Source organism: Astatotilapia calliptera, chromosome 15 (assembly GCF_900246225.1).
Source record: "Astatotilapia calliptera chromosome 15, fAstCal1.2, whole genome shotgun sequence".
Taxonomy (NCBI): domain Eukaryota; kingdom Metazoa; phylum Chordata; class Actinopteri; order Cichliformes; family Cichlidae; genus Astatotilapia; species Astatotilapia calliptera.
In genome coordinates, this window is record NC_039316.1 from 38,479,230 (window position 1) to 38,550,275 (window position 71,046).

General features: G+C 41.8%; 4 protein-coding genes across 6 annotated transcripts in view; 1 reads left to right on the forward strand and 3 right to left on the reverse strand.

Moving 5' to 3' along the window:
* Window positions 1-6,497: 6,497 nt before the first annotated feature.
* On the reverse strand, window positions 6,498-32,247 carry si:ch73-60h1.1 (calcium/calmodulin-dependent protein kinase type IV). Its single transcript, XM_026194884.1, has 11 exons — window positions 31,233-32,247; window positions 28,263-28,341; window positions 27,838-27,900; window positions 25,450-25,532; window positions 24,263-24,335; window positions 15,946-16,036; window positions 14,954-15,028; window positions 13,819-13,894; window positions 13,381-13,507; window positions 12,645-12,797; window positions 6,498-12,055 (listed from the first exon to the last, which is right to left on the reverse strand). The coding sequence occupies exons 1-11, from the start codon at window positions 31,337-31,339 to the stop codon at window positions 11,543-11,545; spliced, it is 1,440 nt and encodes a 479-aa protein (XP_026050669.1). The 5' UTR covers window positions 31,340-32,247; the 3' UTR covers window positions 6,498-11,542.
* A 1,347-nt stretch (window positions 32,248-33,594) lies between these two features.
* On the forward strand, window positions 33,595-36,438 carry fam174c (family with sequence similarity 174 member C). Its single transcript, XM_026194885.1, has 3 exons — window positions 33,595-34,026; window positions 35,434-35,556; window positions 35,854-36,438. Exons 1-3 carry the CDS (start codon window positions 33,770-33,772, stop codon window positions 35,855-35,857), a joined length of 384 nt encoding a protein of 127 aa, XP_026050670.1. The 5' UTR covers window positions 33,595-33,769; the 3' UTR covers window positions 35,858-36,438.
* Window positions 36,439-42,440: 6,002 nt separating this feature from the next.
* On the reverse strand, window positions 42,441-48,821 carry LOC113006734 (T-cell acute lymphocytic leukemia protein 1 homolog). The gene is made up of 3 exons (XM_026142881.1): window positions 48,663-48,821; window positions 44,406-44,470; window positions 42,441-43,597 (listed from the first exon to the last, which is right to left on the reverse strand). Exons 1-3 carry the CDS (start codon window positions 48,701-48,703, stop codon window positions 43,164-43,166), a joined length of 540 nt encoding a protein of 179 aa, XP_025998666.1. The 5' UTR covers window positions 48,704-48,821; the 3' UTR covers window positions 42,441-43,163.
* Window positions 48,822-54,939: 6,118 nt separating this feature from the next.
* The window catches only part of kdm4aa (lysine (K)-specific demethylase 4A, genome duplicate a), a 20,940-nt gene continuing 4,833 nt past the window's right edge, over window positions 54,940-71,046 (reverse strand). Inside the window, exons 7-22 of one of the 3 annotated variants that reach the window (XM_026194276.1) lie at window positions 69,977-70,080; window positions 69,720-69,857; window positions 69,375-69,610; window positions 67,936-68,201; window positions 67,173-67,567; window positions 66,664-66,763; window positions 66,298-66,482; window positions 65,119-65,323; window positions 64,589-64,665; window positions 63,235-63,290; window positions 62,479-62,587; window positions 60,573-60,761; window positions 60,297-60,467; window positions 59,140-59,259; window positions 58,695-58,787; window positions 54,940-58,594 (exon numbers count right to left, since the gene is read on the reverse strand). In XM_026194276.1, the coding sequence (XP_026050061.1) occupies window positions 58,454-58,594; window positions 58,695-58,787; window positions 59,140-59,259; window positions 60,297-60,467; window positions 60,573-60,761; window positions 62,479-62,587; window positions 63,235-63,290; window positions 64,589-64,665; window positions 65,119-65,323; window positions 66,298-66,482; window positions 66,664-66,763; window positions 67,173-67,567; window positions 67,936-68,201; window positions 69,375-69,610; window positions 69,720-69,857; window positions 69,977-70,080 (2,585 nt within the window). In that variant the 3' untranslated portion in view covers window positions 54,940-58,453. Of the gene's footprint in view, window positions 58,595-58,694; window positions 58,788-59,139; window positions 59,260-60,296; window positions 60,468-60,572; window positions 60,762-62,478; window positions 62,588-63,234; window positions 63,291-64,588; window positions 64,666-65,118; window positions 65,324-66,297; window positions 66,483-66,663; window positions 66,764-67,148; window positions 67,568-67,935; window positions 68,202-69,374; window positions 69,611-69,719; window positions 69,858-69,976; window positions 70,081-71,046 lie in introns of those variants that run through there. The other 2 variants (XM_026194275.1, XM_026194277.1) reach the window with 2 other exon arrangements.

Below are 71,046 nucleotides of genomic sequence, written 5' to 3' on the forward strand. Positions count from 1 at the left end.
TCTCTTGCATCAGTTACATTTTATTTAAATGTAACAAAGATCATATGTAACTTGAACTATATTATATTATATTATATTAGATTAGATTAGATTAGATTAGATTAGATTAGATTAGATTAGATTAGATTAGATGTTGTGTTACAGTGTATCTTTATGGGAAATGTTCAGCTAATAAATCATAAAAACAGTGTTTGTGAACATGCAAACTGACGGTTTCACTGGGATCTTATTTAGGGTCCAACAGTTGAATTAAGAAAAAACTGAAAATTTCCTGTTTTTCTGTCCTTCACCAACTGACTAAACCAACGGTCGATGTGATCCAAGAGCAGTTTCTCTCCTCTGGAGACTGTTGTTGTTCTGCTCCAGCAGTTTCTCATGTTTCTATTTTCCAGACCCTGAAGTTTCCTGATTTCACTGATGAGAGATGATACGACACAGGAGATCTGTGGGCATCAGAGTGACAGCAGGAACCACGGGGACACACTTATCAAAGGTAAATATCTAAGGTCGAGGCAGCTGAGAAATTAATATCAGTATTTAAGGAAAACGATATGATTTAGAAATGTTCTTGGAGTACCAGACTTTAATCTGAAAGATGCACAGGTATTATTCAACAGCATTATGAGTGGTGTAGGCTTTTTACTTTAATCTTTGTTTACCAGGATTTTTCTCTCTTCAGCTAAATCTTTAGTGGAATCGTCATGGAAACTGCAGTGACTTTCATCATCCTCATAAGGTAAGATGCTGCACAGAATAGTGAACTGTTCCTTTAACACTCACGTTTGTTCCACTGTTAGTAATGGTGGTTTGCTGCTGCTGCAGCTGCTGCACTGTTTGCTCAGTTCCCACCAGACAGACTTTCTCTTTTTCGATGGTTTTTGGCCCTGGGACCCGGCTGGTGGTGCATGTTGATGAAGAAGTGGCTGACTTTGATGCTGATGATGACCTTCTCAACCATCAAAACAAGTCAACAGGTACAGCTCCACTAGACAAACTGCACCACGGTCAGCACTGTGTTCGTATTCTGTTTGGATTTTGAGAGCTTCTCTTTAGAAACTAACAAAAACATGGAAACATAAAACAAGATGAAAGATCGTCTTTGTTTCTTTGTTTTTCCCTTTAGACCAGTATGTCAGGGGTTTAATTATCTGTAGGGGAGACCGGGGATAGTTGTAACATTTTTGACATTTCTGTCTGTAAATTGAAGCTCTTTTAAGGTAGTGGATTCAAAATGTAATGCAAAGTCTGCTATTAAATAGTGCAGCTATTTTCTCTGCAGCACAATTACCCATTGCATGGTATGGCCTCAAACACAAAGAGTGAAATGTTACAATTAACCCCATAGTCTGGGTTAGTTGTAACACATCCTGGGGTGAAATGTAACACAATGAAATAAGGGTACTGACAAAATATTAACATGTAATCTTTGTTTATTCAACACATGAATGCACTTAGAGCCATTTATGTAGCTGTGTGTGTGTGTGTGTGTGTGTGTGTGTGTGTGTGTGTGTGTGTGTGTGTGTGTGTGTGTGTGTGTGTGTGTGACAGAATGCAGAAATCTAGCTTTTGAACATATTCCAACCCCCCAAAAAAGACAAATTATAAAATTTTCTGCAACTGAATATTTCATTAATTTTGGTTGGTCTTCCTTGCGTTTGGCCTCATTGGCTCAGTGGGCATTATAACCTACAACTCTTGCACCAATTTTGAACATAACAATGAAGCTGAAAAAATGTAGTTGTTCACCAGCATCACAATTCCATTACTTTTTATCCTGGCTTACCTTGGTGTGGTTTGCTTCAGAAAGATGAGGAAATCTGTTTCTTGCACCCATCCTGACTTATTTCCACTACCAGTACTTCCTACTGGTCCATCTCTGACACAGTGGTCTGCATAATGTATGTGTGGGAACACAAACAGTGGAGGAATTGTGTTGCCAATGGCATTAACCACATATACAAAGGTGACCAGTGAACCTCTCTCTGCTGATGTCGTTGCCCCAACTTGTTTAATATAAGTTAAAGTAATAGTGTGGTAAGTTGTAACATCTGCGTTATTGTTACAACTGACCCAGACTCCTATAGCCATGAACTAGCTTACATTACAGCCAACGGCTAAAACATTAGCACTAAAGACCTACACAGAATATATCCCCATAGACATACAAATAACATAATTTAAGTTTGATGAGTTTAACTGCAAAGCAGATAATGCTATTAGAAATTGAAATAAAGTAGAAAAACTTACTTTTTGGCATACAAATTACTTTTTTTCGTGTTAAATTGTCTGTGTTTGACAAAATGTGCTGATTTTTCACATGTGATAGCAGAACTGAGTTGGGCATGCACAGGATGAGTCACATCATTTGAAACTTAGCCCTGATTGGAGAAATTGGAAGTGTTACAACTGACCCATGTTACAACTATTCCCGGTCTCCCCTATGTTGAGTCCAGGCCTCTCTGGACTTTAGAACTGAAAAACTAAGAATACAATGCCACGAATGGCTTGTTAAATATTTCAGATCATCAAACAACTTTTAATAGAAGACAAAGATAACCAGAGCAAATATAAAATGCAGTTTTTAGATGATGATTTCATTGAATAAGGGGAAAGAGTTATCCAAACCTACCTGCCACTGTGTGAAAAGAAATTTCCCCCTAAACTTAATAACTGCTTGTGCCATCGTTTAAGGTGTTGTGAAGGATTTTGCTCACTCTTACTTGTAGAAATACTTTAATTCAGCCACAATTGAGGTTTTCCAGCATGCACAGCCTGTTTAAGGTCACTTCAAAACATCTCAGTCTGATTTACGTCCAGATTTTGGCCACTTCAAAACTTCATTTTGGTTCTCTTTGGAGCCACAGATTCAGGGGTTGGACTTTGCGGTGAGTTTTGGATCCGGCTGCATAACCCAAGTCTGCGTGAGCTTCAGTTCACAAACTGATGACCAGAGATTCTCCTTCAGGAATTTCTGGTAGAGAGCAGAACTTACGGGTATGTCCAGGAAAGAAAATTGCCCTGAGGCAGCAAAAAAGCCCAAGACCATCACAAAGCAGCCCCGAGACATCACCCCCGCGTTTGAGTCTTCATAGGATTTTCTTTTTATGAAATGCTGTGGTAGTTTTACCCCAGATATAACAGAATACAAACCTTCCCAAAAGTTCGACTTTTGTCTCGAGAGTCCACTGAACACTTTCCCAAAAGTCTTACAGGTGTTGATGTTTTTATTGGAAAATTTGAGATGAGACTGGAAACCCCCCCATTTACAGCGGTCCAGGAGAGCTTTTTCCGGACGATCTGATATCCTCGTGTTGGTGTTGTTCCCTCGTCATCATAAATAATTTTGTTCCAGGTTCAACATTGCAAGTGACCACTCACCTTCTGCTGAACAAACGCCTTAAAAAAATCTACTTCACTTGCGAGAAGAGAAAGCGCCTCTGTAAGGACAATATGTATAATGCTTACTGTTTATGAAAGGAAAGTATCCTGAAATGCAAAGAATTCAAGTTCCTGGATCGGCGGACAGAAGCGGTTTCTCTTCTCGCAAGTGAAATTGACTTTTTTTTAAGGCGGTATTTTTCAAAGACACAAAAGGGGGACATCACAACAATGTGATTGGTCACTTGCAATGTTGAACCTGGAACAACATTTATTATGATGATGTGGGAACAACACCGACACTCGGATATCAGATCATCCGCTTTTTCCACCCTTCATAGATGGAAATAATCATTTTAAAACTATTTTGCTTTGACTTGGATAATCTTAAAATTTATGCAGCTTTGACCTTAAAAGATGTTTTAACATTAATCCCTGAGACAACATTGTTGAACTTTTTCAGTTGAGTAGCTACCACTTCCCCTTCTTTATCTAATAAGGGAAGTTTGAGGGTCTGACACATGTAACTATGCAAAAAAGAAAACCCCATTAAAACTCAGGAAGGGGGCAGATACTTTTTCATGGCACTGTAGAAATCACAGTAAGCAGTACAAAGGCGCCTGTCTGGGATCTGATGTTTGTGTTGTTGTTTCAGTGCATTTTACCTAATAATGGAAGTTTGGAAATTCATCTAAAATATTAAACACATCCATACAGTTCTGCCATTTTCTTCTGTTAACATGGAAAAAAATACTACAATGTTCTTTGTTTCCAGGTTCCTCCAACACGCCGTCTATTCAGTTGTTGTCGTCCGTGCGGCTCTCTCAGCATCCACGATCTGCTCCCGTCCTGGTCTGCCTTCTGACTGGACTAACCTCTCCTCAGCAGCACATCCTGTGGGGCCTGAATGATATGGTGCTGACATCAGTACGCCCTGAGCGGCCATGGAAGAAGTCAAAGCGGGGCTACAGCGCCACCTCAGTGAGGGAGGTGTCAACGGCAGACTGGAGGCTCACATCTTCATACTGGTGTGGAACAACGCAAGGAGGGAAAATGTACAGACAGAAACTCTGCTCAGAGGCTGAGTAATGGCTTGGAGGCCACAGGTTCAATTCCTGGAATGACATTTAGGCGTCCTTGATCACGATTTGAGCTCATATTACTTAAACTCAGTATTTTTCTGATGGGAACGTTTATATAAGGTAAAACAAACAAACATAATTATGAGGAATAATTCATGAAACAATAAAACTGATGGTAAAATTGTATTATTACAATTGCTGTTTCTCAGATTCTCTGCTATGAAGGTGTAGAGAGGAAATCACAGCAAATAATTAAATGAATCCAAAGAAACCTTAAACTGGTATTCTTACTGGACATGATGGTCAGGCTGATATCTTCTGTTTGAATTTAATTAATGGGCAGCACAGTGGCACAGTGGTTAGCACTGTTGCCTGGGTTCAATTCCACCATCAGGCCGGGGTCTTTCTGTGTGGAGTTTGCATGTTCTCCCCGTGTTTGCGTGGGTTCCCTCCGGGTACTCCGGCTTCCTCCCACCGTCCAAAGACATCCACTTTGTGGGGAAAGGTTCACTGAAAAATCTAAATTGCCCATAGCTGTGAATGTGAGTGCGAATGGTTGTCTGTCTCTGTGTCCCTGCGACAGACTGGCGACCTGTCCAGGGTGTACCCCGCCCCTCGCCCTATGACAGCTGGGATAGGCTCCAGCGCCCCCCGTGACCCTGAAAAGGATGCGCGGCAGTGACTGGATGGATGGATGGGTTAATCGGTAACAAATCCAGGCTTTTATACAGAAAGACACACGGTAACCTGAAGCACATATTTCATGTTTCATAGTCATATTTAGTGTGTTATTTAGCCGCAGCATGATGGAACAGTGGTTGTTGCATCACAGCAAGAAGGTCTCAAGTTTGATTCCACTGTGTAGCCAGAACTTTTATGTGTGGAGTTTGCGTGTTCCCCCGTGTCTGTGTGGTCCCATGCAATTAGTGAGGGTAGGTTAATTGGCTCTAAATTGCTCATGGGGGTGAGTGTGAATGGTTGTCTGTGTTAACCTGTCCAGGTTGTACCCCACCTCTCTCCCTGTGGTTTTCATGGTTCAAAGGAGAAAGGGCACGACTTCCACTTGCATTCTCTGGTTGCTTACCAAGTCCTCAGTGTGCCCCTAGCATGGGAAACTGTACATTTTAACACTGGATGACTTCACATGTAGTCTGTACTAAAAAGTTGTAACAAAAAATCAAAGCAATCGATTCTGTGATGTTGAAAACGTCACCGTGCTCTCTGATGCATTTTGTCCTAATCATTGTTGGAAATGTGAATGTAAGAATTGTTTTATATTATCTTTCTATAAATATGAAGAAAAGTGAACAGAAACTCTCAAAACGAAACCTTTGACCTTTCACCCCGAAGCCCGTGAGCTAACTGGTCAACACACTGGTCAGGTCAAACAACAGAACCTGGTCAGGAAAGTTCACTGACAGAGTATAAACGTGGATATACTCAAAGGCATGTTTGCATTTCTGTAGATTTTTCTCTAACCAACAGATAATGCTCAGTGGGTTAACACAAATTACATTTTATTATTAGTCTTTTATTTATCCAGGTAAAAATCTCATTGAGATTAGAAATCTTATTTTGAAGAAAGATCTGTCATCATGGCAACAGAAGTCAAAAATAAACCATATAAGTACATAGCATTTATATTTGTTTTATATTTATATGTTATTTTTTATTTTTTTACATAATTGATTTACAATCAGGTTGCACTGACTCTGTGTAATATCCTGAACTTAACCCATTCCAGCCTCCTCTTTCCTCTTTCTGATTCTAAATCTTTCCAAGGAATTCTATTTTCTGTCCGATTATATTGAAAGCGACACTTGAATTTAGACGCCATGATAGCATTTTCACACTAGAATTCTCTATTTTATTTAAAAGTAGAAAGAGTATGACGAACAAAACGTGTGTATGATGAGCACACTCATTTGTCACCAAAAGAAATACCAGAAAATACCAGAATACCGTCAACACTGCATCCGTCTGTCCTCCAAACGTCTTTGGCTGACAGCAAAGGTGTGGAAAGAAGACCAGAAGCAATGAGTGATTCATATCCTTTACTGTACATGTGATGCAAAACCCTGCCTGAAACATCCTGCAGCAAAAGTTCATTCAAACAGACCTCAGATCAGCTGAGCAGCTGTTACAGAGTCCTGCAGGATTCAAACTCCCTGTTTGCTTCTTCAATCTGATGTGATCAAAGGAAGTTAAATAATACATGCAAAGATACACGTGTAACAGCTCAGCTGTTACACTGTCACTTTATATGTCAGCTGTCAGAATCTTTAAAAAAAGGTACAATTATACTCAAACACAAAACAAATACCATTTACAGTTGTAGCCCCACCCACTTCAACCCCACCCTGCAAATCTCTAACAGGCTAGATAAATAGAAGCAAAATGTTCATGTTCTTACAGAAGCGTATAGATATAAATCAAATATACAGTTACATGCGTTCACCGTGACTGCTAGTTATCCAGTGTGTTCCGTCTGGCAAGAAGCTTTAAACACCTGTGCTCAGGTAAACGTGGCATCCAGCTGTGACACATCTGTCCAACGGAAAACTCGTGCTTTAACTGAATGGTTTAAAGAGGAACCAAATCACAAACTGAAATTCAAATCCAAAATATATGTTTTGTGACTGACAGTCTGAAACTGCAGGTTTGATATTTCCTTTTTAATGATTCATTACTTCCCATGTAACCATGTGAAAACCCGGGTGAGTGGTCTGAATTGAAGGGAATGATTTGATGCATAAATGCAAATATATTTTTTATCTAAATAAAATATGGGACAGCGATTAGACAGACTGTTGAATTTATGAGATGGTAAGCTTGTGATCAGCATGTCCATCCATTCATCAGTTTTCATCAATTGTGGGAGCAGTGTTGGTTACAGCTGTGGTTCCTCTTTAAAAAAGAAAAGCCCTTCAGGAACAAATGTGCTCCTCTTCATAATCTAGGATTTTGTATGGTGGCTGAGACAGAACACAAAGCAGAGACCTTTAGGCAGCTGTAAACACCACAGTTTACTGCTTAATGAGACTTTACTGCATCTCTTCACGTTTCTTCTTAAAGTGCTTTAAAATGAGATTCTTTTAACTCAGTTCTGAAAAGAATTGAGTCAAAAGAATCAAAAGATAGCTAAATCACATACCAGATATATGCATTGCTTCAACATATTAATGTTATTTACAAATTTGATATATAATGACGTTCATCCAGCCTGGTGTGCTGCAGACATAATTAGCTTCTTTTAAAATAAAAGATTTGATCCTAAAATCAGCAGGGCGTCTGTGTGGGTGATTTAACCGCTGAGAATCAAAGCTGTGAGATATTAGCTTTAGTTATCTTCCAGACATGATGCTGTGATGCAGGTTTGCTGTTTGCAAAGTGAAAACGTCTCGATAAAGTAGAGACTGGACTGGTTTTATGTGAAGCGGTTCACTGTGGACTGAGCTCTCTGCTGAGAAACAACTGGAGGCGGATTCAACTGTAGATGATGTCATTCAGATGCAGTTAAGCATCCTTCTTTCACTTTCAGAAGCACAGTGAGAGAATACTGCATCATTCACCTTACACTAATGGATGCAGCTTACGAACCAAGCTTGCTAGTGTCAGCTGATACATGAGCTATCCACCCTCTCATCTATTCAAAAAACCAACGTCGTGTCCATTCTTCATATGCAGTACAAGAAAACTGCTTGCCTGCAGTGAGACAAGGAACGAATGCAGAAAACAATGAAGTAAGAGGCATCCCGGCTTGGACATCTTGGCAAGGCTCTCCATGATTTTTCGGAGATCGTGGCCTTGCTATCAGATGCTGATAAACAACATCTGAAGCAGCCAGTTCATCGCGAGCCTGTAGCTCCTGACCAGCCTCACTCAGTGATTAAGCAAACAAATGAATTGCTCTGTGTGAGCATATGTGCGGTCAGTTAAGAGGAATTTCCTGCACTGGCTCGTGATAAATTCAGGACTTGTTGACTAATGAGCTGTGGTGTCGTGAGTGGACATTGGACACATCAAACAAAATGTTTGAGAAACCGCTCGGTAGCCAATGTAGTGTTCTTACAAACTCCTCTAACATCTCCAAAACCTCACAGCGATTAACTACTGTGGAACCAGCAAACAGTATAATGTTTCCTGCTAGGTAGCATACACTGTTGGCTGGCTTAAAGTCCTTGCTTGTGTTTTCTCAGACTTTCTGTTGGTTCTGTCTTGGCCACCATAACTTTAAGTGTAAATGTAAATTGGATCTTTCTTGTCTCATCTCATTTTCTTTCCAGATCTGCATCTTTTCATTTCATTTTGGAAGCCCCTGTACAAAAAGAGGTAGAACGTGTGGTTTTAGATCGGATGAAAGGGGTTTATTTTCCACGAAGGTCAAATTTGGTATATTTGGGAGCTTAAACACTGAACATGTTTCTTAGCGAGTCGAGCAGTAAAATTGTTAGTAATAACTTGTCTAAAACCAAACTACAGTATGTACAGTGCAAATAAGATCGCATCGTCACTGCTGATAAAGTGTAAACAACACAACGTTTTACGAGAAGATCACAAACACGAGTTACTTACCTGAACGCTACACACTGGAGGAACTCTATTTACTCATACAGCTGCGTAATCACGGCAGCGGGTGTCGGCGGTAAATAGTAAAAAGGATTAAAAAACTCAGAGTTTTACAGCAACATGAAAGTCTGAAGCGTCTGAGCGCGCATGCTAAAAAAAGGGATGCAGAAGAAGAAGAAAAAGCCGAGAAATGAAGCTGCGCTCTCTCTCCTTGTCCATGAATAAAGAGCATCCGTTCATGCAGGTGAGCGCCAAGTCATTGTGTACGTTTAATAAAATACAATCAGTCTCTGTCCTGAGCATCACAGGAAAAGTCCGCTTTCTGCGTCAGGAGAAGAAGAAGCCCAAACATAATACTCAAGTCTCAGTTTGTCCCAGAGCAGGACTTAAAGGAAAAGATCAGCATGGATTTCAGTTTCATGTTTTTGTGTTAAGTATGGAGGAAATTCCACCTACACCTGCCAACAGACAGAAAGCATGAACATTAAACCTGGGATAGGATAGAAATAATTGATTATTGCCTCTTTGTGGAAATTGAACGAATTCCTTTTTCTTTTCAATTAGATTGTTAAATGTTTAGCTGCAGTAAAGGTCGGCCTGCGGTGCCACTCAGTTAGGGAATCCATACATTATCTGAATGTTGGACTTGAACTTGATTTTGTTAAACCCAAGCTGTGGTGCAAATCTAAATCACAGCAGGCACAATCACAATCTAGGCCCACAAACAGTCAGCTCTTTGCCAGATCTCACCCAAATGTTACCACAGAAACGCTAAAGAAAAGAAACAGAGTCAAAATTTGATCCTAATTCCTCAGGTACCGGATACATTCATCAAGCCCACATGATAGCAGTCCAAGTCTGTTTACGAGATCTGGGCTGTTAAGTCTGAAGGTGGTGGAAAGTGGACTTAAAGCTAGCTGCTTCTTTATTGCCAGTATTATGCTATGCTAAGCTAACTGTAGGACATGTGAGTCATAGTCAAATTTAGCAAAAGTGTTTGGTGCAAAATGTTGTAATGTCCCTTTAATGTGGGAGTCTGCAAAGACCAAAATAAATGTTTGCAGCAAAAATGAAGCACTTTTTTCCTCCCTGAAGAAAACCTGTCGTTTATTTCTCCGGCGATTAACCTCTTTGATGTTAGATGCAGATTTTGTAGGTGAATCTGGGTTATTAAAAACTCTGTATTAATAAACTGCTCAGTCAATAACTGCATTTAGTTGCAGTAATCCAGAAACTTTCTGGGTGTTAGTTTTTACTTTTCTAATGTGTGCTCCATTAAAGTTTACTTTGAACGCCACAGTGGCCTATTTCTGAAGTTTCCCCAAATCTCTACAACTGAGATAGTAAGTGCAGAGTTAGCAGAGTTAAAAATACTCCTCAATTCATCCTGTCAGAAATGAGCTATTCATCCGTCCCCCACACCCCCACCCAAAAAACACTTTCTTCAAATCTGCTAACTTCTGTAAGCCTGACACTAGGTAAGCATATACTGCCTGTAGCAGATGAAAACATAAAGATTTTGAACATTAAAAAATAATACATTTAAAAAGAAATACAAAAAACAGCAGAAAACAGTTTTGAGTTCTGAGTTTTTTGCATATATGGATAACTTTTACATACGTTCACCTTTTTATTTGAAATGTTAGCCATGTTTAATATTAACAGCTCAAACTGTAACATATTACAGAAAATAACAAAAAATAAGAACTTAAAAAATAATAGCTCCCTTTTGATACCGGTTGTAAGTAAGAAGGTGTGATAACAGACGCCATCGTCCAGTGTCACTGATCGAGTGCTTCATTTTGGTTGTAAACACACACGTCACTGGTTCATTTCTGTGGTAAGACAAATAAATTGTAGCTCTTACGAGTTATTTTATTATTCGAATTTTTTCCAAATATGTTGAGTCTTTGCAAAAATATATTGAGTCTTGCTGATGTGCTGAATAATTCAGAGCTACTTGATGAAGTGCTGTAGTGGGTGAGCTAAATGCTAACACACCCTCCGGTCCAAATGTGCACGGCCTTGATAACTGCTCCCCAGCATGCTGGTTATTTGTCACTGACTTAGCTTAACACGTCCACTGTCTCAGTGAAAATGAGCAAACAAGCTCGACAGTGCTGCTGAGATTGAAGTGCTTAACAGACAATTCACATTTATTACATTTCTTGTGTTTTTAGTCAACCCTCACATAAACGAGTGCTGATGGGGGAAATTATTTTTACTTCTCCTAAATAATCGAAGGCCTTTATACTTTTATACTAAAAAACAGAAGATAAAACACCTGCCCATCTTCAGAAATGTCCAGCGACCCCTCCATGAATCCGTATCTGTTAGCATGTAAGCCAAAGAGATCCCAGACGTGTGGTGATGCGGGTTAAATGTGAGCTGCAGATTTTGGGTTTACTGTAATTTGGTCCAAATAAGTTCATTTAGCTGCTGAAAGCTGAACGTTTTTTACTTCTGTGTGAAACTGAAGCAGAGTCGAGAATTTTTTAAATTTTGCCATGTGATCACTGGCAGTGGGTGGTCTTACTGGTAGGCTCCGCCCCAGATGTGAAGCCATTGCTGAGGTTGTTGGGACTCGGGGGTGAGCCCAGTGTGGGTGTGGCCCCAACTCTGGGGGTTGGCTCTATGACAGAGCAGCTTTTCTGCGGCGGCCGGGGTTGGACCAGCATGCTTTTAGGGATTACAGATACTTGTCGCAGCCCATCAGCGCGCAGTGGCGGTCTGGTGGGGATGGGCCCTGCGGGTGTGACATCAGAGCTGGGTAGTTTGGAGCTGTGTGGAGGAGAGGGGCTGAGGGCGTTTGGGTCAGCAGACTTCGATTCAACTTCCTGTGGCAACTGCTGGTCAGGAGGTGGAGCCTCTTTGTCTTTTTGGGTGGAGCATGCAGACTCAGGAGGCGGGTCCTGCTGCATGCTGCTCTGCCTGGAAGCCCCTGAACCTGGAATGTCACAGCTGTCTGTGCGACGCCGCGAACCTTCATGCATCCGACTTGTGGCCACGACAGCTTTCATGGCCGCCTGTCAGCACACAGAACAGTGAGTGAGCATTCAGGATCTTTTAAAAGTCTTTAAAGCAGATTTGTCAACTATGTTGAGTTGATATTTGCTTTCAGCTTCCTCTTCCCTGTTAAATATGTTTCTCTATTACCCTGTCCTGTAATTTCAATAAATTCAAAATGCCATGTAGAAAAAATATGATTTTGTTACCAACTGCCCGCTCGAATGTAAATCCTGTGATTGTTGAATTTACATTTTTATGCTGCACCCAGGCTCACCAGAGCCAGCTTTACTAAGATCTTTACTGACCTCATTCATGAAGTTTGAATCATCTGAAAGCCAACTCTTGGTGGGTGGAATCTGGAGCCCCGGTGAAGTTTCACCTGCAGTTTAACTAGTCTATGTGTGTGTATATAAAAGTTTAGGCCACATAGTATACAGGTGCAGATGCTCTGAGCAGATTTCATTTTGGGCTTTATGTACAAGAGTCATTCCCTAGTTTATCTCCCAAAATGTCAACTCAAATCTTAAAATGACAGAAAAGTCTTCTATGACCTTTGATGCCCACAAAACCAATCACTGTGAAATGAAACTATGACAAAGGACCAGCCTTAAGTTTGCGTCGAGCGTTGAACTCCTGTAGTTTCCTCTGGGTAGTATCCATATGAGAGAACCGGGCAGCTTTGCCCAGCACCCAGGGGTGCTGCAGGGCCTCCCGGACACTGAGGCGCTTGTGAGGGTCGAGGACAATCAGCTTACTGACCTGCGGACAAATCAGACAGGACAAACCGAGGCCTTCAAACAAGTCCAAGTCCAATCTATGAATAAATGTTAAGATTCAAGATGTAGAATCAGGCTCATGTGAATTATCAAGTCATTCACTTCATTCTGAATTCAAATCACACCAAGAAATGGATCTTTAGTCATCCAGAGGTAAAGGCCAAGACAATTTAGTGTGTCAAGTCATTCCATAAATCTCAATATCATTTCAAACAAGTCTCCACTCAAGTCAAGTCTAGTTTTAGTTTAGCATAAGCTTTAGTCGTGTTAGTCGACACCAACCAAAGATCCAACACGTACCAAGCCGTCCAAAAACAGCATCACAAATATACATCCAAGTCCAAAGTGATTCCAGACAAGTTAATATAAAGTGTGAAGTCCCAGTGATGTCACCAATCCCAGTCAATGCCCAGTATAAAGTCTTTCAGGTCAGTTTAAGTTTCTACTACGCTGTCCTGGGCAGCGAGAGTTTAAAACATGTCTGAGAGCTTTAAAATAAAGTGTGAGGTCCTGCACTTCTTCACATTTAACATAAATAATAATGTCAAATCATTGGTGTAACTCACCAGATCCTTAGCATTGAGGGAGACCTCGTCCCACCACGGAGAAACAAACTCATAGTCACAGTTGAGGATGCGACTATACATGTACTGATCCCCTCTTGGGTCGAAGAAGGGCTCAAACCCACAGAGTCTGGGGAAACAAACCAAAGGAAAGAGTCTAGGAAAGGACGCTTATTTTGCCACATCCCTTCTAGATGAGAAACCACAGCAGTGTGTCGGTCTCAGATCCATTTGAAGGCAGCATTAAAAGCTTAATTGCTGTCTGAGGAAAGCAGATAAACAGGATGCAGACTTTCACATTATGTCATTGTGTTAAATGGCTGTCATGAATCAGATGGGCCATAAAACTTATATACTGATGAGAGTGAGTCAGCGATGAATATTTTAGTATATATGTGTGAGTGTACGCTTGGACTGGCAGCAAGGTGTTAATGGACTCACAGGATGTAGAGGATCACGCCCACCGACCACATGTCCACCTCAGGGCCGTAGGCATTTCCCCGCAGGATCTCTGGAGCTGCAAGCAGAGGAGTCTGTTAGACAGCAGATGGCTGACAGAAGCTCTAACAGAGAGTTTTTGAAATCCCACAGAGAACACGCCACAGGGAACGCCTTACTGCCCACTCGCATATATCACTGCAACGCAGGTGAATAAACACATCTACTACTGATACTACACCTACTACAGCAACATCTACAGACACCATCCAGAGCGTCAGCTGCCATATCGTCACCACTTTAACTTTCCCCACACCTCAAAGTGCTGCTCATTGGCTGTTACTACACCACCAAGTCCTGCTGCTGTGCCATGTCGTATCACTGAGATTAAAGGTCCCACACTATGCTGGAGTGTTTGAGTCTTCCTCAAACACGATGTGCTGCTGTGGGAGAGACACCATCCAGTCATTCTGTGTTTGGTCCTAAAAATCTGGTGTTTAAACAGAAATCCTCTCTGGATGGTGTTACATGTCCAGTACTACCGTGAGCAACGCTGCAGTCGTTTTTGAGGATGTACTAATTAACTGACAACATTGTCAAAAATAGAAGCATCCTGCTCAGAGCAATGCTGAAAAATAATTTTAACGTTGTAACTTCTCATTATCTGGTTGTCCTTCAGCCTTCAGCCGATTAGAAGGATCACAGTGAAAATTGAGAATTTTCACATGACACTCGTAGCACTTCTCCATCACTCTTCTCTCATTCACTCGTTTATGCTTCTTTGCAGTAGTTTGTGTTGTCCTGTTTGTTGTTTCTGTGAGCTGAGTCTTATTTTTGCCATCGACTGTTTGCTCTGAGCCCGGGCTGGTCGCAGCAGATGGCAGCCCCACCCTGAGCCTTTTTCTGCTGGAAGTTTCTTCCTATTAAAAGGCAAATTTTTCTCTCTCTGATTGCCAAGTGCTGTTTATATCGGATCATTTGACTATTTTGTGCTGTAGGCTTTCAACCTACAGTACAAAGGACTTTGAGATGACTACTGTTGTGTGATTGGAGGCCATATAGATAAGAATACAGTGAGCTTAAGTGAATGTGGTATTCATAGCTACGCTACACACTACACGCTAAGTTTGGTACTCACCGCAATACCCCGGAGTACCGCAGACTGTCTTCATGGTCACCTGGTCATCTACGATTTTTGAAAGACCAAAGTCAGCTGTAAAAGAAGAGAATATTTTCTTTCATTCAGACTGAAGCGAGATAAAAACCTTGTAATGCATTTGTTTTGTTCAGTTTCCTGTTTCTATATTAAGAGAAATGAGGGGGTGAAGCAGTGGAGGTGGAGGAAAATGTGTTTTTCTGCAGGCAAGTCTCTGAACTAAAGGAAGGTGTTGGTGGAGAAGAGTTTCACTCGAAAGGAACGGAGGCTTCCATCTGTATCTGTTAGCCGAGGGCTCGCTGGCCATCTGGACGCAGGAGCTCCTCCAAAAATGAACCAAATTCTGAGCCAACAATATGTTTCTGTGAGTTTTTACCTCTCGGACTAAACAAGCTCGAAATATGATGCAGTCACAAGTTTAATGCCTCAAATGCAGCCAAAGACACTGAAGGTTGAGCTGTATGCAAAACCTCAGTTTAAGACTGATGCTAAATCTGTATGCAAATGTTTGGGCTCTCACAGCAAACTCCAGTGTTCATGCATATTTTCAGGGCCACAAGACGACCACGGTTTGTGGTTATTTTAAGAATGCTGATTTTTATTTTACATACAGTATAAGCACAATAGGAGCTGACATAATTGAGATGATAGGAGCAGATTTGAAAACAGTCTTTAGGGCAGTTACTGACATGTTATTTGCAAATGTTTAAAATTGAAGTAAACAAAGCAATAATTTCCTGTTGTTATGAGCCAGGAAACGAGTTTTGTTTTACTTTCATGTGTTTTAGATCATCGATGTCTCATCACAGTCATACTCGGCATTTCCAAACTGCACTGTTTCACCACTGATGATAACAGACAGCGTGGTCGATAATAACAGAAAAATATTTTCCACAACTTGTGTTGGAACATGATAAACTTGTCATTTCATTCTGTTGTATTCAGATGTGGAGGGTATGTAGAAAGTTTGTTACCTATCTTCAGCGGAGCATCCAGAGACAGGTCGGCGTACAGCAGATTCTCTGGTTTAAGGTCACGATGCACAACACCGTTCTCATGTAAATACTAAAGCACAGAGAAGAAAAGCATGAAAAACGTGGGAAAGATGATCCAGTTGTTGCCTCATCAAGCGGAAACTTCCTGGACTGAAAAATGAAGCCAGAGCTTAAGTGCATTTACTCTAATGGCCACTTGAAGCTTGAGGCTGGTCCAAAAGCGAGTCAGTCCCCATGGACTCCCAATTTAAAATCCCCAACTTTGCAGCAAAAATAAACACGTTTCTAGCATTAGAACTGGAATAGAGCCCAATATCAAAACTTTATCAAGGCGTAGTTTGCATCACAGGGCCATGGCCTCATCTCTTGACTATTCTTGTGGTGATGGTGCCTTTTACAGCATTTTAGTGCAATTATCTGGTAAATAACAAAACGGTGTACTGTTGATTATTCTAAAGGACCAGGTTTTTTTTGTATGTTATTTACAAATAAAGACAAGCAATCTAGCTGAAAGGGTGTTTTTCTTGTTTCCACAGACGCGCTCTTGTTTTTCTTTCCACAGTGACACACAGTGCTTGTTCATAGGGCGATCTTTGATTGTTGGGATTACCTCTGTATCATTATAGGGTCTTTACCCTGCAATATAAAGCATCTCAGGGTAAATGTTGTTGTGATTTGGCACTATATAAATGAAATTAAATAGATTATAACAGCTAGATGTGCTTTGTTGCTTGGTTTGGAGACAGTGGCACTTTAAAAAGACAGGAAACTAAGCTGGAGGTGGCTACGGTGAAGATTTTCCAAAGAGCTGGATGGACAGCATTAGGAATGAGTACATCAGAGGAACAGCTCAGGTTGAGCAGCAAAGATGTGCGTAGGAGAGATGGTTTATATATTGGACAAAGGATGTTGAAGATTGAGCTGCCAAACAGGAGGAAAAGAGCCACAGAGAAGGTTCACGTTACGGCTTGATGTTGAATCACAAAATCAGTTGCTGACATTGTGAGGAAGTCAAAGAGCCTCCTTCATGCTGGTGAAGGTGTGGGGTTGTAATTCAGAACAGGCAGACGGGCTCTGTGTCGTTTTCCACTTCTGCTTTTAAATATGGATTTCTTTTTATATTTTGTTTCTAACTTCAAACACAACCTTGTAGGGTCTTTACTCAGATGCTGAGAATCTGCTGTTAAAGCTGTTGCTGTGTTCAGGGGCTGCGGGATGTTTCTGTGCTACAGATTAATGCCACTCACATCACATACAACAAATACAACAGTACTGTAATCCTGCCCCCCCCCCCCCCCCCCCCCCCCCACACACACACACACACACACATAAAGGGGCGTATGTTTCTCTTGTAGATGTAGGTCAGCTGTGGTCAGTGTGTGCGAGTGTGTGCGTGCGTTAATCCTCTCTGGTTTTAATCTGTTCAGCAGCAGGATGGAAGCAGCTGTTACATAAGAGACCTGCAGCCACTGCACGCTGCTGCCATGTGCAACAACACTGATACCAGCAACACCTGCAACTAAATCAACCACGGCTACAGCAACTCCTGCAACTAAACAGGGTAATTTATGCAATTAATAATGTCACTTGCTATATATATAAATTACTGTAACTATGCCAACCACTGCAACTCATGCCGTACCTCCTACTAGACATGTCAATTACTGGCACTAAAACAAACCTGGTAACTACAGCAACGTATGTGACTTTAAATTAGCCAGCTATGTAACCAAGCAACCCAAAACACTTGCAGCTAAATCTAATCTATTGCTACAGCAGTAAGCCTGGTACCAAAAATCGCAAATCCTGCCAAAGCAGCAACACCTGCAAGTAAACATGGTTAATATCAAAATTAATTAAAACCTTGCAAATATAGCAACAACTTCTGCAGCTAAACCAACAAACAAACAACCTCCTCCCACAGCTAAACATGGTCGTTACCACAACTCATTCAACCTTTGCAACTACAGCAATACCTCCAACTGAGCCATGCTCAGAAACTATATATATATATATATATATATATATATATATATATATATATATATATATATATATATATATATATATATATATATATATATATATATATACATATCTCCCTCCATCCACAGGTCCCTCATCCTGAACCCCCTCAGTGAGATCATTAACAAGACTGGCTACGGATACCGACTACGGAACGGAGCAGTTGTCAGCCACCTCCTGTACATTGATGACATCAAGCTGTATGCCAAGAGTGAACGAGACATCGATTCACTGATCCACACTACCAGGCTATACAGCAATGACATTGGAATGTCGTTCGGACTGGAGAAGTGTAGTCGGATGGTATCAAAGAGAGGGAAGGTAGTCAGAACTGAGGGGATTGAACTACCAGAAGGCAACATTGCAGACATAGAGGACAGTTACAAGTACCTGGGGATCCCGCAGGCGAATGGGAACCATGAAGAGGCCGCTAGAAAGGCTGCAACCACCAAGTACCTGCAGAGGGTCAGGCAAGTCCTGAGGAGTCAGCTGAATGGTAAGAACAAGATCCGGGCCATCAACACGTACGCCCTGCCCGTGATCAGGTACCCTGCTGGGGTAATAGGCTGGCCAAAGGAGGAGATAGAAGCCACTGACATAAAGACAAGAAAGCTCCTTACCATGCATGGAGGGTTTCACCCCAAGTCCAGCACCCTGAGGCTGTACGCTAAGCGGAAGGAAGGGGGCCGGGGACTGGTGAGTGTCAGCACCACAGTCCAGGATGAGACAAGGAACATCCAAGAATACATTGGGAAGATGGCCCCAACTGACCGAGTGCTCAGTGAATACCTCAGGCAGCAGAAACCCAAGAAAGAGGAGGGAGACGAGGAACCATCATGGAAGGACAGGCCCCTGCACGGTATGTACCACCGGCAGATAGAGGAGGTGGCTGATATCCAGAAATCCTACCAGTGGCTGGACAAAGCTGGACTGAAAGACAGCACAGAGGCACTAATCATGGCAGCACAAGAACAAGCTCTGAGTACAAGATCCATAGAGGCTGGGGTCTATCACACCAGGCAAGACCCCAGGTGCAGGCTGTGTAAAGATGCCCCAGAGACAATCCAGCACATAACAGCAGGGTGCAAGATGCTAGCAGGCAAGGCATACATGGAACGCCATAACCAAGTGGCCGGCATAGTGTACAGGAACATCTGTGCGAGTATAACCTGGAAGTCCCGAGGTCAAAATGGGAGATGCCCCCAAGGGTGGTGGAGAATGACCGAGCTAAGATCCTGTGGGACTTTCAGATACAGACGGACAAAATGGTGGTGGCTAACCAACCGGACATAGTGGTGGTAGACAAACAGAAGAAGACGGCCGTAGTGATCGATGTAGCGGTTCCGAATGACAGCAATATCAGGAAGAAGGAACACGAGAAGCTGGAGGAATACCAAGGGCTCAGAGAAGAGCTCGAGAGGATGTGGAGGGTGAAGGTAACGGTGGTCCCCGTGGTAATCGGAGCACTAGGTGCGGTGACTCCCAAGCTAGGCGAGTGGCTCCAGCAGATCCCGGGAATAACATCGGAGATCTCTGTCCAGAAGAGCGCAGTCCTGGGAACAGCTAAGATACTGCGCAGGACCCTCAAGCTCCCAGGCCTCTGGTAGAGGACCCGAGCTTGAAGGATAAACCGCCCGCAGGGGCGTGCTGGGTGTTTTATATATATATATATATATATATATATATATATATATTAGGGGTGCAACGATATTCGTATCGATATTGAACCGTTCGATACAGTGCTTTCGGTTCGGTACGCATATGTATCGAACAATACAACATTTGTAATTTATTTTATCAACTTTCCTTCTGACGATGCTGTCTGTGTTGAGCGCTCAGTGAATCTGCGTTCGACTACTCCGCCTAGGCTGCACTGTCGAGCGCAGATCCACTGAGCGCTCAACACAGACAGCATAATCAGAAGGAAGAGCGCCGGGCACCTCCCCCACCCTCCCCCACCCTCATTCAGATCTGGCGTTTGGAATTATTTTGGTTTTCATGTGACGTATGACCCTGAAGGTAAGCGCGTCATGGACTAAAGTAAAACCGTATGTTGGATGTGCCATGCAATGCTCAATTACATGGGTGGGAACTAGTGTGTTAGCGCAGTTAGCTCGTTAACATGTTGGCCGTCTAGCCCCACGCACGGGGCGATCGGCGGTAGCTCGTTAACGGAGATTTGCCGTGTTGTGGCGTTAAGGTCATTTCAACGAGATTAACCTGAAAGCACTAGTGGGAACACAACGAATATGACTGCACATTTACGCCGACATCATCCTAGTGCAAAGACAAAAACAACAAGCATGCTACTAACTTTAGCCGAGTCATTTAGACAGCTGTTAGCACATGATTCTCCTTATGCTGCTGAGAATATAGCCCAGAAGAAGCGGATAGTATAGCTTTTATTTTGGAAAGAGCCATTTCTCTGTAATAAACTCTCTTTTCCAAAGATGAGTGATTCCTCAATCAGATACAGGGCTTGCAATATCGCTAGCCCGACGTCCCGGAGCTAGCAATTTTTTCAGTCGGGCTACCAAAATCTATCTCTGCCCTGCCCGTCGGGCTTTTGTAGGAAGGAAAAATATATGTCAATGCTTTTGCATTCTTTCAGAAATGTAGCTGGGTAATTATGTCATTGGCATCGGTGAGCCACTGTCAATATGTGACATATTGAAATCGCGTTTGAATTTGCGCTTGTTTTTTGCTTTCACTTTGCAATCGTGCAAACTGTGTATAGAGAGCGACAGCACTGATCTGTGAGTGATGATAATTTGTGCACCAATTCCTCTGACATCGTCTTATTAATCGTTAGCTTACTATGCAAACATGACAAGTGAAATCTCCCGCAGCAAGCTTAAACATGTGAGAGGTTGATCGCGCAGAGAATCGCTGAGCTTATGTGAGTGCGTGTGTAAAAGCAGCAGGATATATATTTTAGTTCTGCTGAGCCAAATAAGACAGGTCAGGGTGAAGAAGTGACAGCCAAAGAAAAGCTTACCGCAAAACGGAAAAGTTATGACAAATCAGACTATAAGGCAAAAAGAAAGTGCAGCTTTATGGTTTCATGGACAAAATAATTTCTGTGGCTGCAATATGACGAGCTAAATAACCAGGGCTGCACATAAGTGGTCCGCAGGTGCGCATTCGCTGTCAAAATAAAAAACACGCACAAGGGTTAGGGTTAAATTTAAAAACTGTACTTTTGAGTTAAAATATATATTTATAATTTTAATAAATGACAAATTAAAAAGGCATGAACATTTTTTTGTATCGAAAAAATATCGAACCGTGACACCAAAGTATCGAACCGAACCGAACCGTGAATTTTGTGTATCGTTGCACCCCCTATATATATATATATGTATATGTATATGTATGTCTAGTGGGCTACTGGAACAAGAAGGCAAGGGACGAAAAAAGGAGGAGATAGAAGCCACTGACATAAAGACAAGAAAGCTCCTTACCATGCATGGAGGGTTTCACCCCAAGTCCAGCACCCTGAGGCTGTACGCTAAGCGGAAGGAAGGGGGCCGGGGACTGGTGAGTGTCAGCACCACAGTCCAGGATGAGACAAGGAACATCCAAGAATACATTGGGAAGATGGCCCCAACTGACCGAGTGCTCAGTGAATACCTCAGGCAGCAGAAACCCAAGAAAGAGGAGGGAGACGAGGAACCATCATGGAAGGACAGGCCCCTGCACGGTATGTACCACCGGCAGATAGAGGAGGTGATAGGTACCAGTGGCTGGACAAAGCTGGACTGAAAGACAGCACAGAGGCACTAATCATGGCGGCACAAGAACAAGCTCTGAGTACAAGATCCATAGAGGCTGGGGTCTATCACACCAGGCAAGACCACATGTGCAGGCTGTGTAAAGATGCCCCAGAGACAATCCAGCACATAACAGCAGGGTGCAAGATGCTAGCAGGCAAGGCATACATGGAACGCCATAACCAAGTGGCCGGCATAGTGTACAGGAACATCTGTGCCGAGTATAACCTGGAAGTCCCGAGGTCAAAATGGGAGATGCCCCCAAGGGTGGTGGAGAATGACCGAGCTAAGATCCTGTGGGACTTCCAGATACAGACGGACAAAATGGTGGTGGCTAACCAACCGGACATAGTGGTGGTAGACAAACAGAAGAAGACGGCCGTAGTGATCGATGTAGCGGTTCCGAATGACAGCAATATCAGGAAGAAGGAACACGAGAAGCTGGAGAAATACCAAGGGCTCAGAGAAGAGCTCGAGAGGATGTGGAGGGTGAAGGTAACGGTGGTCCCCGTGGTAATCGGAGCACTAGGTGCGGTGACTCCCAAGCTAGGCGAGTGGCTCCAGCAGATCCCGGGAATAACATCGGAGATCTCTGTCCAGAAGAGCGCAGTCCTGGGAACAGCTAAGATACTGCGCAGGACCCTCAAGCTCCCAGGCCTCTGGTAGAGGACCCGAGCTTGAAGGATAAACCGCCCGTAGGGGCGTGCTGGGTGTTTAAAATTATCTCAACAGTATGTTTATATATCAACAGTATAAACACATCAACACCTGTGTTGGGTCCCCTGAGTTTGCCTTGACAGGCAGACACGCCTCTCAGCCTGAGTGTGTTTTGCATTATGCTTACAGAAAGAACCGCAGCTGCAACAAAAAGCTTCAGACGATCATCAAAAGATTGGGATGTCTCATGCTGGCGATAATGACATGTTATTATGATTCACTCGCTTCTTTAATCAGCTCATTCTGTGTGTCTGTGTTCAGTACAGTGTTGTATAAGCATGTCAGTGAATGCTTCTTGGTTTTGTATTAAGCATAGCACGCTGACCTTTAAATATGATTTCTTTGCCACTTCAACATTTGATCAAATCTGTTGAGAAACAGGAAGATTGTGATTCATCAGTTGGAGGAGGGCTCACGCCTACACGAGGAAAAAAATCCTCTTCTGAATGGCAAGATAGCAGACTCCTGTTAGAGCCGTATAATGTTTCTGTGCTAATGAAATGTCACATCTAGTTCTTTCAGATAAATATCAGCTTAATACGTTTCTAGTCAGCCTGTGACCAAAAAAAACGGTAAATTAGCTCCATCAGATGAGGATAAAAGCCCAACACCTTTGACAGTGTTGATTTAATTTTACATACATTGCCTCTACGGATTTGACGACCTGCTCTCCATGAAACCTTTCAGATCTATAAACAGACTGTTTAAAGCTGAGGTTTGGTGTGAGGCTGCACAGGCTGAGCAGAGCTGGTGGGGGCGAGCAGTAATCTAATGAGCAGAGGGGTGGATGGAGGTAAATGATCCACAGACAGCAGAGACGCTGCAGCTGATTGATCAGAAGCAGAAAACCCAGACAGAGCTCAGGTTCCCAGACCTTCTTCCATTTTAAGCCTTAAAATAACAGCAATTACTGCATGTCAAAAGAAGCTAAACGTGGAAACTACTGCAACTGAATTAACGACTACATCAAAAGAAGCACCTGCAACCAAACATGGCAATTGATGCGACACTGTAACTAAACATAGCAACCACATCAAACAAACAAACTAGTGGAATGACAGAAGCTGGAAATAAATATGGCAACTACTGCAAAATAATGCAGCCAAACAACTACGCGTCAACGGAGGAAACTGCAACTAAACATAGCAACTGCTGCAACCACACCAAGCAGTTACGAAGTATAAAGTATAGCAACACCAGCCAAATAGATCAAATTGAGCCTCAATGCCAGCTGTCAGCAGCTACTCTAAATAAACCTGCGACTACTGAAAATGTGATTAAGCATCACTACTGTGCAACTAAACCAATTACTGTAGTATCAGCAGCACCTGCAGCACGGAAGCTACTGCAACCAAACAACAACCATGAAACCAGCTACTGCAGTGGCAGCAAGACCTACAGCTACACAAGGAATCCACTCCAACTAAGCCAACCAATTTAAGCAACACATGTAACCAAACACAGGTCAAAAAATAAGCCTCTCCTGCAAGTACATCAACTACTGTAACAAAGGCAGCACCAGGGATTAAACATGGGAAGTACAGCAACTAAACCAAACAGCAGCTAAAGCTTTGCTTTTAAATTAATAACAGCAGCATTTGGGCCTGTAAGGGTTATTTATAGGCAAAGAGTCTGTTTTTGTAATTCCTCTCAGGATTTCTGTAGTTCCTCTCATTGCTCGTAGCCTGTAGAGGCCTTTGTTTCCACAATAATTCAATTTTTTATTACAATTTAATAAAACGTTGTCAAAGTCAAACCAGACACTGAATACAGCATCTTACCGCCACAGCCTCCAGAATCTGCTTGATGACATGAGCGGCATCTCTCTCACTGTAGTAACCACGTTCCACAATCCTGGAAACAAAAATACAGTCAAAGATAAAATGACATGAAAATCAAGAGCAGCATCTCTTTATCTGTTCTCTGATTGGTTACACTTTACTAATGTACGTGTTTGTCTGGTTCGGTGTTCCAACAGAGATGTTGGAACAAGCTGTTAGTTCTTTCATTCTCTTTGACTTTTGCATCTCAGTTTGGAAGTCTCAGGACAAAATGAGCAAACCGCTGTAGCTGTAGCTGTTGTAGCCTGTAAAAATGGCAACTTATGCAGTCAAAACAACCACATCACATTACACCAACAACGCCACCGAAACACAGCAACACCTGCTTCAACTAAACATGTTAATTTATGTAAATGACCAATCGCTGACACGGAAACTTCAGTAACACCTCCAGTAAACATGACAAGTTCTTTAATAACAGCATGAGTAACTTAACACAGGGGCCTCTGTGCCCAAACATAGAACTTCAGTTACAGAAACGTCTGTAACCGGACACAGCAACTCCTAAAACCCCCAAAGTACAGCAACATCTAACCATGGCAACCACTGCAACTACAGGAAAACTGCCAAGTTAAGTGATTGGTTCATTAGCAGGAATTGTGCTCTTAACTATAGCAACCAAACATCACAACTTTTGCAGCAAAACCAGCCTCTGCCACTACAGCCACACTGCCAACCCTGAACAAAACCATATACCAAAAATAGACGATTGCAACTTTCGCTACTCCACCAATCACAACAGCTGCTGCAGCAAATCTAAACACACCAACTCAACATCTGTAACTAAACATAACAACAAAATGGATCGAGCCAAACTCCACTATTCACCATCTCGATCAACACCTGCAACTGACCAACCAACACAACTGATGCAGCATGTGCAACCACTGATGATACAGCAATGCATATACCTACACACACCACTGAAACTAATGTAACAAATGCAGCACAGCAACTACTGCCATTACAACTGCACAACAGCTACTGTAACTGAACTGCAGACTACAGCCCAACTTGTAATCAAAGATTTCTCAAACTAAGCCAACCAGTGATACTTTCAATTAAACACAAAAACTACAGCAATGTCAGTAGGACAGCTAAAGCAGCTAATGTGAGTGTGTACGTACCGGTCAAAGAGCTCTCCTCCAGTCACCAACTCCAGCACCAGAGCAATGTCTGTGTCTGTCTCAAAGATCTCCTTCAGCTGGATCTGAGCCACAGGAAAGCACAAGAAGCCAGAAATATATTAAAAATGCATGAGCGAGTACTGAGAGTCATATATGTAAATAACAATGTCCATATAAAAATAGAACTTCTGTGGGACTGTTGTTATTTGCTCAAATTACTGGTAATTGAATAATTCACTGTAAGAGTGCAAAAATGTCCAGTTTTGTCAAAGCCATTGGTGTTCCTCAGTGACACATGAAGATGTCGTATAGAATAGCATCCTGGGTTTGGTTGTGTCATTCCCAACTCTAATGTGAACGATATAAGCACAATCTTTTCCTAAACCCTTTCAGGATTTTAAGTGTCTGAACCTGCTAATTATCTATCAGTGTAAAACCTAAACCTAACCTAACTAAGCACTTTATAGAACCTAATCTTAACCAAGTTGTTCCTATTCATCCATCCCTACATCCAATAATTCATTTCAGGGTGGATTAGATGTTAATTAATACAACTTAATCCCAGCCTAGGCCTGTAAACCTTTTCAAGGATCCTTCAGAGCCTAAACCCAGCCTTTAAAGCCTAAGTAGCTTTTAGTGCCAAAGCCTAACCACCAGGTAAACAACAGGCACTAACTGAAACTGCACTAATAGTGAAGGCAAAACCAACTGATTCTGCCTCTGGTACATAAACACTCAATATCACTTAAAACATGCTTGAGAAGAGCAAACACTTTGAAGTATTTTTGAACTTTCCAAGCAGGAACATAGTAACGAGATTTTTTTCATGTTTCCAGTCATCATTGTCCCAGATTCAACAAATAAAGAAACAAACATGAAACAGACAATAGACAGTTCAATACTTAAAGTACAATAAAAAAAGCACACACATCACGTACTTTGATGTGGTGCAGTTTATCGACCTGCTTTTAAAATAGTACTAAGAAAAGAAAAACAGAACTGATGCGTCAGTCTTGTCTTAAATAAAATATTAGAATACATGCTATAGCTTGCATACTTGGTAGATGAACTCTGGGCCATGCTCAGACTGAAATAAAGTTGAATCTAAATTCTTACAAGCTCATAAACAAGTGTTTTAGCTCACATTAAAGGGTCGTGTTTAAAATCAGTGATACAAAGAAAAGAGAGATTTATGGGGAAAATTTTAGAGTCGACTGAAAATAAGAGAGATTATTCAGTCACACCAGACCAGGTGAACATGAACAATAAAAATGAACTGATTTATTCTGCATATTATAAATTAAGTCATTAATTCATGTCCTGGCAGAACCCGAAGTGTCTGTTTTGGTGTTTTCTTCCATATTTTCATATTTTGCACTTATTTCAACTATTTGTGACTCACATGAATGGACCAAGAATAATTCCTCAAAGTTGTCCGCTGGACATTCTGGACTTTGTTTACACTAATTCGATTAGATGTGTGGTCATCTAATCGAATCACTTCATCACTAAATCACTTTAAGCATATTTGCACTGCACAAGACACAAATGTGGACACTGGACATTTTTATATATATATATATATATATATATAATTTTTTTTTTTCTTCATACATTCTTATATATTTCTATACTGTGTATTTGTGTATTGTGTATTTTGTTGTACAGTTATTTTATTTTCAACTTTAATTTTTATATTTTATCTTATTCCTTCCCAGTTAAATTTACCCTTTTTAATTTTCATATTTATTTCTTATTCATAGCCTTTTCTTTTTTTCTTTAGGTCACGAGCAGTTGTGTAAGCATTTCACTGCATATCGTACCGTGTATGACTGTATGTGACAAATAAAATTTGAATTTGAATTTGATTTGAAAGTTCACAACTCTACAACGCTTTTATCCAACGACATTAAAAGCTGGAGGAAAGTTTTGATTAAGTAATACATATAAATATTCTACGAGTGACCTGACTTGAACTAGACCGCTCACAGTCTGGGAGCTTATTGGCTGTCATCTGATAGATCATTTGGGGTCTAGTGGATCTCTGGGCTAAGACTTCCATTTCCACCCATCAAATAATTCTTTACAAATGCAGGTCCACGTTTAAGTTTCTGATGGTTTTGAAAATGCATTTCAGAAAAACGTTTACCTGTTTGCAGCCAAATGGAACCAAGGCTGGGTCCAAGAACAACCCAATTCCCACAGACTCCCTTAAACAAGCATCGTTACAGCTCGGCACAAAACCTAGTTTAGGCACTCAACCCTCTTTTCCATTCAGTTTAGTTTCATTTAGATAGTGCCAAACCACTCAAAGTGCTCTATAATGTAGGGTAAAGACCCTACAGTTATAGAGAGAAAACCCCAATAACATATATCGCATATACTTACAATGTTTGGGTGAGAAAGACGCAGCAGAACGCCGATTTCAGTGCGAACAATTTTCTTGTCAATCTGCAACAGAAGAAACATTATCAGAATGGACGGATTTACCCTTATAAGTCAAAATATAACAAATGTCTTCTGCTGAAACAGTGTTACCCTACAGATTTTTGAAGGTTTCCTGTATATCACAAAGATATTAGCAGCAGATCCGTCCGGGACGTTGGATTGGTAGCCACCAAGAATCAGAAGAACCCCATCAAACACAGTTTGGCAAACCAACACTTTGGCTCCTAGACTTTGACTTGCACTGTTCTAACTGGACAGTCTACGTTATTTTCTTCATCATTTCTTGCTAATAATGTTTCGACTCATCTGTGCACATGTTATATATTGTTGGACTGCTAAAGTCTCCATCATGCTGGTTCACTGACCGTTTTCTTGAGGACTTTGACAGCGTAGGGCTTCTGGGTCTGTTTCTCCTCACAGCGATACACAATAGAAGTCGCTCCTCTGGAAGGAAACACAAAACAGTTAAACCTGAACACTGCAAAGACCTGTGTGTACAACATGGAAACCAGTCTGAGCTACTGAAAAGGAGGAACTGAGATTCTTTAATTGGAGCCAAACAGGCACTTGAACTAAGTACTAAAATTTAGTTTCATTTTCAGGAAACACTGATAATTATTCTACTGTATGAATGACACAACATTTAGACTTTTTACTGGTTCCTGCTGGTACTTAAATGTTGGTGCAGTGAAAAAAACCCAAGAAACTAGTGTTTGTTCCACTGAAGGGCATTCAGACATGTTCCACTAGACCGAGGTAGGCAACTCCAGGCCTCGAGGGCCGGTGTCCTGCAGGTTTTAGATCTCACCCTGGGTCAACACACCTGAATCACATGATGAGCTCATTAACAGGCCTCTGGAGAAGTTCAAGCCATGCTGAGGAAGTAATTTAGCCATTTGAATCAGCTGTGTTGGATCAAGGACACATCTAAAACCTGCAGGACACCGGCCCTCGAGGCCTGGAGTTGGACACCCCTGCACTAGACTATACGACGGAGAATTAGGGCCACATTAAGAAAAAAAAAATGAATGTCCATTTTTATATTAAAGTCAAAATTTCAAGATTAATTTGAAATGCGGAGATTACAGTTGTCATGTAAAGCCAAACATCTGCCATGGCTCCTGTTCCCTCTACAAAATGCCTCGTGTGGATGAGTTAGTGAAACAAATTGATCGTTGTGTCTTGTTATACCGCATACATCCTCTTTATTGCACGAGGGTGTAACCATCAATATTCTCACAGCTGTCCACTGCCAGCCATTTCAACTCTTCCAGGTTTGTGTGGGGTTTTCTTTCTTTACAACCCCCACCACACTGTTCTTGTGCTAAAAGAGAAATAATTTCTCTTTTCAAAATAATTTCCTTAATTTTGAAGTACAATTTCACGACCTCATCTACACGAGGCTTTTTATAGAACTACAGCAGCTGTGGCAGCTCCACATTTTACACATCTCACACATTTCTCTCAAAATAGTATTTTTAAACCAATTAACATAGAGGCCTCGAATCTGTAGGTACTTTTGGTCCTACAAGAGGAAGTCCTTGTGTTTGAAACATGCACAACGGGTTCATCCATCCAATAATGCCCCAGCAGATTCTGCAATAGAATCTGGTAGTATGAAACTCAACTTATCTGTTACTCAAATTAAAAAGGTTTAGATAAGGTTTAACAGCTGGTGGACGTATACAAAAAAAATCAAGTTGAGTTTTTATTTGAGATGTTTTATTCCCATCTTTTCTGTTATGAGTGTGCTTTTTTCTTTTCACACCTGCCTGTTAAAGTTAGACTTAAGTTAGATTATAGCTGGAACAGAGTTGGGTTTCAGTTAGGATTAGAGTAAGATTACTTAAGGGTAAGTCCAATTAAGACATGGGATCACAACCACAACTCTGTGTGTATGTGTGTGTGTGGTTAGGGATCTGGTATTCTGCCGGGACAGATGGAGGAAACAGATCCATCTGAGAAGCAACCACAGACTCTCTCTCTCTCTCTCTCTCTCGCTCTCTCACACACACAGTCCTGGCTGGTCTCCATGGCAACAGGACACCTGGTAATAGAACTGGTGGCGGCATGCTCACACGTGTGATTTCACTGCTGACATCATTTTCATCATTTTCTGCAGATCTGCTGTCAGTGTTGTGGGTGTTGGTGTTTGCTGAGATAACAACAAACACAGTGTGTAAATACACACAGTCCACCGCACGCTGTAAACATTCAAACAACGAACAAACTGCCCGAGCTCCAAACAGTCTGCAGGTCTCTTTCACGACTCATCTTTGTTGTCTTTTAGCTCAAATTCCATGTTTGCTCTGACTTTTTATGGTTTTTAAACATGAGCCACCCAGACTGGCAGACACTGAAGCGTCAGAGCATCTGGAGCAAAAGCACAGCAGTATAAATGTACAGGATTAAAACTGCTGCAGTCAAAGTAGAGACGTGTAAGCTAAATGTACTTTAAGCAACCGAAGTACTTATTGATCAATGCAAGACATTTGAATGTATTTATTTCTATGTTGTCATTTTTTATGTTTCAAAATATCCACATCAATACTGACTTGAAAACCTGGAAGATATTAATATGATTTATTAATAAAAATCTGTAAAGTGTTCAAATATATTAATAAAATGTTTGACAAACTGTATTGTAAATTGTTCAAAAAAACTTGTATCGGCAAATGGAAATAATTCCCCTATCATCAAAAAGTAAGTATGAAATTGGATAGATGCCAGTACAATATTCCAATTTACCACCTAGATAGAGCTAAAAGCTAAATAACCAAATCAAATACTAGTCTTAAAAATGCAAAACCTCTTTGATAAAAAATATACCTCATTTTGAAAATCATTACAAATATGTATAGATACATACACCAGATAGATAGATTATACGCGTGCACCAAGCACGTGATGCAGCTGTGTTTTACTGTTATCAATATTTTTAACAACCTTCACTTAAATCTGCTTAAAGTGGCGCAGTCTGAAATCTTATATTGGTTACACAACGTGAATGTGCAGACAGCAAGATGCTGCGCATAAAACACATTTTCACTCTGTGATTACACAAGAAGACAAAGATTGCTGACAACATTTTGACACCAAAGCTCAAGCTTCGTTTTCTTGCTTCGGTGTTTCCCGTTAAATTCCAACAGGAACCAGTATTTAACCGGTACCTCATTCAAATGAGTAACTCTGTAATCCACGGGATGGATTATAAAGTGTGGCCAAAGTTAATCCTGAAGGATCACATGGACCCCTCATGCAGGCAACTTTGGCCCAATGAAGTGTCCATATGAACTCATCGGTTTTCCCCTGCCCCCCCATAATGTGGTCCAGACCTGCCCAGCTCCGAGCTCAGGGTGTAGAATTCCTCCACAGTCCCGTCCCGCCTTGATCCGTCCACCCAGAACTCCACCGGCTCCGAACCAGGCCGGGACGTCGGCATGATGATAGCAGACCTCCCCCAAACCAGCACCAAGAAGACTGGGACCGAGTCAAAGATCACACCAGTTCCGGGACCGGTTCAGACCGGGCCAGATGTGACCCGATCAGAACCAGGAACAGAGTAATCCCGATCAGATCTCAGATTTAAATCCAGCTCGGTAAAACCCAGATTAGAGTCACGGAGGGGGGATGATTCATGATCCTGATGGGCTTTAATCCAGACCAGCAGGGGGAGGAGGAGGAGGGGGATCCGCCTGCTCCTTCAAACTCTCAATCAGGACCGTTTATCTGTGAGGAAAGGGCAAAAACTAAAAGAAGAAAACAAATACACCGAACCCCCGGTGATGAGCACGGCTCTTTAATCCAGACTGAAGCTGGAGCCGGGATCCAGACGCTCCAGGTCCAGATGTGTCGCAGCTTCCATCGGGCCCTAAAAACCTCTCAGACGTCGGATCAGCTCAGTCCATCACCATCCTCCCGGGTTTAGGCTTAGTACCTCCGTGTTTTCACTGGCAGAAACGGACCGTCCGTCTCTCCGGAGCGCAGCAGCCTCCCTCCGGAGATGCAGCCCACAGAGCCACCACAGCAACACCGAAGAGCGGGTACGTGTCGGGAAACAGACTGCGAACACCGGGGTGAGTAGGTGGAGGGTGTCAGCGTTCGATGCTCAGGGGTCTGATTCCCGGGTAGGGCTGCTCCAGATGTCTGATGGATCTGCGGAGGGAGAGAGATGCTGCTGTAATCTCACAGCCCCGCCCCACCGCCACCCCGCAGACCAATCACAGCCCCGCGGGGGAGCCGAGTCGCACTCCTATTGGACCACCATCCTCTCAGTCACCGAAGTTCTGTCAGCAGCCTAAATACAGAAATAACCTAAATACATAAATGTACATTAGCGTGACATGTGGAGACTTTGATTCTGCGCGAATCAAACCACTCTTTCACACGTGCCCAGCGCCGCAGAAGCACAGCGCTGACACACTGAGGTGCTTCCTTCTTTGCATCTCATCAGTTTCTGGTCAGGTTTTAACGAACAAACAGGAGACGCACTCCACAGCTTTATTTGCAGTTTGATATAGTGTTGTGCTAAGGATTATTATTGTTTCTAAGATAACCTCTATATTTCAAAGACATCATACTGTGGTAACCTTGCGGCAACAGCTTCCTAACTTAAACAAGCTGCAGGACTTTTATTTGAGCACTCCAGAGGGTGCAAAAATTAAAGAGACATTAAAAATATTATCAAACTGAATTCCGGGACTCCATAAAGATATTTGTGAACATGAAAGGATGAGTGCACAACACTAAATACATCATTATCTGAAAAGAGAAGCCAGTGAGAAATGCTTTAAACCTGCAGTCCGTCTAATATCCACCAGATGGCGCCTCTCCTGATTGTACAGAAGTCCACAGTAAACTAAAAAAATTCCAGTAAAGTAAATAGAATATACAAAAGAAATACCAAACTATTTAAAATACATCAGGTGGTCTTAATTATTTTCAGCCTCGGTCGTTGTGTCCTTGGGCAAGAAGCTTCACCCGTTGACTGGTGGTGGTCAGAGGGCCCGGTGTCGCCAGTGTCCGGCAGCCAGGGCAGCTGTGGCTACAATGTAGCTGCCATCAGCAGTGTGTGAATGGCTGAATCTACACTTTGGGGTCCATAGGGACAAGCGCTATACAAATACAGACCGTTTACCCTCTGTGCGTGTGTGCGTGTGTGTGTTTCTATCATTGTCACATTTGATTAAACAAATAAAAACTACACTGTAAACAGTATAAAAGTTCGCATGAACCAGCAAGTTTTTAATACAAATCTCTGAATTACATTCAGTGACTCAGACAACAGTGTGAGAACAGTGACAACAGCTGGTTTTGTATCCTTGTTGTGTGTCTGCGTGTCTTTATACTCATCAGTGATCAATTTGTGTTATACTGGTTCTTTTTGAGTCCCTTTGTAGGTTTGTGAGATAGGGTAAGATATAGGTTACATTATTTATCCTAGAACTTGTTACAGCAGCCTATTAAACATAACGTATAACAAATAAGCTTAGATGAAGTATAAATGCTTAAAAATAAAATAAATTACAATCTAAAACACAAAAAAACTTTAGCGTCCATTTTTATATTTGTATAATTTTTAAAGTGTTGGGTTCATGGTGTATTTTGTGGTACAGTGCTGCGTAAACCCCGCGCCTCCTTCTGCGGATTGGTTTGCAATGATTGGTCGGTGAGCGGTAACGTGCGGCCCACGACTGCGACTCCATCTTTGTTGTGACGTTGACCCTTGCTGGACGTAAACTTCCTTGTTGGGATTGTCAACAGTGTGGCGGTAGAGTTTAGCTAACGCTACGTGTATCTCTGCTTCCGAACCGCTTCGAAAGTCGTTAAGCTTCCTTTCTTATTTTTTGTTTTGAGAGTTTTCAAATATAAAATGACTTTTTATCGAAGTCTCTCAGCGGTTCTTGTATCGGTATGCTGGGTTCTCTTGTCCGTGGCGGAGGAGGACAACAGCACCGAAACTCGTAGAACCGCCGCGACGAACTCCAGCAGGGTTAACGCCATAAACGGCACCAGCAAGGGTCCGCTTAATACCTTCAACGTGGACAGCTCGATGATCCAGAGGGCCCTCTACGTCCTCGTTGGCATCACTATAATCGGCGTCCTCTACTTCCTCATCCGAGCCGTGCGGTGAGAACTACAATTTAATTTAGGATCAAAAATCATTGCTTCTTACAGTCGCTACGCAGTCACAATTTCGGCCTAAAATGTCCAAAATATTTAGAAATATTTACGGATCAGGTGAAAGCCGAATTGAAGAGCACATTTTCCAGCTTCAAAAAATCACTTTACAGTACTTCAGTAACTTTTGAGAAGCGAAGAAAGTTTAAAAAACTGGATTTATGAATGGAGTCTGCTGATTATAAGGTGCTGCACGTTTATTGTTAGCTTTTTGACATAGATTGCATTCTCGGGGTACACGGTTGTGTATATTACTGTATCTGACAAGTTATTAGAGAAATCCAAAAGTAAGAATAGAGTAACATACATAAAGCCGAATTCCCTCCATAAATCTAACAACTTAAAACTTTGTATAAGCTGTTTTTATGTGTTGTAAATGACTATATATAAGTCCTGCATTATGTTTTAGTGACCATTTTTAGTTCGGCATACACTCCAAACTCCTATCACTTCTCTCAGTGTAACCGTTTCTGATAACAGGAGGTAGAACTTGGCCTCTCGTTTCATCCGACGTAGTCTTTGGTGAGAAGTACGTTTTTAATTTGAAGTCAGCAAACCTGCTCCTTACAGACGGAGACTATGCAGTCAGAATCGAGGGCCAACTGTCACAATAATTACAAATATTTACAGAAGCCAAACGGAGGCTCCTGCAGTTTTAGGAAGTCACGTGAGACACATTTACAACGTGTCCTCAACTTGAGAAGCGGAGAAACTTTAAAACTGTGAATAGTGGGGCTTAATGTTTGTCCACATATGAGGATTGGCAATTTCTAAACTTACACTAGAGCAAGCCTTTTAGTGGCCACTCTTCAGTCCCGCCATTAGTTTGTCAGTGAGTCAGAGCCAGTTGGACACATTGTGTAACCTCAGTCTGAACTTCATCAACCTGAAGGTTTAGTGACAGGCTGCTGGCCTTTGGTCTCTCCCATCATTTAAAGCTGTGGTGTTCATATGAAATCACAGGTTTGGTTCCCACCTGAGTGATGTCACACCAAACGTCATTGTAAATTCAGTCGTTTTAAGCTCTGTCTCATATTAGCGATGTGACACACCTGTGCAGAGTGTCAGTCATGCGTTTGTGTGAAGTTGCTGGACTCACTGTGTGGTTCAGGAGGTAACACTTAACACTAATCCTGGTCTACCAGTGTCTCAATTTGTTTTGGCCATCACTTGGCCTTGTTCTGAGTTTAAGTGCCTTTACATTAAGAATGTCATTCTCCTAACATTTCACATTCAGTTCATAAATATCATAATTCACCCGTGTTTTTTTTTAAGTGCTGTACATTACAACTACCTGTTTGGAGCACAGTGGCGTCGAGTTAATAGTAAATGTCTGTTTTGTGATGATGTCGTCAGGCTGAAGAAGCCCACCCACAGAAAGAAGTATGGTCTACTGTCCAATGAGGACGATGCTGTGGAGATGGATGCGGTGGACAGCGACGAGGACGACACGCTGTACGAATCTCGCAGCCTCCGCAGGTCAGAGGTTAACAGGCAACAGCAGTAACGCTGAAATAGAACCAGAACCTGATTTTAAGGCTAATACCAGTAAAAGTTTATTTTTATTTTTTATCTGATGTTCATCAGCAAAAGTAAAAAACATAGAATCATGAAAACACAAAGTTGTCAAAACAATAAATAAATACATTTGATTATTTTGAATAGTTTGATTATTTAAATAATCCAGAGACGCTGACTGGAATTGTTCCAAAGTCTGAACTTTGCTGACTTTGATTTACAGTCAGTCTGATTGGTGTTATCTTTGTCTCTGTTCAGATGAGTCCTGGTCTTTGTCCTCTGACGGATCAGCCCGTATTGATTACAGATTGAGAGAGGGTGGGAGAAGTGACCAACGACTTGCTGAGACAAGTGGAAATAACAAACAAACTGACCAAATAGTCACTGAAGAAAAATGCCAAATCTCAGCTGCTCAAGGAAGATGAGCAGAATAATCAAATTTTTGTTCTTTTAAATGTGGTGTCGGATGAAATGCAGACATGACGGATCAGTGGATCCTCATGAGGCCAAATGTTCCTTTTCTGTTCGTTACTCCTCTTAATATTATTTCAGAGTGTTTTTCTAAGAGTTTATTTGGTGTGTTTTTCCACTCTGAGCTTTTCTGCTCTGACTACATGCTTTATACTACTGCAGACTGATGGCAGGCAGCAGCAATGGTGGTGTGAAATGCTGCAATTGATCAGGATTTGTTGTCCTGACAGACGGTCAGCCTGCCCTGAAACAGTGTTTCACATCGGCTGTGTTGAGACTAAAAGGGTGAATGTGAAGCTTTTGTATAACTCTGATTCCTGATGACATTTTTTTCTCTGTGGACAAGATTCACACTTCTTAACAAAACATTAAAATCTGATTTTTGAATATAAAAAAGTCTTATCATCTGTTTTTGTTTTTGAACATGAGTGTTTATTGGCTACTTTATTTTTTATCATGTCGTGTCAGGTGACATGATATGATATAAAATTAAAATATCTGTAGTTAAAAAAAAATGTGCTTACAGTATTGGAAAAAATAATTTTGTAAAAGCGCTGCAGAAGTGAAAATACATGAAGTAAAGAGTACATGAAGTTTTAGTAAAATATGTAAAAATGTTGTAACCATAAATATAAAATATTGGAAAATACTTTTGCCAAGCAAAATACTTCTGGAATATGTAAAAAATAAATAAGTTATTATTTTTACCAAGTAGCTCTTAGGTCCTAAATTAGAAACAGGGATGGATGAGGATCTCAAAGCAGCGGCTGAGTCTGTGTAACTGCTTGTTTGTTTTTTTAAATAATTTAATCATTACTTAGAGGGCTTGAGCTTCAAAATGAAGCTGTAGTAGCAGGCGTTCACCACAAGATGTCGCCAGTGTTACTGTTTCAAACATTAAGCTAAAGGCAACGTTAATAGCAAAGCACCTGTCGTATAGGGATCATATTAGCACAGCCTGAAACAGAAAACTGAACATCAGAAAAAGATCAGATTTGAATGATAACGCGGGACAAATATTATGAATGAACATCCAAAACAATCTTTGCAAAAGGTATTCAAATAAGGAAACAATCGAAACAACGTTAAGCAAAGTGTGAGAAATACTTCATTTTATGTATGTGTGTACACACACACACACACACACACACACACACACACACACACACACACACACACAGGGTCACCTGTCATAAAATTAGAAAACACAAACAATTCAATTCATTTTATTTATATAGCGCCAAATCACAACAAAAGTCGCCTCAAGGCGCTTCATAGATACAGAGAAAAACCCAACAATCATATGACCCCCTATGAGCAGCACTTTGGTGACAGTGGGAAGGAAAAACTCCCTTTTAACAGGAAGAAACCTCCAGCAGAACCAGGCTCAGGGAGGGGCGGGGCCATCTGCTGTGATTGGTTGGGGTGAGAGAACGAAGACGGGATAAAGACATGCTGTGGAAGAGAGACAGAGGTTAATAACAGATATGATTCAATGCAGAGAGGTCTGTTAATACATAGTGAGTGAGAAAGGTGACTGGAAAGGAAAAACTCAGTGCATCATGGGAATCCCCGGCAGCCTACGTCTATTGCAGCACAACTAAGGGAGGATTCAGGGTCACCTGGTCCAGCCCTAACTATATGCTTTAGCAAAAAGGAAAGTTTTAAGCCTAATCTTGAAAGTAGAGATAGTGTCTGTCTCCTGAATCCAAACTGGAAGCTGGTTCCACAGAAGAGGGGCCTGAAAACTGAAGGCTCTGCCTCCCATTCTACTTTTAAATACTCTAGGAACAACAAGTAGGCCTGCAGAGCGAGAGCGAAGTGCTCTAATAGGGTGATATGGTACTACAAGGTCATTAAGATAAGATGGGGCCTGATTATTTAAGACCTTGTATGTGAGGAGCAGCATTTTGAATTCTGGATTTAACAGGAAGCCAAAACAGGAGAAATCTGCTCTCTCTTTCTAGTCCCTGTCAGGACTCTTGCTGCAGCATTTTGGATCAGCTGAAGGCTTTTCAGGGAGTTTTAGGACTTCCTGATAATAATGAATTACAGTCGTCCAGCCTGGAAGTAATAAATGCATGAACTAGTTTTTCAGCGTCACTCTGAGACAGGATATTTCTAACTTTAGAGATGTTGCACAAATGGAAGTAAATAAATTGTTGTAAATAAATAACTTTATTTTGGTATCTTAATAAAAACTAATTTGCTTTTCTGTTATATTCAATCAATAAACAAATTGAAAAGAAATCACCCACAAATCCTCATGTGGAAATAATTTTTTTGTCACCATAACTGAAAGAATTTTCTCTCCCTGTTCTTCCACCTGTTGCTGCTTTGTTACTAAACTCACTGAAAACAGGCTCTGAGGTAATAAAACAGGAAGTGGCGATTTTTCCCACCTCACGGTCTGTCGGGGTCACTGATAGCAGGGTGACTGCTGAACTGCCACTGTAACAAGCTAATGATGAGTGGGCGTGGTGCTGAAGACTGATAAACGTCTCAGCCTATCAGACGGTCCCCAGAGAGACCACAATAACAACAGTACAACTCAACAGGTCCCAGAGGAGCAGAGGGGCGTGTTTCAATTAGAGAAAGCTGAGTATATGTGTGTGTGTTTGTGAGATGCTGGCTTATCCTCGGTTCCCACCTTAGTCTCTCTGTTTTCACACAGTTTATCTGATCAGGTGTCAATAAATCTGCTGAAGACCGTCACTAATTTTAGCTAAATCAACCTGCAGTTATTGTTCACCTGTTAGAAATATGGCTGCACCTCCAGTTTCCAGCAGACACTGTGATAGTGGGAAACATGACATCAGAACAGCCAACTAAATAGACAGATGTAAGATTATTGTTCTGAGCATCAAGGGGCAGTTTCAGAGCCAGATCGAGCTGGATCAAAGGTTTCTAAGAGGGCGGAGCATGGAGCCCAAAAACACTTCATGGATCCAAAGCAGGATCCGGAGGATAAAGGTGACATCATCAGAAGTCCAATACATCAAGTTGTGTTAGCTGAGAGATTAAAAAACCAAGACCCAACTGGCTGACACGCAGTGCTCACTAACTGCTTACTCAAATGTACTCGATTGAAGGATCATCAGCAAGTGTGAACACATGTATAAAACCAGATGTTGACACTTTGCTGGCCTGCAATGCTCAGAGAAACTGCAGAAAACGGATGCATCTCAGACTCAACACTGTGTCTGAACAAACCACAAGACTTCTGGAATAATGTCCTTTGCAAAGATGAGGCCAAAGTGCAGAGGACCAAGTTTGGTGAAAAGCAAACACAGCAAACCAGCACAAACACCTCAATCCACCTGCCAAGTGGGGTGATGGACAGGTCATGATTTGGCTCTTCTTTTGGAGCCACAGTAAGGTTGTCACATTGGCCCAAACTAATGCACCAAGAGTGAAATGAAGCTGAGGCAAACTGAAGTGGACAGAGTGCAGATGATGCAAGAGAATTTTTAATCATTCTCTGCTGTGACTCCACTTTAAATCTAAATGAGGTGATGGAGGAATCCATCCTTTAGAGCTATGCTGTATCCTCCGGTTTGCGTATTTTTGGAGAATGATTCATCCTGAAGCAGATTAATGAGCCTCAAACCCACCTCGGAGCTTTGAAAGGGGGAGCTGGTTTTCAGTGGACTTTCCTCCACAGCCACCTGACCTTAACCCCACTGGATATTCAGGAGGAAGCCAAACAGAGAAACAGTGGTGGGAACTGAGGATGAGCCGATATCTCTCTGTCACACACACACACACACACACACACACACACACACACACACACACACACACACACACACACACACACACACACACACACACACACACACACACAGAGCTCTCTAATTGAAACACGCCCCTCTGCTCCTCTGAGTTGTCCTGTTGTTATTGCCATCTCCCTCAGGGCCGTCCGATTGGGTGAGATGTTTATCAGTCATCTCCTCAACTCATCATGGCCTTGTTACAGTGGCACAGTGACAGTCTACTCCGCCCCATCACCCCAACCCCCCTGCTCCCCAACACACAGACGCACACACACACAGACGCACACACACACACACCTCCACAGTGAGTTCAGGTGCTTTGCTGTGTTAGAGCACTAATAATGCTGCAACAAAATTTGACATTGAACTTAATTTAAATAATTTTTTTAAAAGAAAAAAACATCACATGTTACAATATAACAACAAGAATGTTTACTTATGCACTGTTACTTTCAAAACAGTATTTCAAAACATATTTATTTTCCTTAGAAAGAATGAATCATTTATATTTACACACAATAACAGAATTATGTCAGAACAAAATGACCATGTTAGATATTACGATCCCCTAAAACCTGTTTATCGAGCTATATCCAGAGCACAAACCTCTGCTGTGCAATGATGTGCAAACTTTATAAAGATCAAAGGTTGTAAAATCATGTGAAAACTGAGAGTTAACTTCCAGTTTATGCACAATAGGAAAACCCAAGCTTCATCAGAAAACCCGTCCATCCATTCTCGTCTCCGTTTCGGGGTCGTGGGGGTCTGGAGCCTATCCCAGCTGTCTTAGCCAGTCTGTTGCAGAGCTAACACACACAGACAGACAACCATTCACATTCCACCTACTGGCAATTTAGAATTACCAGTTAGCCTAACCCCACTCACTGCATGTCTTTGGACTGTGGGGAAGCCAGAGTGCCCAGTAGTGATGGGATTTCCAGCTCTTTTTAGAGAACTGGCTCTTTTGGCTCCGAACCGGCTCTTCAGGTTGTTTTGTTGCTTTAATTAATTTATTATTAACAATAATATAAAATTATGCACAAAAGGAATTACTAATGTAAAAAAAAGTGGTTTTATTTATATATGTTTATACATAAATATATGCGGTGGCCCCTAGAGACAAAACACGTACAAACTCCAAAACACATTTCTAGCATGAACTGAACTTCCAAAACAGGATCACCTAAATTACACAATTGAAATCATGAAAGCATGTGTGTATTGTTTGTGTATTTATACACAAGCATTCATATATAGTCAAATAATTAAAAAAAAAAAAAAAGTTCATTTACCTGTTACTACCACACACCAAATCCGGTCGTTGGTACTTGCTGGCTTGTGTAGCCACAAGATAACAAAAGCTCAACACTGCCCCCTAGCATCCTGGAGCACTTCTTTTGTCTTTTGTACGTGTTTTGAGTTTGTATGTGCTTTGTCTGTAGGGGCCACCGTAAATATACTTTTATTTATTCACTCCACATAAAATGTAATAAATAAATCATATAATACAAAAAACAACTATTCACATTTACACCTTTTAACTTTTAACTATTTAAATTTTCAGCTTTTTCCTTTTACAAATTTAAAGTGAAACAACACAAAACACTGCAAACCACAACACAATTAAATATAAATTATAATATGAAAACAAAAAGAACATGCATATTCTCTGTCATATGGACCTGCATGAATAAACTTTCTGAATCCTTTATCATCTGCAACTGAATATAGTTGTGGATGATTACTATACCTTTCTAATGTGACGTTGTTGTCCCTGGCTCTCTTTCTCTCCCTCCCGCTCTGTTCCTGTGCTACTGCGAGTGTAACTACCGCCCCTCCCCCCTCTGCCCAGCGTAAAGCACAAGGCTCGCGTGCAGAGTGAAGCGGAAAAAAAGTGCGAGAGAGAGAGAAAAAACCCCACGGCTCGCGATAAGGAGCCGGCTCGCGTCGTTCAAGTCAAAGACCCGGCTCTAAGAGCCATTTCGTTCACGACCGACCCATCACTAGTACCCAGAGAGAAGATGCAAACTCCACAGAGAAAGGCCCCGGCCATACAGTGGAATTGAACTTACCACCTTCTTGCTGTGAAGCAACAATGCTAACCACTGCTGCCTCTTGAGAAAACATCATGCAGAAAAAACCCAACAGTAATCAGTTTAGATTTGAAAAACAGAATTGTTGATGGTCACAAAGCAGCAGATGGATATACCAAGTTATCACAGCATTTCTGTTAGAGGCATCGTCAAGGAGCTCACATCGGCCCTCACATCGGCCCTCACAGTGCAGAGCAAGTGTGGCAGAAGCAGGAAGAGAAAATTTCAAAGACTCTGGAAAGAAAACTAGTGAGCAATGTGTCTAAAGACCCCAGACCTCCACTTCTGCAAAAGAGACACCCTTAAGTCAGACTGAAGTATGCCGAGGACTTCTTGGACAAAGACTATATGAGTATGTGATGATATCAGTTTATTGCAGCTCTTCACTCAATCATCAGGTGCAAATTTAGAAAAAAATAAATGAAGAATTTATGATAGTCTTGCACGAGTGAATCAGCAGGTTGTCATTAATGAAGAGGAAAAGCATCAGTTTCTCTGTATTTTTATTTCTCTGTATTCAGATGTGAGCATCACACCTGCGCATCATCACAGATTTCATCAGTAGACAAAAAGACATTTTTATTAACATTAAAATCACCAAAGGTTCCTCATGAAAGAACCTGTATCTGGTTACTGGTTCTTCTGCTTCATGGCAGAACATCACCCTGAATATCAAACATAAAACACACAAACAACATGGAAAGCACACGTCTAATAACACTGATACATGTGAATATCACATGAACTTTTTTCATTAGTGAATTACTAAATGCAGAATAATTCATATTTATGGATAATTCCATGTGTGCTTTTAAAGCTACCAGCCATCACTCTGTGCTTTTATTTAGCTACACTAACATCTCAATCATGTATTAAATGGCCTTTAAAATCCACATTTCCCTTTCACTCTGTTCACCTCACTGAGGAAGAATATCATCAGTTTAACCCAAAACATTTACAATATGAACAGATGTTCCCAATGCCAGTACGTCTGACCTGTAATCATTTATTCATGAAGATCAATAATTCATCTGTCTGCTGCATGAAGTGTCGTGTATCATTTTTGTGATTTTCTAAAACCAGTCAGAAATAATGCAGAGGCATTGTCTGACAAAAAGCTTGTAAACGACGAAGGTTTCTGTCTTGTTAGTGTTCCCTGTTTACATCTTTGTGTTTGAGCCTGAATCAGCTGACTGACGACAAACAGCAGAACTGGAGCACAGGAGCATCAGTCTGACCCCAGACTGCAGGGGCCTTCACATCTGGAGTGATGAAACAGTCTCAGCTGATCTCTGCTCGACCTGCTCAGCTGTACCTGCTGGTACTGGAGCTGCCTCTGCTCCCCCATCAGCCCATCAGAGTCTCCCTCTGATGAACTCTCGCAGGTGGAGTTAGGTGATGGTGTCCCCTGCAGTCTGTCCTCCTCCAGCCTCACAGCCTGGCTCTGTGGGGCCCCGCTGAGGTCTTGCTCAGTCAGTAGATGGTCCAGAAAGCTGATGTACCTGAGGGCGAGGCGTAGGATCTCGTTCTTGCTGAGCTTCCTGTCTGGGGGGTGGGTGGGTATGAGACGTCGCAGCTCTGCGAATGCACCATTCACATTCTGCTGGCGCCATCGTTCTCGACTGTTGGTGAAAATCCGACGTACCACTCTGGGACGGGTACCTGAGGGGAGAGCAAAGAAGGATCAGCTGGAGAACCACATCTAAGGATGTAAGGTTGGGTACAAAGTAGCTGAGTGACCCTCAACTGGTGACAGCACAAGCATGTGCAGTGACAAAAAAACAACTGTTTTGTTCTAGTAGGAAAAATCTAATAAAAGAACCAAATAAATAAAAGAGACAGAAGTGAAGGAAACAGAGACGAACACCTGACAAAGACTGACTCACACTAAACACACAACATGAAGACAAGGATTACAAAATACAGGTGAAGTCAGAAAAGAACGAAGAAGGGAAGTGGAAAAAAACTGAAAGCTGCATGAATTGGAGAGGGAGAAACAGTGAGACAAACAGAGGAAAGACGGGAAGCAAAGAAGAGAGAATCTTCAAAAACACAAGGACAAGGATTCACAACTGAAACCACTGAACAGTGGAGAGAACACGACACCTTAAACAGAACCACGTGAAGAAGAAACACAATCTCACTCTGTCTGTAAAACATCTTTTTATGCAGCATCATCGTCAAGGTTTTATCTTTAATAGAAAGGGAAACTGTGAAGCTTTTTACAAATTAAAACAGCCCTCTTTCATCTTATAGGATACTTGTCTGATTTATTTATAATTTACGGTTGAAAACAGCTGCTAGTATTGATAACCACTTATAACTGATAAGTGGACCTTTTGAATGTGATATTATTTTTCTTAAATGCTGAATTAAGTAAAGCTTAATGCTGCTAAGATGTCTTTTGTCAGCTCTATAGAAGAGCACACTAACATGCGTGTCTCCATATCTGGTGATGCAGTGAACTCACCCTCAGTGAGGTTCCTCTCACACGGAGCCGCTCTGAGCTTCAAGGCGATGCGTGGATCTGGATCACTGCACACAGACACACACTGAAAAAAAAGGGACTGGCCATCTCTTGGATTTATGTAAGCATCTTGCATGCATTTAACACAATTGCCTCATGTTTTAAAGTTAAATGTAACTATATAGTGTAAAAACTACATGATATGCAGAAAGGGTGTATTAAATTGTTCATATCATGTTCAGGTGAAGTAAGTCAATAAGATAGCAACGTTAAATCTCGTGAAACCACGCGTGATTTCATCTCGCGGGCTTTGGATCGTGGTTTAAAAAAGGCATCCATCTCAGTCAAGTCGAGCAGCCAACTCTACGTTTTTGGTATGTCTTGATTTTTTGAATTCATTTTTACCATATTTCAGCCAAATGTAGTTAAACGTCTAGAGTGTCGCCATGTAACATGCTAAAAAAGAGCCGTTAGCTTATTTGCTGTTTTATCTGTTGTCAAAGAATTGGCGCTTTTTCATTTGAATTTGTCTTTGGCACAAGAGCCGTAATATCACATTAAACCTAATTACGAGGCACTCATAACATAATTTGGTTTTCTGTGTGAATAGATTTGTCAACTGACTCTTCAGTTACATTGTGTATTTACTGCACCGTGGTGTTAGTGAGATTTTGGACATTGAACAGCTTTAGCTAATATCATCAGCGGCATTATGCTAGCTTACATCCCTACCCCTCCTGCCCTCACCTGCTGTCCTTTTGTTTTTGTTTTTTTTGCTGCACATTGAGAGATGACCTCTATTCTGCATTTCACCAGGAGTCAGCTGATGGATTGTGGGTTCAAGGTGTTATGGTAAGAAAGTATATTCTATTTTCGTTTCTGTAACTTAATTATAATAGGTTTTTTATAATTATTAGGTGCATGCATACTCACCCTATTAATACAACTGAGAGATCCAAAATCTGCCATAGGTTTAACTTATACCTGTATGTATTGCCAGAAAGGTGATTACTGGACTCGCATTAATGCACACTTGAACTGAAATGAGGTTGTAACTTGTGGGTTGTTGGGTTGCAAATCAGAAACAAACATCTTTGGATTTTTTTTAATCCCATAAGATCTGGAAACACAGTTTTTATTCAACAAAACATTACTGATTAACCAAGCACAGTGCCTGCTGTTATTTCAAAATAATTTTATGTCATTTCAGATAAAATGCAGCATTCCAGTGCATCCCAACCATGCCTTTACAGTCAAGGTTTCTGACGGAGCTGAGTTTTTCTCTGACAGTCTGCTGAAAGTGTTTGCAAAGTGATCAGGGGAACAGGGCACAAAGCTAAAGGATGTAGCTGCCATAATGACAGTAAGAACTTTAAAATTCTTTAACTACAAAGTGTATATGTATTGCATTAGGTCAGTAAAAGATTTTTATGCTACATCCATTGAAACAGTCAACTATTACCTGTGAGTAATGATTCCACTAAAAGGATGCCATAATTTTCGTCATGCATTTACTGGCCCACTGAGAAAAAATTATCTTTTTTTAAAAATAAATGTTCTGGAAACTATATATCCATAAAGTTGATGTCAAACAGGAACTTTTGATATTGCTTTGTAGATGCTGGTGTTGCATGTTGACTGGTTTAAAAAGTCAAGAGTTTTTGTCTGGGATCATTTTCTTCTGTGCTACTGAAAAGTTCACAAATCTCTGTTTTCTTTGTTATAATAGTCAAGGATGACATTAATGCTCGGAGTCCCTCATCAAAGTGCTCCGCATCTGTGTGAAAGACAATTGCAACATCTTGGTGCAGGAGTTCATGGTGAGTGTTTTATGAGTAGATTGTGGCTTTGCAACATTTAAAAATGCATTTAGTTATCCACTTGATCCTCATTGGACTGGTTAGGACCAGTAGTCCTCTTTAATAATTTGAAGTTCACATGAGGCCTGGTAGTGAACTCGGCCGCCGGCCCTTGAGGCCCCATCCCCACCCCTGTATTAGGGGTCACATCAGTGTGAAAAAACTTTAAATTTGTCATTCTAATGAACAAAGGAAAATCCCACCAATATTTATATTAGCTTTTGTTTGAAAAAATGACCAACTGACCAACAGCTAACCAAATTGTGGGGCTGAAAGTCTAAATTCTAACATCTTCTGAGTGACATAGCCTGGATTTCTGATGGGCCGGTGTCTTTCTAACAAAAACTAATGTAAAGCATTTGAAATTATGTTTTTCACCCTCTCTTAGAAACTCTGTTAGACCATGAATGGCAGCATGGCAGGCCACTCTTTGGCTATAGCTATTTACTATGTTGCTTGCATTGGTTTAAATTACTCTAACATTAGAACTGGTAGATTCAAAAGAGATGAGTTTAAAAAGGAATCTTAAAGAAATGTTTTGTGTTTAACCAGGACTTGACTGAGGCCACTGCACAGATTGAGAAAACCACAATGAACATCTGTCTCCAGAGGATGCGGCAGGCAATGACTTTTCTGATGTTGTTCTTCAAGATCTGGATAACGTGACCTTTGCAGTAGCCATGCTGTTTGGACCTTTTTTATTCCTTCAACATGAGTTACCCATCACAACTCTGCTACACTTTTGAGGTGATTCAATGGGTGGTAATGGAGTTGGATGCAACTCAGCTCTCAAGAAAAGCTCACAACTAAGACAAAACTGCTCCTGCAACGAAGCTCACTGTTATGCATGTGAGGTGACCAGCTCTAGGTGAGAGGACATTTAAATCTCACACTTGTTCTGCTGCATTTTTGAAGCTCAATTCCAGGAACGGATCGCAGGGTTCATTTTTATATACACTGCAACTGCCATGAGGACGAGCCTTTTTGTTGTTGTTGTTGTTGTTTGTTTTTCCTTTTGCTCTGTACAAGTTCTCTGTTTGGCAGCATTTTTAAATTTCTCTTTGTATTTTTTCTTTCTTTTACTAGTGAAGAGATGTAGCGTGAACAGTTATACAGTCTAAATATCCCATATGGGTCGTGTGAAATGGTATTTTCAGTTTCATTCAGTTGAAGTAAAGAACGTTGAATATTTCTAAGTGTGCTGTTTTGAACCAAGATGTCACAGTATGATCAGTGCTGTAATTTTTGACAGTCACTGTATCAATGTTATTTTTGCATCTCTTGAATAAAGGTTTTGACCTGCAAGTGCTAATTTCTTTAGTTATTGGGGTAAAATGGGTAGTGTTAATAGGAAGGTGTTTGCCAATTCAGTAACCTAATTTAATGTTAATGGAAACTAACATTACCTCAAATTGTTTAGTTATAATTGTTGTTTAACTGAATCTTGATGTCAGAGGCCTTAAATAGAATGTTTTGTATTGTTCTTTCCCAACATTTTTCAAAAGAAACAGTCTAATTTCTTTGCTGTGATTGATTCCAGAGAACACGGAAGAACTGACATTATTTAACTGTTGATTTATATAGATTCAGTAGAGGAGTAATGTCAGTTTAATTCTTTACCTACTGCAGTGAAATTAGACATGTTGTTTTGAAAGGTTACTGGTGGATGCCAGCAACCATCTTGGAAGAGAACAATACAATCTGTTATAAGGCCTCCATTTGAAAATTGTGTATTTGATACTAGAATATAATAGCAAAATGTAATTTGAAGATAACATGTAGTATTTAAGTGACCAAGTAGTATTGGGTAAAAGTTATTGAATCGTGTTGGGATAACGTGAGAAAATTGTGAAGGATTAAAATATTCCAAGAGCTCAAATTACTTCATCAAAACATGTTTAAGTCACATTTTATCAACACAAATTGCACAAGTTTATTGAACATGAATAAATTGTGTTAATTTAATTCAGTTGTTTAAGTTGCTGCCAAAGCAAAACATCTGTGTGCAACAAATGTCCACCATTGAATTAAGTAAATCCAACAACATATTTTTTTCAGTGCACAGACACGTTGGTGAGGAGCAGAAAAATCCTCCTTGGTGATGAATTATGGAAACTCATATTTTATTTTAAAAATGGTTTCAATAGAATGCAGATGCCAGCAACATGCTGAAACAAATGCACCATAATCGTTATAATGGCGTTCTCCCTGTCTTGTAAAACTGTGTAAATACCGCAGATCAAAAAGCCAATAACAGGTAATAACTGCGGCTTATGTAAAACAAGCAGCTTTTTAGTGCAAACACATTGACTGTTGTAAACTCCAACATCTATTAATCTTTACAGTAACAAAAATGGTTGTTTTAAGCCGTTTACAGTTCATTAATAAACGCCGGTCTCACCTGCGGAAGGTGTGGAGGTCCTGGACATCTTCGTGCAGCATGTCTCTTGCGAACAGAAGCAGCAGAAGTGAAGGAGACTGGTGGCTAATCGGGGTTCAGTTGGCAGTTCGGGCTCCGTTGACCTTCCCTCGGCTCTGTGGAGAGTCAGTGTCGGTCGCCTCTTTTTATATCCACGGACCCTCCCACCCCCACCTCCCCGTGTCCCGGCGCGTCGTTTCCTCGGAGCCCCCTTTGATAAAGACAGTCCCATTAAAGTCATTAAACCCAGGGTCCCAGGAAGCAGCTCTCCAGGGACCTGCAGGGTCCTTGGTCCGCCTCCCCCCTCCCCCCCTCTGTAGGAGTCGTGTTTTCCTCCGTCACGACTCCACAGCCTTCGGCGCCACCGCTGCCAGCCGGACCCAGTACGCACAGACCATCAAGGCTGGTCCTGTGCTAAAACTTCTCAGTGACTGAAACACTAACTGAAGTAGCCTACGTATTGAAGTAAAACCAAACATGCCACATATGATTCATCGCCATATGACTGTTTCTGTTTAAACTGTCTTTTCTTGGCAGCTCTGGGGGTTTCTCGCTTTTGTTTGCGGGGTTAAAAAAACTGAAAGTCTCAGACTTATTGTTGAGTAGCTTTGATGCGCCTCTCAGGTGAGCCGAAATTTTAAGGGGAATTTTTATTTTATTTATACACTCCTCGGAAGTTCTATCTGTTCACATTTCTGCACCAAAATACGTTTACAGCTATTATAGGACACGTCAGTAAGAGGGAAACGGCACGATTTAATAATATTAAGAAGACTTAATGAAATGCTGGTAAACTGGGATTTTGTTTTAATCTTTGCCAAGCAGGACAACTTAAAAATCAGAGACAAAGGAGGAAAACATGCTAAATGCTCACACTGAGCCATGTTGTCCAAGGTCAGTTACAAACAGGAATATAACGTCTTCAATAGCATCAGCCTATAAAAGTAAAAATGTAACTGTTTTCATTATTGATTTATTGATCGATCAGTTTCTGTACGTGGCTAGACTGCGCAATGGGAATTAAATTCAAATTCAAATTCAAATTTTATTTGTCACGTACACAGTCATACACAGTACGATATGTAGTGAAATGCTTGGACAACTGCTCGTGACCTAAAGAAAACAAAAAAGGAAAAGGCTATGAATAAGATAGGAAATAAATATGAAAAATTAAAAAGGGTAAATTTAACTAGGAAGGAATAAAATATAAATTAAGGTTAAAAATGAAATAACTGTACAACACAAATTAGAATGAAGGGTAAATTTAACTGGGAAGAATAAGATAAAATATATAAATTAAAGTTGAAAATAAAATAACTGTACAACAAAATACACAATATAGAACTATATAAGAATGTATGAAGAAATATAAATATAAATAAATATATACACAATAACAGCAGCTGTACAAGTATTAACCGGAAATGAAGAATATAGTGACCAGTGTTGTGCAAAACCAAAGTCCAGAAAGTCCAGTGTGTGTGTAAGAACCATATGTGTGGGTCAGTACTGTGTGGTGGTGTGATTGAGAGACCGTATCGCCTGCGGGAAGAAGCTCCTCCTCAGTCTCTCTGTGTTGGTCTTCAGGGAGCGGAATCGCTTTCCTGACCTCAGCAGAGAGAACAGTCTGTTGTTGGGATGGCTGAGGTCCTTCTTATTGGTGGTTGTTAAACTTCTATCAATCGCCTTTTACTTAATTATCTTATAATTTGTATTTATGACTCGTGTGCAGCCGGAAGCGTTGCAGGTGTCGTGTGGTTCCAGCTGAGCAGTTCACTCACGAGCTGTTAGACTCGTCTATCTGATGTTTGACGCCATCAAACGGCCGCTTCGCTTTCCGTTAAACGTCTCTACCTGCGCCCAGGGGTGCCCAACTCCAGGCCTCGAGTTCCGGTGTCCTGCAGGCTTCAGATGTGTCCTTGATCCACTACAGCTGATTTAAATTACCAAATGACCTTCTCAACAGGTCTTGAATTTCTTCAGAGGCCTGGTAATGAACTAATCGTTTGATTCAGGTGTGTTGACCCAGAGTGAGATCTAAAACCTGCAGGACACCGGCACTCGAGGCCTGGAGTTGGACACCCCTGCCTGCGCCGGAGGCTGCGAGGTGTTCAGACAGACAGGTGAGGAGATGTCTGCAGTCAGGGAGGTGACAAAGTTAGGCTGAGCCACAGACACACGGCAGTGAGACTCGTGATTAAAAACCTGCACGAGTTACATCCTTAACTATCCACAAACATTAGTGATTAATGACCATCGTAGATTAAAACGCTTAATGAGGACTATTGCAAACAATGTGCTTTTATTTTTTATGGTGTTTATTTTCATTAAAGTTTGTAGAGTTGATGTGGAGGTTAAATAAAATCAGCTGTTTGAATCTCTCTAATTGTCTGTGATGATGTTGACGTGGTTTTTGTTTTGTCCTTTATTACTTCCATTATAAATCTCAACTTCTTCCTTTATGGAAGAAAGTTTATTTTTATGATGCTTTTTCTGGTTTCAGTTCACATAAATTAATCTGTGTTACTTCTGGTCTGTGATATTTAATTGAGTGAAATAAAACGTATCAAATGCAACTGTGTGAAATAAACAGGAATCCCGTTCATCATAATGATGACATCTACTGTTTGCTGATAACTCGTATAAAATGAAGTCATCTCGTTTCAGAGGCGGAAATTTACTGAGCCACAGGAACAGCTTCAGAAACTGATTCGGGACTTTGAGCATATCGTTTCTTTATCTGGCTTCTCTTAGTCTAATATTACCAATCACATGAAACTGGTTATGAAATTGATTAGTCGTAAGTAACCCACAGCGCCTACACACTGTCACATGAGCTGGCGCGAGGTCCCTCTCCTGATTCGCTGCGTCCCCGCCGCGGCAAAGATGCCTTGAGTTCGGCTGCGCTGTCTGTTATTAAACTGCCTTCCGTCGTGCAGTTTCCGTATTTGTTTGAAGTGTACAGATGAAGCTATGGATGAAATATTGTACTGTTATGAAATGTGACAGTGCAATGATCAGATTCACGCTATAGAAGTGTGGAATCATTGTATATTAAACTGAATTCAAATCGAAATGGACATTTTCTGTCCCTGCAGGTCAGATGTGTTTGTTGTTGTGCTTCTTCATATTCACCCCCCCCTTCATCCTGTCTTTGGATTACGGACGTATTTTTTTCCCGTCGTGAAACTGAGCCCTAAAGAGGAACTCCTGAAAACTGACCTTCAAAAGGAAATGAACAGGCATTTAAAAGTCTTTTGCACAGCGATTGCAAGCAGTGAAATTAATTGTGGTACATGTATTTATCCATGTTGTGTTTTGTATTTGTTTTGTTCCACTTCCGCTTTTTCCCAATTTGTTCAATATATTTTTGGTTTTCTTTGGCAGATTTTCTGTGTCTGGTCTCATCATTCACACCACCTGGGCTCCATTCTGTGCATCAGTCACTTACATCCACCCGCTGCATATATAGCTGGACTGGTGCTTTTTCGTTTTTATGGGCCGATGTTTTGTTGTTTGTTTGTTTTAGGGTCTTTTTTGTAACGGCATAAACAATGAAAGGTGGTGGATTGGCTAATTGGTCATGATCGACTCTGGGCTGGATAGATTACAGCCGATGAGGTCGAACTTTGAAGTTTCGCATTGAGCTCAAAAGGAGCAGTTTGTCCCGGACTTCAGCTGGAATAGAAAAAGACACAAAGCTGCAGTTATTCTGTCTTTGCGCTGCAGCTGCCTCCTCTCCTCTCATCCTCTCCTGTTTCTACTTCAATCATGAAACTGATCAATGATCAGCTGATCGCTTTTCTCTTGTTTGTTTATCGCCCACTTTGCGCCAGAAAGAGGAAACCAGCGGATGTCGCGCTAAACAACAGCAGCACCTTTAAGCTTGATCAGCTGTTGTTAGAATTGATTTAATATTAATTTCTAGTATCAGCTGATGTTTGCTGGAGCCACAGCTGTAAAGCTGCTGGTCATGATGTCATGCTCAAAAATGTTTTGTCTCACTCTCATTTCTTCTTGTTGCGTGTTTAAGCTCTACTTGGAACCTTGTTAAGATCCAACCATGCAAAATCTGATCTATTTATTAATGTTTTTGTTGCCATTTTTCAAGTGGTCTTTAATGTTTGATCAGGACTGAATCAAATTTGATGTGTAACAGCGCCATGTTGTGGCCAAAGAGAGTAGAAAAGAACTACCATTGATGATCAGGTGAAACAGAAGTTAAAGACAGTAGTTATGGACACTAAAAATGAATTAAGCATTTGTTTTATTACCACGATGGTCAAAGGGGAAGAAGAGTGAGCTATCAGCTGGGCAGTGGTGGATAAAATTTGGCCAGTTTTAACCCAAAGCCCACAACACAAACGCACATACCTGTAAGAATGACACAAACAAACCTAAACAACTGTGCAAAACGGCACCAATAAAAAGGTCAAAAAAATAAATTTGACACAAACCTGTAAATAAATAAAATCTGTAAAATATATACATCTTTTAGGCTTTTCCAGAAAGTTAAAAAATAAAAGAAGCGTTGGCTTAAAATAGGCTGGTTGCCAATAAGTGTTATGAAACTGAGTTCAGATTCACTCTGCAGAGGCGACAGATGTGTCACAGTCCAAACACACCACAGTGTGAGTCCGAAGAAGCTTTTCTCTGAGTGAACGCAGTGCGCGTCTGAGGTTGTAAGTGAGTAATTATATATCAGAAATAATAATATATTTAAAAACAGCAACAACAACAAAACCCACTAGTATGTATTGTAAGTGTCACCTGGCAGTTCGCTGGTGATTGGCAGAGTGGGTGCGTGGGGTGAGGTCGGCGCTCTTCTGTGGAAAAATCCAGAGGCGATTAACGCTCTCTGGTGCGAGTGGGTGTATTGTTCGGTAAGAGACTTTTGCCATTTCGTTTGGATCACTTATTGTTGTAGGTGCCGATTTTTAATGCGTGTTGTTGGACTTTTTTAGTGTGACCACGAGTTTTAATGGAGGAATTGATCGACTGCGCGCAGGGAAACCGATCGTTGGTATATTTGTTTGTTTTAGTTCTGTGATTTTTGAATGGTTTAATAAAACGGATATTTTATTTGGTAACATTTTAAACCATAATGTTGTTTTTCAGCTGTTGTTGTGCTGCCTCATCTGTCCTTTTGTCGTTCTTTTCATTGATTTGTAATTTTGTTTTGGTCCGTGCAGCCTTAAAGGCGGTTAATGCTTGAGAGTGAGCCGTGTGAGGACTAACCTCTCTTTTTGTTTGTGCCACTTCCTTTAACATCAACACATAGCGCTGATTCCCAGCTGTGCTGAGACCTGGATTGTTTGCCGTCTCATGTGCAGCGGGGATATCAGCAGGATGTGTTGTAAGTGCCGTCTGGAAATAACTGGGAAAACTATGTTTAATTAATGTAACAAATTATCAGTTTATTTCTTTGCCCCTTTTATTCGGTACCTTTGTCCTCGGTTACAGTATTTTTCCCCTCATGCGCGGTATTTGCACAGAGGTGGAGCCGCGCATGGACTCAGACTGACTGGACGCAACATTGAGCAGTTGCACCCTCTTGTGGCTGAAGTTGGTATTACATGAAAGTGCCCTTCTAACGCAATGAATTCGCTTCAAATCTCAAAAAGCCAAATCTGATGAGCTGCAATCTCACTCACACTGAGCACCTTTAAACATATGTTGGTAGAATATGACATGCCAGCATGTTTTTGCACTCTTACACCTCTGAGTTAAATTTATTTTCTAATTAGTAATTTTATTTGACTTTTTTTTAGTTTCAGTTAATTTCTAGAGTGGATTTTATTTGAAACTGTTTAGTTTTACTTCAGTTTTTATTAGTTTCAGTCTCTGTGATGATTACTGTAAGGAGGGCATATATCAGAGGCAAAATAAGGAAAACCAGTGCAGGTATTATACTATGCTACAATATTCAAAATACTTTATTTTAGTTACTTTTAGTAGTAATAGTAGTTTTTATTTAACTATAATAACCAGGCTCTGATATTAACATAAACGTCCTTACATCACAGGACAGGAACCTGCCCGAGGACCTTCAGGCTTTAAAATTTGAGTCTGAACTTAAGTGAAAGTTGTTGGGTCATTGGACGTTCAGCACAAAGACAGTTACATCTGCAAACTCAGAGACGAGTATTGGAAGCGATTTGTGACAGAAGGACAGCAGCAAGAGTGAAGGGGAAGTCATTTAGTAATGAAACAGGAAACGGCTTACCTCAATTATATGGATAAGATCAAGACAGACAACTGGTGCTTAAGCAGATTTCTTTACTGAAACGAACACATGACTTTTTACAAAATGTTTCGATGATAATCTGGAAGTATTTTCATATTTTCCTTCAAGAGGAGACGACGAGAGTGGACCGGTCTCTCCTGTGTCGACAGGTAACATCTTAAAATGACATTTACACAGAACAGCTTTTACAAAACAACAACAAAATAGAATTGAAAGAAAATCCCGTCCCCACTCGCTCTCGTAAAACTCTTTTGATAGTTTCTGAATAAAACAAATTCATTCTGCACCGGCCTGATGGAGACGAACTCTGTGACGCCCGAGGCTCGGCCGGGAGGAGGAGGGGAGCACACAATCCATAAGACATCTTATAAATGTACAATTAACATTCTTAAACATTAACAAATTTAGCACACAGCTGTTCAAATGTCCTCGCAAATTTAAATAAAAGTGCAAAGCACAGTTTTCAGTAGGAAAGAGAGGAAACAAAGCGCATTAAAAATCCAAATGGACTCTTTAAAATTCATCTCTATAGTGTAGAAAAAATAGAACATACATCGGCAACCTCGACGGCTGCAGGGTCACTGCAGACTCTTATTAACGCAGAGGCTGCTTTCTCAAAGCACCTTTAATAAATAGGCAGGTAAAAACATGAAAAAGCGAATTTCAGTTCTGCTAAATGTGAAGGAATGCAGTTAATGACAAGGAGGCAATTTCAGTGAGTTAGATGGCACCGCTCCCAAAGAGAAATAGGTCATCAGTTTCTGTATCCTGCAGCCGGGAATGCTGGGAAAAGTTACAGGGAGATTCTTTCAAACAGCATCAAAGTAAAATCCTCTGAACTCTGAAATATTACACTTATTAGTCTTTTCCACATACAAACTTTACGTGGTCGTGTTGCTCAAGTATATTTATTGACAAATTTAAGCATTGAATTTATTTTCTTGCCACCTGTACTGGGACAGTCCTCTCGCCCTTATAAGAAGTTCAGCTGCTACGGTTCATCTTGTTTTCCCTTCCTGACGCCTTCACAGGGTCCTTGTTGTACTAAATATCAGTGCGCTGCTCCTCCACAGAGGATGTCACCCTGCTGACAGACTCCAGCTTTGCTGTTGGACTGCAGCTGCTGACGACCTACTGCAAGCTGAAGGGACACCAGAACCAGTAGAAGGTGTACTGGTTCATGTGCCACTACATCAAGCTCACTGAGGATGTTAGAGCTGAACGAGGACTACCAGCTGCAGTCCAATGAAACCAAAGTCCACCCACAGGAAGAGGCTCTTTGGAGAATCAACAGACTTCACTGATATGTTGTTTATTTGTCCCCAAGTACTTGTAGTGGAAAACATTTAGTTTACTGCTGTTACTGAACTCGAAACGCCATAAAAATGCTCACTATGTGTCTAAAACCCGTCAGATTAGGAGTCGTCTGATCAGAGTAGAAATACAGGTTATTGACAGATTTAAGGCAAAGTTTTTGTTGGTACTGATTAAGTCTCGGTACAGAAACTCGGGCGTTCCAGCTGCACTACAGATAAACACTGAGGTTGCAGTTTAAAATAATCTCCTTGTAACAAGATCGCCTGACAAAGAGGTGATCAGAGTGTCGTTGGACTGAACACCAGTCCAGATGTGCTGGAAGGTTTGCCAGTGAGAGTAACTGTGTAACCTGCACTGTGGCTTAATAGACTCCTGTTTCTATTGGGTTAAAGGGGGGGGGGGGGGGTTGGGGATTTTTCCAAATGTCATCATTGGGAAATTTAATTCTCCAACTCTGCAAATCATTTACATCTGATCAACCGATTGGCTAGTTTAGCTTGTTAACGAGTGATGAATTACATTATGCAACAATGTAGCCCCGAGTAAGAAATCTGGCGGTCAGCGAGGTCTGATCACCTGCTTGTTAAAGTGAACATTTGCCTCGGTTCAGGCTTCTGTCACAGACGTCACAGATCAACAGTTTCTCTAAACCTTTAAAAATACCATCAGGACAGCTTGAAGAACCTTCTAAGGTTGGGAACTGTCCCGACTCTTCAACGTCACTCCTGCATCTTTGAAACGCTATTTAAGGAAACAAATGGTTTCCTCTGACCACAATCTGTGGTAGTACATGAGCCTCACAAGCTGGAAGTCTGATGGTTTGTGGCAAATTTGCACATTCTTATGAAGTTGATCCACTTTTAGTGAAGTAGGGGGTGCCGTTCATTCTGTAACACTGTGGCGCTGCTGCGTGCAAGCAAGTTGTGTTCAATTAGATTAGCATGGCAGTATTTCAGTCTAACCTCCTCAAAGTTTGAAACCCGGCAAGTTTCAGGGGTAAAGTTTTTAAAAGCTCAATCAGTTAACCAACTGATCTTTTGAGTAACTGGTAGAAGAAGAATAAAGTTAATTCAGCTCTTCGATCAGACTCCTTAAATAATTAACTGTAAACGTTAAGATGTTTGATGTCTCTGCGTTTCCACTGCTGCAGCTAACAGCAGGTGTGAGCCGTCAGCTGATTCTGAAAATACAATCGTTTTGCAATAGTTTCAACTCTAAACACAAAAACCCTCAAAGAAGCTGCTGCTGTCAGCAAAAATGGAAGATTTCTGCACTTAATGTTAAACATCTCCATAAATGACCTTTAAGACGAGAAGTATGTCTGTGATGCTCGTTCTCAGTGTGAGCAGGAAGTGCTCAGCCTCCCCCCTCAGAAGCTGCCTGCCTTACTGCTGTGGCCCTGGCTTCAGTGACGCTACCACATATTTAAGAACCAGTAACTGGGGAAATATTTCTGTGAAGGAAATCTTGGCGTGCACATATAGCACCAGCCCCTTCCACACGCCTTCCTTCAGTAAGTCCAACTGTTGGAACAGTTGAGTGTTTTGGTTTTTCTCTACTGTAGAGAAGAGAACTGGACCAGTGGCAAACACAGGATGTGCAGTCAGGCGTGTTTGTTCCTGTGCTACAACAGTCGAGTGTAGGGTAATAAATCATCAAGTGAAATTTAAGAGTGAACATTTTGGACGATGCTGGTCGTTCTAACGAACTCAGACAGTCAGAAACTGTAAATCCGAGCGTATAAAAAGTTGCTGACCTGTTACTTGCCGGGCTCAGTGTATCACAGGCACTAATGGTAAAGGACAAAATGAAATAAAGCTGAGTTTGCTTTAAGCTTAGATCAACACTAAGGAGACTGAAATGTTTAGAGCAGATTCAAAACCTCATTTTTTTAAATTGACATCTTTGTGTCAAAATGCTACTTGACTGATGTAATGCTTTTTGTTGTATTGCTTCCTTCTGATGCGTGCTGCCGGGCGTGGATTCAGCCCGTCTGTGGACTTGTGTGGAAAAAACTGAATGAAACAATACTGCAGTTTCCTCGACTTACAGACAGGAGAGGAAAAAAGAGAACAGTCCAAAGCGGGTCCTGAAGGAAGTCATCTGGAGCTACACTCTCTCTGCGGCTAGCTGCTAAGTTAAGGTACAGTGAGCACAGTTCAGTCTGTCAGTGCTGCTGGTGAGTGGGTGGGCAGACAGGAAGTGGCCGTTACTCCATGATGGCTCTGTAGATCACAGGCTCGATGTAGTCCCCCCTGTAACGGGAGTTGATTACTCTCTGTCTCTTTGACTCCTGAATGATTTCCTTCTCCTCGAAGATCCCGTCGAACCTCATGTCCGATGCTTTCGACTGTAAAGAGATGGTACCGTCACTGAAAGTGCTTCTTCATTTTGATGAACTTCCAAGTAAACTGAAAGGAACACTGAATGGGACAGACGGGAGAACGTACCAGTCTGGTTTTAACTCTCTTGGGGAGTTCTTCATCCAGACTGTAGACATCATCTCTCTTGGCTGTTAGTTGTGATCCGTCCTCAAATTCCACCTGCAGTCCAGAAACATTGAGTCAGGACACAAACAGATAACAACATTCAGCTTGTTGAACAACGTCTTTGCAATCTGCCAGAAGACGACTGCCTTTAAAGCCGAGCAGGTGACTCGTTTTATGTGAAGCTGTAAAGCATTTTGATTTCTTACTACGCGTCCAACCTACTCTGAAAATATTCCCCAATCAGAAATACGAGGCATGAAGGAGATGTGCTCGCCAGCGAACGCATCCTTCCTTACTGGAAGTCAGAAATGGTTCCCGCCTGCGTTCCCGTCTCTGCTGTTACACACTGAAGAGTTTTTTCTTTACATGATTAAAAACTGGAGAAAGAAGACAAAAAAAATCTTACCAGGTACATTTGAATGACGTGAGCTGCCACAAACTTGGCCCCGTACACCAGGCCGTCCGTCCATCTCACCTGAACCACCTCACCCTGCGGCGGTGGTCCAAGCTGAGCGCAGTCTCGGTTCTAACAGGCAAAAAACAAACCAAGTTCAAAGAAACGTGAAAGGAGGATAAATATCTGATGCAACCTGACATGAAATATGGCAGTGTCAGCTGTTCTGATGCTCGGGTCAAGTGTGAAGCACTAGATGATGTTTGGATTACTCCAGAGGCTTATAATCAGGAACTGCTGTGTAACATGATTGTCAAAGGTGTGTGGTGGCTTTAAGGCGAGCACAGGTGGATGAACTGTCTGCCTGCAGGGACAAGCTGTGAAAATATCCCAAATATAGTGCAGGGTTAAACCGCTGCCGTCTACTGCAGTGACACACACGCTGTGGATAACTCAGGGTGTCGACGTGCATTTACACGTCTGAACAAATGTCTGCTAAAAGAAAGCAAACACACGAGCATCGCCTTTGACATCCAGCACAGTTTGCTTCATATTCATGGCTCATACCAGCTTCACAGTCTCACAACGAGTGGTTGTTGTTTCACAGGCTAACCAGGAGGCTGCCCAGCGTCTTCATCATCTTCATCATGACCACACCACTGTATTACACTGGCAACATTTCTGAATTTAAGGTTTTTTTACGTTAACTTCCTTTAAACAGTTTCAGCTTTGCCGGTTTTAAGCTAAAACTGTTAGCTAATCTCTGCGACTCACTGTTTTGACGCTGGGATGTTACTGCCAACTAACTGCTGTACAAAGTCGACATCTAGGCTTGTTTACAAGGATACACAATATATGGACACTGGGTCCCTTTGCCACATGAAACCAGCCTTTACAAACACCTGTGAACGAGCTAACGGCTCACTGGCTCTGAGCGCGGTACAGTAATGGGACGCCATCGCTGCAGCGAGTCAGGTTGTGAAGAGGGCGGTTCAGCCTCTCCACACCAGCAGGCAGCTTATTGGAGACAGCTGATCGACATTTCCTCACATTAAGTTTATTTAAATTCTGTGTGGTCTCCTTTATTAAAGAGACCACTCCCTGAGAGTATGTTTAACCACTTTGTGTTCTTTACAAAATGAAAAGACGTAGAAGGTAGTGGAACGTACCACGATGTCCTCGGGGAAAAGGTTATCGCTAAAAGAACCATCGTCAAAGTTGACCTCGTAGAACGTCTCTTTGGACAGCTGCACCACGTCACACTGGTAGTAGCGCCCATTCTTGTGCTTGCATATGACCTTCTGTCCCACGGTCAGCTCGTGCATGGCTGCCTTATTGCGCTGTCAAAGGGAAAAAAGTATTTTTATGCGTGCGACTGCAAACGGCTTCATAAATCTGATATTTGGGGAAGTTTGGGGTATAAAATAACGTTTGTTTGTTTTTACCTCAATCTGAGCGGGACCTTTGTGTCGACAGCAGGTAACGTGTACCACAAACGGCCATTCATCTGGCTGCATCAGCACCCCGGCGGCCTGCGCACAGGTGGGGTGATAGGCGGTGGGGCAGCGCCCGTGAGAGCACTGCACGCAACAGCCGGACGCCTTCTTCATCCGCTTCTTACAGTAGTAACATTTCTGTTTGAAGTGAAAGAAAATTCGTTTTAGTCTATGAAATTATTTTTTATTAACAAAACTTCAAGGAACAAACTGCCCTCATACCAAGTATTAAATGTACCTGGTAACTCATCTCCAAGATCTTCCCTCTTCTTTCACACATTTCCATTTCAAACATATGAACAGTTACGGCCACATCAGGGACACTGTCGTGTCACTAGAAGCTCCCTTGTACTTGGTATTTAACAGCAGGAACTGTCTGCAAGTACGCCATAAAATTAGTCCCCCCTAGTATCTTGGTTCACATAATATCCTAAAATCAGTAAATTGGTTGATAACAAAGTGACGCTGAGCAGGTGACATGAAAGCACTACTACCAACATACAGAATTCATCTTATGTGCCATCATGTTAGGAGCTACACTGTCAGGAAATCTAAGATATTTTAACCTCTTTAGAGTTTAACCGTAACACAGCTGTTTTTCTGCTATCTCGAACAACTGTACTGTATCTAGCTGCATCATGACTGTGGAGGGGCGTGGTCTGCAGTGCTGCTGCAGGGGAGGCGGACGCACCTGAGCGGCATCTGCAATCACACCTGGCCAGCTTAAAGTCTGTACTGGGTCCTGTCTGTTGTCAATGTTGTTGGTGTGTGTGGCTGCAAAGCTGGAGCCATCTGTGTGTCACAGCAACCGTGCAAATAAAAGTAAATGCTGAAAAGCATGAATGTGTGGGCAGGTCTGCTGTGGGTCGTTTCCAGGGGTGCCAAAACCCAGGATGGGGGCACGCCCGACCCAGTACTGGGCCAGCCAGGAGAGGAGCTGGCCCAAATGGGGACCACGTGGAGGGAGCAGGTGGCAACAATGGGAAGAACTGCAGCTTAGACTGGGTCCTGGCCGACGCCACCCACACCCGCGACCCTCGACTGTGTGGGAGTGCACCCGCGCCGGCCCCTAGAGTGAGACCAGCCAACCTGTCTTTGCACCTGTACCCACTCCTCGGGTAGGAGCGGCTGGTGCCCGGCAGTGGCCCGACCCGGTTTCTTCTCCCCGAAGGAGGGTAGCCGAGCAACCTCCACCCCCACCACCTACCCAGCTGGGGCCAGAGGACGAGGCGCACGAGGGACCTCACCCGCCGGAGATGGAGGTCGGGGCGTGCGAGGGTCCTGCTAAGCCTGAAGTCGGCATGCTGGCCAGACCGGCCTCACCTCCACCAGAGGCCTGCCCACCGGCCGCCCGCCAACCCGTCTGGGAGCCTCGGCTCACGGCCACACCTGCCGCACCGCCACCTCCGGACCCACCTCGTCACCAGCGCCGATGGATACGCGGGCGACCACCTGAACTGACACCTCCCCGTCGCTGGGCCAGAGTCCAGACGCACCTGAGCGTCATCCGCAATCACACCTCGCCAGCTTAAAGTCTGTACTGGGTCCTGAAATGCTTCTAATCACAATCTGTAGCAGACGACTACATAAAGAAACCCGTGTCACACTTTTTAGTGTCATCTCTTCAGAACAACAGTGTTTCTTCTAAAGAGATATAACTAATGATAAACTGCTGTCATCTGTGTAGAGGAAGTGTTAAACGTCCTAAGATTTCAGCTTCTCTCTCTGTTCGTGACATTATTTGTACTTGCTGGTATCTTTGTTTTGTTCACGTTGTTTGTTTGGAGGCCGCACTTTCACTCTAATTAGCAGCTTTCAGACTCGAATTTCCTTCTTCATAAAAATGTGAACTTACCAGTTTGAATCTCTGCAGTGGGATCCCACTCAAGTCCACAGGACTTCTTTCTGTGATGTTGACAAAGCGTGCCTCCAGCACAGCAACCGCACACAGCACGTGTACCCACCTGCAACACACAAACACACCCCCACAAAGAGGTCACACCCGACCACAGGCAGCATCAGTTTGATGTTGTTTGTTTTCTTCATCTGTTTTTATGGTTCTAATTATCCAAGCAAAGATACAGCAAAATGAATCAGATGGCAGGGGAGTCAATTTTGTGCGCATCATCACACAAAACAATGAAGTCAAGTCCATTACTGAATCACACCCACGTTTCCCCACTTACACTTTACTTGCAGGCCGTCTAGATGTAATAAGGGCCTCCAGGCACCAAGATAGCAACTCATTTTAACATTTTAATGTTTTCTTTTTTAAAATAACCGTCTCACAGACTGACAAAATCCCCACCTGATTTACTCAAGAATAATCCCCTTGAATTTATCTTTCAGTTCCTGCTAACATACACGCTCTTATCCTTCCAATTTCATGATTTCCTACCACCTGGCTTCTTGGCCAGGCCCTGAATGATATTCAACTTCTTGCGGAGACAGAGATCTCATGTGGCTGGTAAAAGCTACCTGCTGCATTTTCTCTGACAGAAAGAGAGGAAAATAAAACAAGAGGATTTCTGTTTCTAAGAACAGAATTTAATCTCGAGATGCACCACATGATCAGATGTGCTCACTCACTAATGTATCTTAAATGACTTACTTGTTATTGTTGGCTTTCTGCAAAGCTCCGCCCCTCAATGAACACAGGCAGCAATTCTACAAAAAAGAGCGAGACGATCAAAATGATGAAAATACAGAACATCTGGTAGCTAACATCTAAATATGGATTTAATAAATCAATGTTTAAGGACCAACATCTATGATGTGGTTGGAGATATCAAACACAATGTGTCTGATCTAAAAGTTTATTCAAACACGTGGGAGGTAAAATTAGGGACCCAATGGATCTGTTCAAGTTCCTCACTGTCACATTACAGCTTAAGTATTCGTCTTTTACATATTAATGAACATCTGTTACAGTCAAGTCACATTAAGTTCACACAGTTGTGATGAAGTCAGCCTGCAGCAGTTTCAGGTTCTGTCACAGCAGAGCTCAAGAAAAGGTGCAAACCTGAAAACGACTGCACACACACTTCTTCCTCTCCGTGATGAATTTTTGAAACACTGAATTTATTTTCTAAACTGTGATGAACGAGGCAGTTAATTCAGTGTTTAATCACATGATCAAACATGACAACCACACATGTAGACAGAAATATTTCAATCCTGATGAATAAATAACAAATACTCCATCTCCCTCTGTCTATATATCGTCCCTGCCTGGGGACGGGACGGCAACGGGGAGCCAGGATGACGGGTCAGGGGGGAGATAACTGCTTTATTTGTGTGTGTGTGTGTGTGTGTGTGTGTGTGTGTGTGTGTGTGTGTGTGTGTGTGTGTGTGTGTGTGTGTGTGTGTTGTATTCATAAATAGTAATTAGTAGCCTAATCCTTTCTTCATTCAGCAACCCTGCACTACCAAAGTGTTAGAGTATAAATCTAATGGACTCAAAGCAGTCTCTCCTTCGAGTCTCTATTTATAATAATGTGTTTCATGCAGTGGTGCATATCAGTACATTATCAAGATGCAAGCTAATTATAAACTGATGTAGCATTTAATGTATCTGATTGTTTTAGGCAAGTAATCTTTTGCTTGTAACTCCAACGGTATCAAATGATCTGCCTACAAGTTGTAAAAAGTGACGTTTTTCTTCTCTCTGGTGTAGAAAACAGGTAACTGTAAAACCATCACATCTACTAAATTAATATAATTCAACACCCTTAAAAAAAAACACTACACGTTAATTAATGTAATTCATGTTACACGTTAATGGTGCAAATAGTGATTGTGTAAAATATCTTTTCATGATTTGGAATGTGGGACTTGTGAAGAAGCAGGATGGACAGTTCCACTTTTAGAAGCCGTTAGGAAACAAATCCCTTGACTACCAACTGGATTCATGCTAACTTGCACGGCTCGATAAAGAGTAAAAACAGCCACAATTATTGGCTGACCTCAGTCATGGCGTTGGCCTTGCAGCGTGCACACTTCCACTCCTTGTTCACACTGGCTGGATCGACACCGTAACAGGCTGGAAGATAGAAATGCAAACTTTGAGACGTCAGTGAAACACTGAAGAACTATGAAAAGCTTTAATGATTCCATTTTTATAACATGATTAATAACTGATGATATGATAAATGCTGTGTATGAAATGTCCTCTGTTTTGTTTGGCCTTTGCATCGGTTCAAACTCGTAATGAAATGATTACTCAGGAGCGTAAAAGACTTCATATTCTATTTTGTTCTTTGAATTTAATTCCTCGTTGTTCTCTGGTCATTTCGATAAACTATTTTGAAACAAAAATTCTTCTTCTCGCTGAAACATCATTTGTGCGTATAGTGGTCACACTTAAAGACTCGTTTTAAAGCAGGAAAAGCCTCTGATGAAAACACTCATATGTCAAACAAGGCTAAGTTAGATATAAACTAACACTCCTACTTGAAGAGTGCGTGTGTGTGCAGGCGCACATGCGTGTACTGACATGCATGAACTCTCACGCTGCACTGTGAGCAACTGATGAGGAGACTGGTTCCATCTTCTTCCAGACGAGGAGTGACCGGTTGCTCTTCACACTCAGCGTCGTCCTCTGTGGTGGTGGTGAAACACATCTCAGGAATCAGAGGTTTGGTTCGCATCCGCTCCCCGGCCACCACCACGTGCGTGTCGATGCTGTTCGCACACTCAGTCTGACAGCAGTCACAACAAACACATGTGGACTCTGTTAAGAGTTGCTGTTTGTCTCTCGAAACACACAATTTACTGCTTTCATCTTCAGCCGCAGAGGTTTAAATGCTCCGTAATCTTACGCGCCCTGATTAGCTGTCAAAAATACTATTTTTGGAGTCGCTCCATATTCAAACCTGATTATGATCAATCAAACATCTAAGAAGCAAAACAGTCACACATTAAGGTACAGCGCTAATATTAGCAGACTGGAAACCAGTACTGAAGATGAGATGTTTGTAGGATGAAAGAAGGGAAAATAGTTGAGGAAAAAGGTAAATATAGATGATATGACACGACATTCAGTCTATGAATGGAACGTTTGAAGATTTCACAGATGACGGACTTTTGTTTAAAATGGAAAATCTGGAGTCTGTTCAAGTTTGCACGAACAGCCATAAAGAGGATCAATGCCAAGTACGAGAGTTGGACTGGACGAACATATCAACGACAGCCCTAATTTTGGGGGGGAAATTAGTTCGTCCATGTTTGAACTTCTGTGTTGTAAACGGGCAAATCAGTCCGTGCATGATTACATTGCCCATCAAAAAGTCTGCGCGTGCGCGAATGTATCGCCCATCGTCGATTATTGGACTGACAGGTGTCGGTGGGAAATCTTTACATATGGCCCGACACTACCAAGTGCATTCATTGAATTCATGTAGATGCAGTTTGGTAAATGAAGTTGCCGTGAGGCTGGATTTACTCTGTACTGTGATGTATCAGAAGATACAGTCTGGACCAATTAAAACAGTGTAAACTTCCCATGATGCAACTGTTCTGATAAAAATCCCTTTTAGCAAACCTCACCTGGCTTGGCTCATCTCACCAAAGAACACTATATTACTTGCATGTTCAGATGCTGCGGGGGCCTGTACCATATCTGGTTTTGTCTCGGTGGACTGGTGAGGAGCAGGTCTGCTCTGCTGCGAATTACCTGGTGGTACGTGTGGAAGAGCAAACAGATGGAGCAGTATGGAGGCTTGGAGCCTATTCGCTGGTTGTACTCCCTCTCTTTCTTCAGGTTGGGTGGCCTGCTTTGCCACAGGTGAGCCAGAGGCTTGGCCCAGCCCTCACCCTCCACACCCCCTGCCTCCACTGGGGGCGGCTCTTCTGGAGTCTCTGAGGCACAAAAAGCAAAGACAACACATTTAGCTAAAACAGCATTAGGAATGACAGAGGCCTGGTTTGTTTAGTTTCACTAATCTAATTCTGTTATTGGCTTTGAAGTCAAAGGTGGCTTAATTACCTCTCAAATATAAACTACATGCAGATAATGGGACCTTAAAGTGTTCAGACACACCTTCATCACTCATGCCGTCTTTTATGAGTGGATGGTGTCCTGGAAGCTGCCCAAGGTCAGTCTCAAAGTCTCGAAGTCCTGCCATCGCTTTTGCCACCTGCTGGAGAGAAACAGCATTTTCAAAAGGCCACACAGCTAGTTTGCAGTTGATCATGTTTGCACCATATATGCATCATTCTCCAGAGGCCTGCGCCTTCATCATTTTAGGGTGTTTTTATATTAATAATATCTGAGCATGAAAGTAAAAAAGGCTTACACACCACTAGATGACGAGACTGGGCTGCACCAGAATTCTTAGTTAGCGATGGTATAGTTAAAGTAATGCAGTCGTGGAAAGTAGCAAAGAGTGTTGATGGCTGCATGTATGCATTTGGACAAACACACGAACCAAAGACTGGAGAAAATGTTTAGAACAGTACAAAGATCACACATCTTGGAATGACAAGGCCAGAAAAGTGCAAAAACTACAGCAGTGGGTAACTTACAATGTTAAATACATGTCCACTCACTGCTTTGCCAACATGACAGTTGTCCTCCTCGGTTTCATGGTCGCTATCCTCACTCGTCTTCTCCTCTCTGTACAGCACTTCTCCGTCGCCGTAGTCTCCTTTGGCATAGCTGTGGACGTGCAGGACGTCTGCGGGACTCAGCGTCCTCTGAAACACTTTGCTGCAGCTGTTGTCCAGTGGAGGCTCCTCGCTTCCAGCGGTCTCCTCAGCGCCCAGAGAAACCACCTGGTTCTCAGTGGACTCGGGAGGAAAGACCTCCATAGCCACCACGCAGTTCTTCTCTTTTTTCAGCGGACTTCGTCTGTTTGAAGTTTTCTTGGCATTGGCTTTGGACTGAGCTTTAGGCTGGGGTTTGGTCCCTTTCTCCTTCTTCACCTCCTTGACTTTCACTGTGTCTGAAAGAGATTCATTGAGATACACAGACTAGCACTTTGCCCCCAAACTTTTACAGGACATGGGTTCAGTGTGCCACAGAGTCTTTTTATAATCTTCACTTTATTTCACATATTCAAGTTATTTTTACTTCCAATAGTGTTAACATGCTGCACAGGTCATAAACAAGAGGTCTTTAAAATTTTAATTGTAAGTGGGCTGAAGCAGTTAAAAGTAGTCTAACATAAACGCTGTAATTTGATTATTTTAATAAACATGTAACTTGGATGCTGGCGTGACCACAGTGCTCACGTCTGCTGTTGCTCACAGTGGTCCAAGTGTCGGCTCAGGGAGTTTGTGTGAGGGAACATTGGTGTGAAGTCTGAGGTACCTTTTTCTGCCTTGCTGGTCACTTTAGTTGGAGACTCCTTACGTGACAGCTTGGCCTTCTTTGGCTCCACCTCCACCTCCTTTGGCTCCACCCCCGCCTCCTTTGGCTCCACCTCCGCCTCCTTTGGCTCCACCTCCGCCTCCTTTGGCTCCACCCCCGCCTCCTTTGGCTCCACCCCCGCCACTGGCAGCTCAGGTTTGACATCTTCAGAGGCTTTGACAGCTTCAAGCTGACGTTTAGTCCCAGTGTGAGGCTCTGGACTGATACTTGGGAGAGCAAATCGAAGACATGTTGGACAGGACTCAAAACTAAACCGTGTTTCTCAAAGACTGCCGCGAACAAACTAACAACTCCGAGTGAGGCTGACATTAGAGGTGGGAATCACCATACAACTCGCGATACGATATTATCACAATACTTAACGCACGATACGATATTATTGCGATTTTTTAAAAATATTTTGCGATATTTAAATTCTGCACATAAAGGTAAACTTTATCAATATTCATTTTATCTAATATCAAAGTCTCGCACTCAGTCTTTCTCTCATTTCAGTTTTATTGTTGACAAACTGAACGGTTTGTATTACAGTCTAGTCCATCTTAACTGAATGCAACCATCTGGTACAATTATAGCTATTCTGAACTATGCAATTTATGAAAACTATGCAGCCCCTTCAGCAACTGAAGAATTTGAAAGTAAATTTAAAAAAATATAACTTTACATTAAATAAAAAAGTTTTAAACTTAATTAAAATAAAACATGTCTTAAATTAAAATAAGTAAACTGTCATGTTTATTGCTGCCAAAAAAAAAGTTAAACACATTTGGACAGTGAAGGAATGTCAGGATTCTTGCTCAGAAAAAGGATCAACGTGCTCTGAAGTCAACATGCTCTGACTGCAGAGCATGTTGACTTCAGAGAAAAAGTTGTTTGTAACAAAATATCGATTTCTGCTGTCCCTGTATCGATACATTATTAGCAAACAAAATATCACGATACTACACAGTATCGATTTTTTCCCCCACCCCTAGCTGACTCCGAGTGAGGCTGACATGTGAGAGCAAATCACATAATCTGTCACAGCCTATGCTCAATCACTTCTGGCAGAGCCTAAAGAGATTTGTGTCAGTGCTGCTCCTCTGAGTGGAGACAGAACCACCTCTGTACTGGAAACAGTCTGAATCACTGCAATCTTTAAGCTGAGAACATCTGCAGTGACTCAAATTTTCATCTTTATGGTGGATGCATGTTTTAATTCAACTAATTAGCTTTAGCTGATTATTGTTATTGTACTTAAAATTGGTTTATATGCCATATAAATAGTTTGGGTAAAGATTTTGAGCATTTAACAATGATTTATTACGACCGGTTCACATCCGTATCAGAAAACTCCGTGAATATAGGAGCAGTGGGTTAGTAGTGACTATAAATCAGACCTTTTGTCCTCCTGGACAGCAGTGTTGGGCTCCTCGGATGGCACCTCAGCAGGACTCTCCTTTGAAGGTCCGATCTTTTTGTCTTCTTTCAGAAACTCGGCGGCCTCCGGCGTGGGCTTGGAGTGGTCGATGGGAGCGTTGTCTTTCCCTGCCTTCCACAGCTTGTAACGTTCAGGTTGAAACTTGCGTACAAATACGTCCATGGAGATCTTCACCATGTCCTGCCGGCATGAACACTGAGAGGAAAACACTCTTAACACACTACGAAGTTGATAAGAATTCACTTCACTATAAATAAACCAGCTGTGGAGTTATACTCAGTGCCGTTCAAACGTCGTTATGTACCAGCGTTGCTTGTTTGCCGTAATCGATCCATCGTTGAGTGGCAAAATTAGTTGACTCGGCGCAGTTGAAGCCGTGGTTGAAACCAGCGTGATAACCAAACGGGAACGTCACGATGAACTGCCCGGCCTCCTGAGTGACCTGAGTCGAGAACAACACAGATCAGTATAAGATGAATGTTTTATTTTATTTTTTCTGCTTATCTGTTCATCACCATTTAGTGTTGCATGTAAGACAACGCAAATTAAATAAAAGATTACCTTTTCAAATGGTATGCCATATTTTTTCAGGATGAATGGTGAAATTAAAGTCATCTTGTGGCGCAGGAAGGCTTCACAGCCCTGGACGTTACCTGGAAAGAAACCTGGAAACAGGATCTCATCAGCAGCGGTGCAGTTGGGCCTCGTTGGCTCTTTTTATTTAAATGGTTTAGTGTAAAACAGTTATGTGGGATATGTAAACATCACTGCCGTTACAGTCTCTGGGGTGCTTTCTGAGTGTACACTGGACTTCCCCTTTCATACGGCAGTGGTAAAATCGAGCTTCTTTCACCTCAGGCAGCTGCAAAAATAAAGCCAATTCTTTCGCGGCAGCACTTTGAGACAGCGATCCACGCCTTTGTTAGCACTCGGCCGCATTACTGTAATGCACTTCATGTTGGGGTCAGCGCATCATATATTACTCAAAATGCCGCAGCTCGTCTTTTAACTGGCACTTGAAAGTTTGAGCACATTTCCCCTGTTTTAGCTTCACTTCACTGGCTGCCATTTCTTTTAGGATTCATTTTAAAATTCTTTTATTTACTTTTAAAAGCTCTCCATGGCCTAGCTCCATCTTATCTCTCTGAGCTGCTACAGCCTTATACACCCACCCGCTCTCTCAGGTCAGCTGATCAGCTGCTCCTGCATGTACCCAGGACTGGGCCTAAACTTAGAGGAGATCGTGCTTTTGCTGTAGCAGCTCCAAACTGTGGAACGAGCTTCCTTTAGAGCTCAGACAGGCCACTTCTTTACCTGTTTTTAAGTCACTCTTGAAAACCCGCCTCTTTACCCTGACCTTTGACACCACGTGAGATGTTGGTTTTTATTTTTATTTCAGTTGTTTTTAGGTGATTCGATGCAGTTTTATCTTGTTTTTGTTTTAATTTTATGTTTTATGTGTTTATTTTGCTGTTTTCTGTTATTCTATTGTTTTAACTTATTTTCTGTACAGCACTTTGTTCCTGTGCTGGGTATTTTAAAGTGCTTTATAAATAAAATTGGATTGGATTCATACATCTACACATAATAAGCTGAAGTCACTTCAGGCATCGACTCTGTGATCAAGCAGC

Excerpts from the sequence above, each read along its gene's own strand:
- si:ch73-60h1.1 (XM_026194884.1), bottom strand. The coding sequence starts at position 31,339 with ATGCCGACGTCCCGGCCTGGTTCGGAGCCGGTGGAGTTCTGGGTGGAC. Across the intron at positions 24,336-25,449 it reads GGAGGAGAGCTCTTTGACCG|GATTGTGGAACGTGGTTACT; the intron begins GTACGTACACAC and ends TTTTGTTTCCAG. Across the intron at positions 13,895-14,953 it reads CGGTACTCCGGGGTATTGCG|CTCCAGAGATCCTGCGGGGA; the intron begins GTGAGTACCAAA and ends CTCTGCTTGCAG.
- fam174c (XM_026194885.1), top strand. The coding sequence starts at position 33,770 with ATGACTTTTTATCGAAGTCTCTCAGCGGTTCTTGTATCGGTATGCTGG. Across the intron at positions 34,027-35,433 it reads TTCCTCATCCGAGCCGTGCG|GCTGAAGAAGCCCACCCACA; the intron begins GTGAGAACTACA and ends TGATGTCGTCAG.
- LOC113006734 (XM_026142881.1), bottom strand. The coding sequence starts at position 48,703 with ATGCTGCACGAAGATGTCCAGGACCTCCACACCTTCCGCAG. Across the intron at positions 44,471-48,662 it reads GACCTCCACACCTTCCGCAG|TGATCCAGATCCACGCATCG; the intron begins GTGAGACCGGCG and ends GTCTGTGTGCAG. Across the intron at positions 43,598-44,405 it reads TGAGAGGAACCTCACTGAGG|GTACCCGTCCCAGAGTGGTA; the intron begins GTGAGTTCACTG and ends CTCTCCCCTCAG.